The 64,957-nt window shown below is 33.3% G+C and overlaps 4 protein-coding genes, 1 long non-coding RNA gene and 1 pseudogene across 6 annotated transcripts; 4 read left to right on the forward strand and 2 right to left on the reverse strand.

Moving 5' to 3' along the window:
• Positions 1-1,313: 1,313 nt before the first annotated feature.
• Positions 1,314-3,989, forward strand: LOC113691735 (beta-amyrin 28-monooxygenase-like). The gene is made up of 2 exons (XM_027210022.2): positions 1,314-2,413; positions 3,297-3,989. Exons 1-2 carry the CDS (start codon positions 1,462-1,464, stop codon positions 3,782-3,784), a joined length of 1,440 nt encoding a protein of 479 aa, XP_027065823.2. The 5' UTR covers positions 1,314-1,461; the 3' UTR covers positions 3,785-3,989.
• A 15,486-nt stretch (positions 3,990-19,475) lies between these two features.
• Positions 19,476-22,284, reverse strand: LOC140008898 (uncharacterized). Its single transcript, XM_072053805.1, has 2 exons — positions 22,261-22,284; positions 19,476-20,096 (listed from the first exon to the last, which is right to left on the reverse strand). Exons 1-2 carry the CDS (start codon positions 22,282-22,284, stop codon positions 19,476-19,478), a joined length of 645 nt encoding a protein of 214 aa, XP_071909906.1.
• Positions 22,285-23,526: 1,242 nt separating this feature from the next.
• Positions 23,527-25,908, forward strand: LOC113691921 (uncharacterized). Its single transcript, XR_003448821.2, has 4 exons — positions 23,527-23,615; positions 23,996-24,031; positions 24,156-24,206; positions 25,535-25,908. It is a non-coding gene; the product is annotated as an uncharacterized lncRNA (long non-coding RNA).
• A 5,245-nt stretch (positions 25,909-31,153) lies between these two features.
• LOC113693449 (zeatin O-glucosyltransferase-like) lies at positions 31,154-32,736 on the forward strand. Its single transcript, XM_027211987.2, has one exon. The coding sequence runs from the start codon at positions 31,227-31,229 to the stop codon at positions 32,700-32,702; it is 1,476 nt and encodes a 491-aa protein (XP_027067788.2). The 5' UTR covers positions 31,154-31,226; the 3' UTR covers positions 32,703-32,736.
• Positions 32,737-33,485: 749 nt separating this feature from the next.
• LOC113691547 (tropinone reductase 1-like) lies at positions 33,486-37,039 on the reverse strand. 2 transcript variants are annotated; one of them, XM_027209722.2, is made up of 5 exons: positions 36,523-37,034; positions 36,186-36,393; positions 34,412-34,628; positions 34,206-34,312; positions 33,486-34,045 (listed from the first exon to the last, which is right to left on the reverse strand). In XM_027209722.2, the coding sequence occupies exons 1-5, from the start codon at positions 36,609-36,611 to the stop codon at positions 33,851-33,853; spliced, it is 816 nt and encodes a 271-aa protein (XP_027065523.1). In that variant the 5' UTR covers positions 36,612-37,034; the 3' UTR covers positions 33,486-33,850. The 2 variants fall into 2 exon arrangements, with proteins under 2 accessions (XP_027065523.1, XP_071910101.1); XM_072054000.1 differs by having other exon boundaries at positions 33,972-34,088; positions 36,523-37,039.
• A 7,671-nt stretch (positions 37,040-44,710) lies between these two features.
• On the forward strand, positions 44,711-55,604 carry LOC113691546 (beta-amyrin 28-monooxygenase-like; annotated as a pseudogene).
• The last annotated feature ends 9,353 nt before the right edge of the window (positions 55,605-64,957 follow it).

Consider the following 64,957-nt stretch of genomic DNA (forward strand, 5'->3'; position numbering starts at 1 on the left):
GTTCACACACCCAACTGACTGACTTTACAAGAACATTTTCATGTCCACTGAGTACTGCGTCTTTACTGGTTACCACTAATAGTCAATATAAAAGGTGGGAATAGGATATCCCTGGCCGATTTGTGCTCGACAAATAAAAGGGATAATTTCAGAAACCTTCCCTGACGTTTCTGACAATTTCACTTAGCTCCCCTAAAATTTAAAAAATTACACTTATCTCCCTCGATTTGATAGTTTTAGTAACATAATCTTAAAATAATATTTGACTTGGTCAAATTTTTAAATGAATGTCCTAAAATGCCCTTGTGTAATGAGTTTTAATTTATTTTTCTATACAATTATAAGATTATCTAGTATAATAATAAGGAAAATGTGTCAAATTTTTCACACTCATACCTACAAGTATTTGATAAACAACAATATTAATAGTAATTTAATCATTATGATAGGATACTTTTGATGGTATTTATTATGGATTAAATTTATAAGATAGAAAAGAAGATGTTGAAATAATTCATTTAAAGTTTATAAATTTTTTGAATAGTGGGATTATTATAATTTAGTAGTGATTTTGGGCCATTTCTTTTTTATTTATTGTTAATTTTAATATCAAAAAAATAAAAAATGAAGATCAACAAAAACATTGTATTACATATAAGTTAACTCATAAAAAAATTACTAGTTCGATATTTGGTTACAATAAAAACTAGAGGTAATAGTGGTAGTTCTACAATTTTATTGGCCAAAAATTTTAAAAAAGGAATAAGAAGGAAAAAGAAAAAAAAATTTTAAAAGTAATTCTAAATATAAGTATACCAAACAAGGGAATTTCATTAAAATAATTAAGGGTAGTATTGTTATTTTAAATGACAATAGAGGTATGTGTAATTTTAAAAGCTCGAGGGAGCTAAATGAAATTTTTAAAAACCTCAAGGGAGGTTTTTGAAATTATCCCCAAATAAAAACAAATTACATTAACTTCTTCAAAAGAGTATCGATCTATTTCCTTTTCCATTTTAAAATAAACTATCATCATGAGTTTATTGGTTGAATTGTATAATATAGTGTTGATTATGTCTCCCCACAAAGCAAAAAGGTGCTACTATTTGGATTTAGCTATAGGTGACAAAAAAATTTCATATTCCAATTTCAGAGAAGTTAATTCATCAGTCATACATTTCACTATCTTATTATAAACACTTGCATGATATAATATTATTGTATTTGCTTTGCTCTTGTTTTGATCGAGTCTTTGGTAGTATAGTTTTCCAACAATAGCTAGCATAATTGGACTTCCATATTCTTATTTTCCACTCTTACTCTCCCTGCAGGGTTTCCAACCATCTCACCCTTTTTGCCTATATATATACTCAAAGCTTCAAACTCCACAAGCCAACCTCACACAACAAGCATTTTGCAATATAGAAGCAAGACGTGAAAAGTTCTATATTGGACAAAAACATGGAGATTTTGTACGTTACACTCCTTAGTTTCTCTGTGGTCTTTGTATCTTTTGCAATCCACTTCCTCTTTTTCAAGAGCAAATCAGGGTCATCTGGACGTTTGCCTCCCGGAAAGACCGGATGGCCGGTGATCGGAGAAAGCTACGAGTTCCTCTCCACCGGCTGGAAGGGTTATCCTGAAAAGTTTATCTTAGATCGCATAGCTAAGTATTCTTCCAATGTTTTCAGGACTCATCTGTTGGGTGAGAAAGCTGCTGTCTTCTGTGGCGCTGCTGGAAACAAGTTTTTGTTCTCAAATGAGAACAAACTTGTTCAGGCATGGTGGCCTGACTCTGTCAACAAGGTCTTCCCATCTTCAACACAAACTTCATCAAAAGAAGAAGCCATCAAGATGAGAAAGATGCTTCCAAACTTCCTGAAACCCGAAGCTTTGCAACGATACATCGGTATCATGGATCATATTGCTGGAAGACACTTTTCTTCTGGTTGGGAAAACAAGGATCAAGTGGAAGTTTTCCCACTTTGCAAGAACTACACGTTTTGGATAGCTTCCAGATTGTTTGTAAGCGTTGAGGAGCCAACTGAAGTTGCTAAGTTGCTCGAACCATTCAACGTTTTGGCATCCGGGCTTATTTCTGTCCCTGTTGACTTGCCCGGAACCCCTTTCAACAAGGCTATAAAGGCATCTAATGAAATCAGAAAGATGCTTGTTTCTATCATCAAGCAGAGGCAGATTGATTTGGCAGATGGCAAGGCATCCCCTACTCAAGATATCATGTCTCACATGCTTACAACAAGTGATGAAAATGGAAAATTCATGCAAGAATTGGACGTTGCTGATAAGATTCTTGGTTTACTCATTGGAGGCCATGATACTGCGAGCTCTGCATGCACTTTCATCGTCAAGTATCTTGCTGAGTTGCCTGAGATCTATGAAGGAGTCTACAAGGGTAAGCCTCATTCACCTTAAGAAAAAAAAATTACCGTCAATTTTTCCCTTTATTTGTTTTTAAATTTTCTGTTTTCTTAGAATCACAAATGGGTTTAATTAAAATGGACAGATAAAACTAAACAACTAATTAAAAATTGCAAGAGGAGAACGAAACCCTTCACCTGCTTTTGAGTCGTATCAGGTACATTGCTAGATTGATAAATTTGGATTGATCACACTCGCATGGCATGATCATATCCTAAATTGAGAGAACTTAAATTTTTTAAATGATTCCGAATTTAGAATAGTAATAAAATGCATGAACTATTTGGAGGTCGAAGATGATAAGATTCAACCTCCCAAACTAAAGCTGTCATGATATATGCTTGACATTTGTTCAATTTTGAGGGAACACAAATGTAGGACGTTCACATGAAAAATTCGTCGCAAGTCTTTGACAAGGTTTTGCCGTCCTTTGCTGTACAATGACCCGTGAGTTGAAAAGGAATTGGTCATCCTACCATTTTCTCTATCAGTGGGTTGGACTTTTGTCTACAATTTCGTCACTTTCAAATAATCACAGACGTTGGCAGTCAAAAGAAGCCAGCGGAACTAATTATTTAGCTATTGACTAAAAGCTTTTAATCTAATTGGGTGTGTGTTTTTTCTGTCTATAGAAAAAAACTAAAAGCTTTTAATAGCACAGACCAAACATCACTTCTAACTATTAATTCCTTTTCCCACTAAGAACATATCTGGCGTTTCATCTTTCTGAAGGGATGATTTCAAAATTGCACTGCTATCCCCTTTCGCCTTAGCCGACGAAAAACATTTAACAACAGCTAGATTAAATTAATTAGGTACTGATACTGATTATGACAAACTTTCTTTGTTCTAAACAGAACAAATGGAAATTGCCAATTCAAAAGCTCCTGGTGAATTGTTGAACTGGGAAGACATTCAGAAGATGAAGTACTCATGGAACGTGGCATGCGAAGTGCTGAGACTTGCTCCTCCTCTTCAAGGAGCATTCAGAGAAGCTCTTAATGATTTCATGTTCAATGGATTCTCAATCCCCAAAGGCTGGAAGATTTACTGGAGTGCAAATTCAACCCATAGAAATCCAGAATGCTTCCCTGAGCCCTTGAAGTTTGATCCAACAAGATTTGACGGATCAGGACCTGCACCTTACACATTTGTACCCTTTGGTGGAGGGCCTAGGATGTGCCCCGGAAAAGAGTATGCCCGCCTGGAAATTCTCGTTTTCATGCATCATGTGGTGAAGAGATTCAAGTGGGAGAAAATAATTGCTGATGAGAAAATTGTGGTTGATCCGATGCCAATTCCTGCCAAGGGTCTTCCAGTGCGTCTTTATCCACACAGAGCATAAAATGGCTCCACATTTTAGCCTTCGATGATCTTCTCCAAATAACAATATACCTTTACAGATGCTACGATATTCTTTACTTCGAACGTATATACAGATCCAACCTCGTGTTGTTTGTTCTTCTTCTTCTTTTTGAATGACTTTCCCACTTAGGTGCATTTCTTGTTTCAATGTAGTAAAGAAATAAAAATGAATCGCTTTCTTTCAATTTGTTCATGTATCTGAGACTGATATTCGATGACTTGTTTTTATTGTCCCTTTCCACCGCAATTTAGTTATTCACAAAACGAAAGAGTTAACCATGTTGCATGTATCCTATTAAATATTATATTAAACCTTCTTTTCAAATGTAACTTCTAAGTTCATGTACACTTCCACCATAATTAATTAGTTTTCCTACCCAGAAGAATGTTAGATGATATAGAACCCTTGGAATAAACCTAAGGAGTGAGAGATGCCACCAAGTCTCTTTCAATTCAAAATAATGGTTTTAAGGACAACTGGCTAAAGAAGATGAAAATTTTAAAAAATAATCTATCGACAACAAGCCCTTGGGAGGAGCACTTGCAGTTATGGGTTTGATTGACAGGAGTGATATTTGCCAAACTAGTAAGCATGACAAGTGGGCCTTTTGGTCTAGGCCTTGATCGGCTCAACCCCTCGCTTAGAGTCTTAACCTTACAGATCAACCCAGCTACAAATAGTCGGGCTTAAGATTCATGGCCTGAGCTGCTCTTTTAGTTCATTTGGCTGCGGACTCAAAAGTGGGCTACCCAAAATGCCTTTTACTTTGACATCCTTTAAGAGCAATATTTTTCATTTAAAATGAATATCCAGGGTATATGCTTAGAAAGTTTTTTTTTTTTTTTTTACTGTAGCGGCAACAGCTAGTCTAGTCTAGCCTACTCCTAAGGGGGGGGGGGAATTACTTTTTTAAGGAAAGCGACTCTAGAGAGTGGACCAATTGAATCGGGGGAACCAGACGGGAACTTAACCACCATCTGATCAGACGGGTGTACCACTCACCATCTGGAAGATAAGGTTTGAACCTTTGACCTCCCACCTCACTATATACAGTAGTGGCCAACTCCTCTATTGGGAGTTGGTTGCTTAGAAAGTTGAATGCAGAATATTTCATTAACAATTCTTAGTAATTTTAAGTTACCACATACCTCGTACTATTTAAGGGGGGAAGAAATCATATGAGACTGGTCAAACCAAAATTTCAAAGCCAAGATTGTATCTACCCCAATTATATCCCACTTTGCTTTGAAGAATTCAGCAGTATATCCATCTGTCTGTCCCAGGAGATTTGCCATCCTTTTTTGTAGTAGCTCTCTGTGTTCGTTGGTGAGTGACTCAGTGAGAACTTGTTCCGTCAAACCTCCCTTATTTATTTTCGATTGCAATTTCTGGATCATTATATGATGATTTTTGAACTTTTCATATATAGAAAAGAAATATAGACTTGAAACCGACATATGTTATGTTAACGACGCCAAAGGAATATTAAATGAATGGAATTGGGGTATGGACGGAATATAATGAAATAGAGCCTTTTTGACGTTTCCTTTGAAATGAGGTACGGAAAGGAGCCACTACGTCTCTTTTGAAACAGTTACCGTACGGTCTTTCTGAAATGACTTTTGGTTTTGGATAAACAACCCACTTCCAAGTGTTTGGATCGACCTGCTCATACTCTGTAATAATTTCCTTGCTCATCTTGAAGTTGCAGGATTCCATTTCTTGCATTATGGGACTTGGCTTTTCTATGGAAAAGCCCAGTGTTTCTACTAGACTTGAAACCAAGTGATCATTCGACTTTTATCTTTGTAGAAACCTTCCTGGATATATAAGGATTGGAGAGTGATCAGAGATTCCTGGATAAAGAACTTTCATCTGAGTTATAGGGCACACATTAAACCATTCTTTAGAAGGCAAATGCTCTATCAATTAACTTCTGTTCAACTGTGGTTACTCTTCTACCTATTCCATTTTTTGTATTTTTTTTTCTTTGAAATCTGGGACTAGATTATTTTTTATAGTATCGAAATAGAGCATATAAGCTTAGACAAAATTGTGCATTTTTCTGTGATTTGTTCATAAATTTAAGTTGCGCATGAAAATCATGTCAGAGTGGAAGTAGCCTAATCTGGCTAATATTTTCCATCAATTGTCTTCCATTTGTCATATTTCAAATATTAGTGATTGCTGAGGAGATATCTGTCTAGTAAGTAAAGCTGAAACTCTAGAAATTAGAGGTCCTGGGTTTTAATTCCTCTACCCCATCTCCGTCCCTCCCCAGTTTCTAAAATTCCATCACTCCCTCTGTTAGAAAACTTTTTTTTTAAAAAAATTAAGGGACAAAAATTGGTTCAATTATTTTTTCTTTTTTTTTTTCCTTCTTGATTCATTTTCTTTTACTTATTCACTATAGTTTAGAATCTAATTGGCATAATTAATAGAACTTTTCAGGTTAAAGGCCGTGGATGAACCTTTTTTTTTTTTTTTTTTTTGGGGCTTCATAAGTACATTTTTCGTTAATGAAGAAACATATATAGTGGAATGTTGTTTCTGATGAAGACTATTTTGCATAAAGAAAAAAATCTCATCTATCAATTATTAATGAGATACTTTATGGAAAAAGTAACAGAGGGCGAAATCAAATATAATTCAAGTGTTTTAAATGTATTATGAGTGTGAAATAGTCCAAAAATAGAGAAAATAAAATAGAACACCTAATAGAGTAATGGATCTGTTTGTTTGAATTGAAAATATTTTTCAAAAAAAAATGTTTTAAGGAATTCTGGTGTTTGGCAACCAAAAAGATTGGAAAAATATTTTTCAAGTGAAAAATCTTTTACCCCATTGCTGTAAAATGACTTACATGTTCGATGTATTAAAGTTATTTTCCAATAGACTCCCAGAACTCGTCAATCTCATGGTTCCTTAATTAAAAAAAAGCGTAAAATACCTAGAGAGTCAATAAACTATTCCAATCATCTTAAATTGGCCAATTATTTATTTCAAGTCTCAAACAAAATATCGATCATAGCTGAAAATTATCTCCCATGGAGATAGAGAATCCATATCCAAGAAGAGTATTGTCTGAAGAAGATTTTGGAGAAGAAAAAATGGAGAAGCTATTGGAGCTAACTGTCAGCGCCAATTTCAAGAAGTGCTAAGTTTTCATAAGAAGATTCAACCAATCACAAGAATATCATTCTTGAAGCAATATTTGTTGACATGTCTAATAGATAGTGAGAATGATTTGTAACTGGCTGGAGATACTATGAATTTCCTGTCATGGAGTTTGATCTGATCTTTGGGAATTTGAAAGATATAGGTTTGGGTGGTGAATTAGTATAACTTTTGTTGATACGCAATTCTTGTAATCTCTAAATCTTTTTTTTTTTTTTAAGTGCCAATATCATTCACCTTTTTAATTTACTCGAGTTTAGTTTAATCTTATATTTGTTTGGTTTGAACTCTGCTCAAAATCACTACTTTACAAATTTTTAAATATCTGAAAATTTATATGAAGGTTCAAATCTCACTTCTGGCAGTCCCTCTAGGGTAGGTGTTTTGTAAGAAGTAGTAAGCCAGAAACACAAACAAATTGCTAAACTTTTTTATTGTAAAACGAAAGAACTTTAATGTTGAACTATTTTATTACGCATTCTCTTTCTTTTCAAGCACAACAATTAACACGAAAGTACTTATAAATCCAACCAATTCTTCCGAATCCACATGGGCTTCAAAATTCACAATGAAACAGCAAAAGGGGAAGTAACAGTTGCAGAGACTAATCTTGCATAATCTGATAGCCAACTGAAGTTGATTTGTGATAAGTGACTATTATGAACTATATTAAAATGACATTTTATGTTATTTTCAGTCACTTTTGCAATGCTATAAGAAGGAAATGGATTATTTTGCCTATAATTAGTTTTAAAATGCTCTTCAGTGTTTAAATGAGATTTATGTCCCTTTTCACTTGCATTTTGTTCATAATTTTTATAGGAATTAGAAATAGACTTCATTTGGATGAAAAAGAAAAGTTCACAGTTTTGACACATTTTTGTATTTCATCTATAACTTGAGTTACAATGATCGGATAGATATAATTTTTAAACCATTTTGAATATAAGAGATAGATCTACAATTCTTGTGAAGACATCAAAATTCCGTTTAAATGTTTTCTAAGTCAGTCAAAAAGCCAAATTACGGTAGCCAACTTCTATGGTCAAAGCTGAAATAAGACATTGAGCAGTCAAGGGTATTTCAGTCATTTTGCAACCTACACAAATCCAAATAAGATGATTCTTGATGCATTGGAAAGCTAACTCAAAGGAATACAAGTGTTATATTTTGGTCAAGAGTTAATTCAGCCTCTATCATCGAGAAACGATTCAGTTGAAGTTGATACAAAATTGGAACAATATTGAAGACTAAATAGAAATTGAGAAGCAAAGTAGGGGAGCAATCCGACCGAATTCTGGTCAGAAATTACGGCTCTCCATTTGTACAACTTGTTTTTTCCTCTAATAATTCATAATTATTGATGGACGTGTGACAACTATTTTGCAGCTGTAAAAGTGATGTTTAAAGGCTCATTTCTTGACTAAATTCATCTATAAATAACCATGGAATTGCAAGAATCAAAAGAGCTGCAAGAGCGGGTGAAAGAACACTACAAAATGTACTTATTAGATAGTTCTTAACTCTTTAGTTTAGGTAGTGTAGGATAGTATAGTTTTAGCTAGTTCATCCTTTTTTGTGTGTTAGCTAGATGAAAAAAGAAGTTGAAGGATGAAGAAGGTAAGGAGGGAGCTCATGTAACAATGGTTACATTTTTTTCCAAACTCTTTATGTTTTGTACTTGATTCTATTGTTTAGTTATTATACAAGTTTGGATTTTATATTTATCTTGTCTTTCTAAAGTTTATACCTTGGATTTTGGTTGAACTTTCTATGATTGTATTGTGTTAATTTCTTGGCTATTTGATGCTTTTATTTTGAGCAAGTTATTTAGCACTTTAGCTCCTTAAATCATGATTAACTTGGTACCATTAATTGTGATTATCTAAAGCTATTGTTTCTTCAATGAATTTGGGATTTAACACTAGTTCAAGAAGTGTTAAATCTAGGAAGTACACTCACGAGAGTAGAGGTGCACTTTTGTGGTTTTAGTGATTCATTTCATGTAATTTCATAGAGGTAATTAACTTGTAGCTAATTTCATAACCACGAAAATAGCTATGGATTAGTTATAAGTATAGTTAATTCACTACAAAAGTAGGTTTCACATGTATGAGGAAATTTACGCCATAACTAGTCAAGATAGTAGTATTTAATGATCCAAAAATAACACTTGCATGAGTAATTAGGGATACCACTGCCTAAGGAGCTTTCATTTGCTATTTTCTTGCATAAGTTTAGCAGATTTTTATTTCCTTTAATTTGTTGGCCGTTGAAATAATAGAGAAGTTGTAATAGTACCGGTAATTGACAATCTTCCTTGTAGATTCGACCCTTAGTCTTAATACCCTATACTTGCTCTCAACTCGTATACTTGCAAAAAATCACGTGTGGGATATTTAGGATGTTATAAATGTAAAACTTAATTGTGCAATAAGTTAATTGTTACATTTATATCCCACGCTCGTCAATTTGAACCCAAAACAAGAAAAGAAAATATCTGAGATTGAATAACACACATCAAATTTCTACCTCTTTAGCATATATGACAGAATAGCTAGCCACTTACCCCAAAAAAAAAATCTGAAAAAGCTGCTATAGAGCGTTGCTTGGAAGAAGCAATGAATATTTCTACAACTGAAGTATAGTATTGTGTGCACAAATGAACTTATCTCAGAAACCACATGGCGTTGAACGTTTGCTCAACTAATTCTACAACAAACACACTTATCAACATTGCATCTAATGCTTGAACTTCAAAATTTACGATCGACACAATAATCTGTATTGTGTCTAATGCCTAATAGTTGGAGATGAAAAAGGTATTAAAAAATTTGTATCTAATGCCTATTTTTTTATGTATGATAGGGAGCTGTATTGATTGGTGTGTTGGTTGTAGATTTGGGAAGTTCAATGTCATACATCAAAAAATAGGCATTAGATCCAATATCAATTATTGTGTCAGTTGTAAATTTTGAAGTACAATGCCACATAGCATAGTATGTTACATTTATTCTTTCAATAAAGTTAATTAATTTTTTTTAATTGTATGAAAAAAAAACTAAAACTGTCAAAATGGGACGGAGGAAGTATTGGATCGACTAGCTTTTCAAGTGGGTGGGCACCAGCGAAGCAGCCGCTTCCCGCTGCATTTTGTTAGAATCCATTTAGATTCAAGTCTCTTGTGAAAAAAACTAGCCTACTGCAACTTTCTACGAAAAAGCTCCACCAAAATTTGAAATTAAAGAAGAAGAGTTTGGACCATATGGACGTGGTCATTAAATTGGTGTACTCCATTAGTGTGTACTCCATTAGTAAAGTGGAAAGAAGACATTTGCGTAAGACTTGCCTCTTTTGAAGCAATTATGACCCACATGATTGATTCTAAAGTGATTGAAATCATAATTAATTGATTGACATTTTGTCAATAATTAATTAGCATCTCCCATTAGATAATGATTGGTGATTGATATTCTGATTAATTGATTGACATTTTGTCAATAATTAATTAGTATATCTCATTTGTTAATGATTGATTGATATCTTTATTAATTGATATCTTATTCAATCAATTAATCAATCAAATCAATTAATTAGTCAGAAAATATTATCTTCAGTTATGATTTTGGCAAGATTTCCTTGATTGAAGGAAACCCTAGGGATTTTTGTATTTGCTAGTAAAGGTCCCTAGCCTAGCCTATAAATAGTCTGTGGTATTCCATCAATTGTACACTTTTGGGGTTAGGCATAGGTTAGAAGATTCTTACTCTAAATTCTCCTTCTACTTTTCTTCTTCTACATATTTTATTTTGTTAGAATAGATAAGAAAAAGTCAAAGATACAAGAAGAGATCAACTCATGCTTGACAAGAATGGTTAGAGGTAAGTATATTTAAATTTCCGTTGCGTAGTACATTCACATGTACTATATTTAAATTTCCACTGCGTAGTACATTCACATGTACATAGTTTGTTTAACGTGTGGTATCAAAGCCAACCTCTAACCATGTTGTTCAGCTTATAATTTCATGGTTTATTGGCAATCTGATAAAAGTTTTAAAGATTCGTATCAAGTTTGAACGAATCGAATTTAATTTGTCATGGAATCTATAGTCCATTTCTCAATAATTGAGATTTATTGACTAATCCTATGTATATGTATCATTCATATGATATCTTATTTGGTTATGCAATTCATCCAGATTTTCTCCAATAATCTGGTATGATTGCAAATAATTTGAATGTTTCTTGGACTTACATATTTGTGATTGTAAGGGTTATATGTATTGATTGTTATTATCAATACAATATAACAATTCAAGAAACATATAAAGAGTTGTTATATTCAACAAAAAAAAGATTAATATCATATTAATCTATGCAAGATAATTGGTTAATTTTATATGAATGGATCTGCAGATTTATTGAATCTCTGCCACCTTATTATGAGATAAATATATAAAGGCATGATTTCAATATGAATTTGCCTCCATGTTCCAATTGTTATTTGGAATTATGTAGTATTTTGTGCACTATACTCATATTCATTTTCTTATATCATAATGTCAACACTAGCATGGCTGATTACATTTAATCCTCAGAGAGTTTCCTTTATAAAGTGTGTCTTGCATCTCAATTATTGATGCATGAAGTATTTTAATCACATAAAGACTGGTGGTTAAAAAATGAATATAAAAAAAGGAAGGAAATTATAAAATTCTTTTGTCAAAATACAGATTTTTGACTATTTTGATATCCTTATAAAGTCTAGCACACTTTATGTTTGAGAGTAGCCATAGCATCTCAAATATTGGTGTACTACAATTTTGATCACATATAATTTAGTGATTAAAATCAAAGATTTCTAGTCAACAAGTTGACTACTTATTTTCGATGAATTTTCATAAGAAGTTTTCTTGCATTGTATATTTGGGAGTAATCACAGCATCTCAAATATACAGTGTAAATAACTTTAATCACATAAGATTAAGTGATTATAAAAAGAAAGGAAAATTAAATGAAATTCAGTCGACATAAAATTTTTTTTACTATTGACAAATAACAAGATGTCATGCTAAGAATTTCACTTTTACATTATATATTTGGGAGTAGCCACAGCATCCCAAATATTTGATGAGAAAAGTTTTTCATCACATATAGTTTGGTGATTGAAATTATGAATTTTTAGTCAACATATTGACTAGTTGACAATTTTTCTTATAATGCCGTATACTTAGGAGTAGCTACAGCATCTTAAGTATATTGGTGTTCAAAGAAATTTTGTATTTCATTTTCACATATTGCTGAGTGATTAAAGAAATTAAAAAAAATGGCATCTATATCAAGTTACAATTATTTCATTGAGATAGTTATCCGGCCCCACAGGGAGGTAATTATTTTGGTGAGATTAATTGACATAAGATGGTAAATTAGACAGTGAATTAAGAGATATTTCTATGCCCACAAGTACGAATTATTTCTTTAATTCATTGTTCTAGATTATTAGTCTTATGATTAAGTAAAGTAAATTCTATGCATGTTTACAACCTTTTTCCATAGAAAGGATTGAATTTACTATTTGAATTGACATAAGATTGATTCAAAATCAAGGTACAAATTTCGTAGCTTTTTTATGATATAGTTCTTGATTGTTAATTTAGTGTTTCATTCCAATGATTTTACGGTTCTTATTAGCTTGATTTTTAAATTCATTCTCTTTTGTTTTTTGTGCAAGTTTTAAATTAGCACTTTTATGAGAATGAACAAACCATTCTCATAATGTGCATATATTTGCTAATATAAAGGTTTAGTATGAGAATTGGGAGCAATTTAATAGTTTGCTCATTCTGTCCTATATTCATATAAATTAGGGTTCAAACCCTAAGTATTTATAGTTAAATCTTGCATGAAAGCCATCAAGAAATTGTTGCAAGTTTTAACTAACACCATTAGAAGGCTTTCTTTTGTGACACTTAAATATTGAAGTGTATTTTAACTCATTTCTTAGATTTGAGAATTTTGCTATATCATCAATTAAAGTCCCATCAAATTGAGATTGAGTTATTTCTATAGCATTTCATTCTTGATTCTTTCATGCAGAATTTCTTAACCATTCAAACCTTCATAATACACATAAAGATATATGGTTAATTACTTGTTTTAACCATATGTACTAAGAAAGGATAAAGCGGTTAAGAAATAAGAGAAACTTAACCTTCATGAAAGAAGAAATGGAAAGAAAGGTAATTTTGTTCTCATTAAATCAAACAGCGATAAAGACCAACGTTGTTTGCAAGAGAATGATATTTGATACTCTACTTTGAGAGAAAGTAACTCAAAAGAAAATCTCAATTGTTGAGTGTTATAAATTGTGATATATTTGGTGAATTGGTTAAAACTGTCAATTTACGCTGCTAGTATAACAAATTTCTGATTACATGAAAAGTGAACAAAAGTTTCTTTATAGAAACTAAAAAAAATGTTCACATAAAGATAAGTGATATATTATTGCTCATTTTAAGAAAATTTGTTATTTTTTTTCTAAAACATTAATTTCTTGTTACTTTAGAATTTCTATTTTCAAATTAATTACTATTGGGTATGATTATGAACTTCATTATTCAGTAGTAGATTTGAAAATAGTGAAATTATTAATTCTAAAGTTTTTAGTACCATTCTTTGAATTGAGCAATATACTGCACTTGACCACAATAATTATATTGACAGCAAGTATATTTATCATTGGGGAAACTCCTTAAATTTTAGCATAAGAGATTGAGATATATCTTTATAAGGAAATAAAGAGTTGATAAATCATAAATCTTTAAAGATTTTAGATTTATTGACTATAATATTTCAGGTAGACTGCATAAGTAAAGCAGACTATTTAACCATTATGGATGCCATAAGAGTTCCATTATAACACGAAAATTTTGTGAATTATTTTCTATCCTTTTTGATTGGTGAGAGATATTTATCTCATTATTAGGTAACCATTCATCAAATATAAAGTTCCTTTCTTATTTGATAAAGGATCAATATTTGATACCTTTGTAAGTGTTCAAACGAGAAAGGAAGTTTGAAATTTGAGGGATAGAAAATAAAACGAAGGCACACAAAATTAGGGGACTATCCTATATGTACTCATTTTATAAATTCCTTAATTATGAAGCATTGCTAATGAGTAAAAGAAATGCTTAATTAGTTACATCCAAATGATATACCTTAAAGAAATAATGAGATAGTTGTGGATATAGCATTTTGACAATCTTTATATCTTGTGAGTAATACCTTGATATTGAAATATATACTTAAACAATTTCCTTCAAACACCACTTTGATTATGGTATGGATGGAAATCAAGTTTAAAATATTATGTTCAGTTTTGTGAGGGTAATGACGGTGAATTTTATTATACGTACAAGTTAAAAAACCGAATTACACCCGTTCACTTCAAGTATACAGGTCAACTAGTAGTTTAGGGTATATATCGGATCAATCCCACAGAGAAGAGTGAACAATTACCGGTATTACTAAAGCTTCTCTATTATTTAGACTATCAATGAATTATAACAAATTTAATCTACTGAAATTATACAAAATAACAAATAAAAGCTCCTTAGGTTGTGGTATCCCTAACTACTCATGCAAGTACTATATTTGGATTATTGAGTACTACATCTAAGCTAGTTATGGTGTAATTTCCTTATGCATTTGAATCCTACTTTCGTAGTGAATCAATTATACTTATAACTAATCCATACCTATTCTCATGGTTATGAAATTAGCTACAAGTTCATTTTTTCAGTGAAATTACATGAAATGAATCACTAAAAACCACATAGGTGCACCTCTACTTTCGTGAGTGTACTCCCTATGTTTAGTACTTCTTGAACTAGTGTTAAATCTCAATTTTTATTGCAGAAATAATACCTTAAATAATCACAATCAATGGTACCAAATTAATCATGATTTAAAGAGCTAAAGTGATAAATAACTTGCTCAAATCATACCAATCAAATAACCAAATAATAAATACTAACAATTATAGAAAGTTCAACCAAACCCAAGGCATAAACTTTAGAGACACATATTGAACACAAAATCCAGAACTTGTATATTAACTAAACTTGGAATCAAGTACAAAAGATAAAGAGTTGATGAAGAGATAACCCATGTCACTTGAGCTTCAACTCCTCCTTCTTCATCTCCATCTTCATCCTAATCTAGCCAATATACAAGAATTGATGAACTATACTAGTCTATACTAAAACTAATCTAATACTCAGAAGATGTAGGAACTACATTTCTGTCTCCAAGTTTCTCCCGTACGTCTCTCTATATTTCTTTTTCAATATTTGCTGGTTAGAGAGAATTTGCTATCAGAAAATCTGGCTACCTATGGTTATCAAACCTCCCAAATGTCTCTGCATAAAAATTACTCAAGAGCTCCAATTTTCCAAGTCAAATTCCACCTTTTGATTCCCAAATCTCAACTTTGTTAGGATAGTCAATAACCAATGTTTTTGACTTGAAAATAAGCCACCTTCCTTGTCTTTTTGTCTTCTGAAGCATGTGTACCGAATTCCCTTGCAACTTACGGCTGGAAAGTAATATGAATACAAGAGAAATGGCTGAGCAAATGGTCATTTTTTCGGCTACAAAACGCGGCATCAACTCGCGTTTTCTCAACTCGCATTTTCAACTTGGCCTTGTTTCAACTGTAATTTTCTCTATGATGAAGGCCGAACTAGCTTTTGTGCAAAATACAATAGTTGTAGCCCTTTGAGTCAGCTTTACAATGCTTCAAGAATCATCCAAATTGGAGGTTTGTATCCTAAGATATGATTGAAATACTATCACCTGGTCACATCCCTATTTCGATTTTCAACCACAGAATGCAGCTTCTGTATTCTAACTTTTTGTCCATAAAAACAGCAGAATTGGATTTCGATATCTTCATAACAATTGTAGGTCTCTTTCTTAGCTTTAAAATGGTGTAAAGATTACCTCAATCCAATAAGTGTAGCTCCAGATATAGTCAAAATACCAAAGAGTATCAAAACTGTCTTGAACCACACTTCTTCACTTAAACGTTTTTCACTTCATTTCTCTTTTTTACCACTTGAATTCATCACCAATTATCTACTTTTCTCCTCATTTGACATCATTTGGTAATTGGATCATTAACCTGCAAGAAAATGAAGTTTTTTATCACTAAAATCAATAGAAATGCAATATTAGCCACTTTTTACCAAAAATATATATTTTTACCAAAATCTAGTTATTTTAGTTATAAAACTAAATAATCAAACCAAAATTAACTACTAAAATGTACTTAAAATACATAAAATAAACTCTTATAAGGTAATCAACCTACACATAAAGAAACTGTACAAAGGAAACAAGGCTATCTTACTTCAAAAAATTTAGATTCCTTTACACTTCAAGAATTATTAGAACTGGAGATTTAAATTTCTTAAGAACATGAAGTAAGTAGGAGTGTTTTGACTCTAGAATGGAGTTTTGAAATGGTAAGGATTCATATTTGAGTCCTTTGCATATGGAAAATTGATAGCTTTTCTCAAAATAATTATTTAATTATTTTAGATAAGCAATCAATTTTTTTTAAAAAAAACTCCTTGTCAAATAAATGCATAAAGATAAATCCACTTTGAACCTACTAGTTGAGTTATCCTTCAGACAATGGGAGGCAAAATGTTCTCTATAGAGAATTGAAGTCCTCTGGTTACTATGTTGTATACCTACAAGAGTTTAACGATGAATTAGGTAATGTTTTCATAAGGTACAAATGGAGAAATTTCCATATTCAGGAATAATGTCACAAATTACCACAAAATTCACAAAATCTCTACCAAATTTTGAGAGATTTTATTTAGGGTAATTATGACACTAGTAACTCACTATTACAGTTACATCAGATAAATATGAAGACGAATGTTCTTAACGTGACTCTTGATAATTAGGTGTACACATGTGTCACCAAAATATATTTGTAGAGAATGCAATTTAAATTGTATCTTCCCAATAGTATATTAATTTATTCTTCATTTGATCTTAGAAGAATTTTTTCTAGTAAATTAATATACATTAATGTTAGTGGGAGTAATACTATGAGAGTTTTTCTCAATCATGATATTTGTGAAACCTTTCTATCATTGATATTCACAAAATAGAATGTAAAAGATAGTTAATCTATCTTAAGACCTTCATGCAAGAGTTCTTTGATTACTTTTAAGTAATAATAGTCAACAATTGCATAATGTTCATATCATGCATTGGAATAAGTATAAATTCACCAAGGATGCTATGAAGTTATACCACAGGCATCTACTGTTTGACATAAAGTTTGTCAATATTGTATTATAACTATTATAGATATTTGATTTGACTATACTCTTTCATTATGTATACATGAAAGAGTGGGAGTCAACATAGACAAGTAAACATAAGGTATTCAATAGTTATTTGAAAAGCAAAAGGTAGCTATTGAGTATACAGTAAGGAGTTATTATTGTTAATCAAACAACTAAAGGTTGCCGGCTGAGTTGTTAATGATCAAACAACTCACATGGAACTCAGTAGTTCATTTAGTATTTTGCTATTATTCTCAAACTATTGTAATTGTCATGTGATCCATAAAGTTGGACCCTGAATAATTTATATGAAGTTATTCATAAAGTTCTTTTAAAGCACTTGATTAGGAAGTATAATACATTGTAATACATGGAACGAAGTGATTGCCATGAGAGCATAACCGCCATGATTCGTATATTATTATTTTCTAATTAAGCAACTGTTACATAACTGCTGAATTTTGTGAGAGACAAATAAGGTTTATGGCCATTTTTTAGGTAGTTAGTCACTCATAAGCTATCTGATTATTTCATGTGGGTCAAGTGGGAGAATGTAAGACTTGTCTCTTTTGAGGCAATTATGGCCCACATGATTGATTCTAAAGTGATTGATATCATAATTAATTGATTAACATTTGTCAATAATTAATTAGCATCTCCCATTAGATAATGATTGGTGATTGATATTCTGATTAATTGATTGACATTTTATCAATAATTAATTAGTATCTCTCATTTGTTAATGATTGATTGATATCTTTGTTAATTGATATCTTATTCAATCAATTAATCAATCAAATCAATCAATTAGTCAAAAAATATTATCTTCAATTATGAATTTTGGCAAGATTTCCTTGATGGAAGGAAATCCTAGGGATTTTTGTATTTGCCAGTAAGGGTCCCTAGCCTAGCCTATAAATTGTCTGTGGTATTCCATCAATTGTACACTTCTGGGGTTAGGCATAGGTTAGAAGATCCTTACTCTAAATACTCCTTCTGCTTTTTCTTCTTCTACATATTTTGTTTTGTTAGAATAGATAAGAAGAAGTCAAAGATACAAGAAGAGATCAACTTATACTTGACAACAATGGTTAGGGGTAAGTATCTTTAAATTCCCGCTGCGTAGTACATTCACATGTACATAGTTAGTTTAACAATTTGAACATATAAAAATTATCTGCAACATGGACTGTCTTAATCAAATATTCTTCTAGCCAAACTTTGTTTCTTTTTATTTTTAATTTTAAGAATGTATGGTTGAGGTGCGAACATGATCAACAAGTTTGGTATGTTTGGTTGAAAAGAAATTGTACTTTGGAAAGAATATAAGTATGCAGGAGTGTAAACGAATCTAATCAAATTAACCATCCTAGTGTTTGAGTTTGTTTGATTATTTTATTGAATTTGAAATTTTGTTCAAGTTTCGCTTGCTTATTTGTCCAATTGAATGTGAATGAGTTTTTTTTATCGAGTTTGAAAGTTGTTCAACATAAAATGCTAATAAGTTTGATTTGATTAGTTGGTGAATCAAGATAAATGAATTCTTTCGAAATCGAATTCGATTCGAGTATTTTTTTTTTCTGCAACGGTAGTTTTTATATTGATTGGCAAAAGATGTACACTTATATGAGCAAAGGCCCAAGGAGTTCTATTCAAAAGTGTTAGAAACACTGAGGGTTAATCCATCCCTCATCTTGAAAAATGCCTAAGGCATAATCACTAATCAAATCACTTCTTTTATCTAATCTCCTATCTAGACAAAAGGAGCATTTTTGGAACAATGCTCTGAGGTTGTTAATATCATTAGCCAAAGTAGATATTTTGATATCCTTAGCCACTCCCGACGTAATCACTTTCAGCAGCTGTGGGTTGGGAATATGGACTGTAATTTTCTGCCATTGCTGCTGTCTGGCCTTTATAATGGCCATCTTCACAGCTTCTGCTATAGTTTGCAACTGATTTACTGATTTCCTATCAACAAGTGCCCAGGCTGACACCACCCGATAGCTGTGGTTAGTTGCAAAAATCCCAATACCAACACTTTTGGACTGTTCCTGCACACTAGTTGATATTTTGATTTGCATTTCATCACTTCGTACCTCCATTGGTTCTACTTCCTCACCTTTCCTTCCATTCATTTCTCCTTTTCCATATTTGCCAAAGGATATTCGTGGTAAGCTCTATATGCTCCCTCTCCTCTTTCCTACATGAGGCTTCCAGCATTGCAGTCCACCAAACTCTAAAATTCCCTGTCTGTCCAGTTAGCCCATCCCACTGTATTGGGGCCATTTTCCATACCTCTTGAGCTCTGCTGCATTGAAAAAACATATGTTCAATAGACTCACTATGTTCTCCATAGCCATCACATATTGGATCTCCATGGTGTGTTCTATTAAACACCAAAGCATTAACTGGCAGAAGCCCATTTAGGCTTCTCCAAATGAAGTGTTTTATCTTGCTTTTGACTTTCAGCTTCCACAACCACTTCCATTGCTTTCCATTGGAGTTTGCTGAGCTCGTTTCTGCCTCATCTGCTCCTCTTCCTAGGTGTTGGGTTGCATCTCTACTCAAAGCCTTGTATCCAGAATTGACCGTATAGATGCCATTGCCACTATGTAGCCAGTAGTTGCTGTCTTCCCTTCCTAAGATACTTATAGGGATATCCAGAATTTCGTCAGCATCCTTCCTATTGAATGTTCTGAGTACCAATGGTTTCCTCCATCTAAAGCCACTGGTTTCCTATTTAATGTTCTGAGTACCAATGGTTTCCTTCCTATTAGTTCATCTTTTTAACATATCTAGTCTGTTGGAGAATAGGGAGGTTTTCAATTGGGTTGTGATTGCTGACGTGGGGCGCTGCTATTGGCTGATTGGTGGTCGTCCGGCCCGTGCGAATTTCCAATTGATGGTTGTCCATTCCCACGCGTGAATTCTTTTGTTTTGTTTGCTCAGACGTTTAGCAATCCTTTTGTTTCTTTGTTTGTCGAATGCCTGAAGTCTTCCGCTAAAATCTGGTCCCATGTGCCTTTGATTTTTTTTTTCTTTTCCCGGCTTTTTATTGGATTGGAAGTGCTTGTTAACATATTACATGTGGGATTGTGCTAAAATTTGGTCCTTTTTTTCCCTTTCCCAACAATAAATTGTGTTGCCAAAAAATTTGGTATCCCAATTCTTTACACTTATTAGTGCTTTCTTTTGGTTTCTAGATAAATTGCAATTATTAATTATTAATTTTTATTGTAATAATTGCTTATGTTATGCTTGAACTGTATTAATTATTATATATTATCATTTTTTTGTAATTGCTTTTGTTATACTCCAATTGTGAAAATTTTACTCTTTATTTGATTTTCTTCCAACAACAACCTAGCTAATCTCACTGAAAAAAAATTGGTGCACTTTATTTATTTATTTATTTTTGAATTAGAGGGGAAGGCATTAAACTATTATTATCAAATTTTCATGACAATCTTTATTTGGTATTGATTCTACGTAAACAATCGACAATGTGGTGCCTTTCCATTAGTGTCATTTATTATTTGGTCATGCCACACATCATGTTTAATTATCGATTCCCCGCTATTAATTGTTATAATTATTTATTTACCTATTTTTATTTGGGTTCCTTTTTTTTTGTTACCAAATAAATCACATTTAATTACCGATTTTTTACAATAAATTGTTAATAGCTAATAAATAATACCATTTTTTTGTTACTGTCATTTTTTTTTTGTTACCCAACAAATCACATTTAATTCATAACTTTTTTTCAATTATTAGCAAAAAAAATTTTTTGTGCTTGTCAAAAAAAAATCACATCTAATTACCCTTTTTTCAAATTTCATTAGGAAAATGTCCTCTTTTGTTTTGGGTTGCCCAACAAATGAAGTTTAATTATCAGCTTTTTTCAATTAATTTTTTATTAATTCAGTTCTAATTTTGCAGTTTTATTGCTAGATAAATCACATTTAATTACTAGCTTTAATAATAATTAATACTTTTTGTTACCCAAAAAATTGCATTTAATTACCAATTCTATGTAGTTATTAGCCAAGAAATATGGTTGTCTTATTCTTTTCTTTCGTTACTTTTCCTGTCGTAACCAAACTTCTTATTGCTAATGTGATTGACTAATTTTTACAAACAAGCCTGCATTTTGTTTGTTTAGTTCCAAAGCATGCTTTCTCGACTTCCTCATTAGGCGTTACTTGTCACCAGCCTGTTTTTGCCGACAAGTGACTCTGCTTGAGCTAATTAATGCCTACCTTATTTCACTATATTACCCATCCCTTGTGGCTACATTTACGCTCCCACTCAACAAGCCTTGTAGCCTTTTTCCCTTCAATTACATTTAAACCTCCCCATTTATTTTGGGTTGGCCAACAAATCAAGTTTAATTACAAATTTTTTGCAATTAATTTCACCGAAATTAAGTTATACTTTCACAGTTTTATTGCTTGATAAATCACATTTAATTACCAGTTTTTATAATTATTAATATTTGTTACCTAATAAATCACGTTTAATTACCAATTTTGTGTAGTTATTAGCCAGAATTTAGCCTCTTTTTTCGCCTGCCAATCAAATCACATATGGTTGCCCTTTTTAACAATTAATTGTTAATTAATTCATTAATAACGTTACTTTTTTTGTTGCCTAACAAATCGCAATTAATTACCAATTTGTTGCAATTAATTGTTATTTAATTAATATATCTACCTTGCTCCAGCTTCAGAAAAACGCTTCTCGTTAGTCTTTTCTTCTTTGCTTTTGGTGGTCTTAATTAATTGATTCGTAATTAACTACTTTTATAAATTAACACGCTTAATTACCAATTCTTTGCAATTAATTATGGACTATTTGTTTGTAGCCGATATTTTGTTCGTTTAGTTTTGATGCATACTTTCTCGATTTCTTCATCCGCCATTTCACCTTCACACTACTTGTCATCAACCTCTTTTTGTTGACAATTCATTGTACCTGAGCTGAATAATGTCTGCCTTATTTCACCATATTACCCATCCCTTCTGACTGCATTTACGCTTCCACTCAAAAGGTCTTGTAGTCTTTTTGTCCTTTACTTGGGGTTATGTCTGTAAATCTGCAAAAAAAGTCACTTTTCCCCGCTGTCGACCATCAGCTCTTTTGCTCCCATTGATTGACATTGTTTTGTCATTTGTGTTTTGCATTTGCACCATGGTTATACACAGCTTCTCTGGTTTTCCACACCAGATTTTCTACTGATCATCATCATGATCAGTGGTAATTGTGCATCTACTGCTTTCTTTTCCCTATTCTATTGCTCTTGTTTCTTTGCTAGACAGAAAGACCAGAGACCTACCTCGTAAGTATTGTTTTCTTTAGCTATTTTGAACCTTCCTTTTTCTCAATTTATTGGTTTGGTTTTAGTTTGCACTGGTGTTGCCGTTGCTGCTTCCTTGTGAGCATGTTGGCTTTATGCTTCACTTTCCTTTGTTTTTCTCTAATTCTTCAAATATTTCGGAATTGCTGTCATATTGCTTTGTTTCTTATTTCTTGCTTGCTTCTCTGTTTTCTCATGCACTAGTTCGACCATTTTAATTTTTTTCTCTCTCTTCTAAATTACTATCACCGAATCAGTTTCTCTTTTTTCTTTCCCATTTTTTGTCACCTTTTCTTATTATCTCTTACATGGTCGTGGTTTCTTTGATAGCTTCTGCTGTTATTCAGTTCTGCGGTGTTGGACTTCTTTATACACGCTGGTTAGTTACTCTAATTTTGTTCTTCTTTTACTCCTTTCTCTATATTCTATCCTTTAATTTGTATATCCTTGACATGCATTTTCTGATGCATTGTTACTTGCATCCTTGACCATCAATTGTTACTTTTTTTGGATCACAATTTTTTGTGTGATCTTGTAGATCGCTCACTATTTTTTCATCTGGCTACTCACAGGTTTTATTTTCTCACCTTCATTTTCCCTTTTTTACGTATAATTTCTTCTTTTTTTGCTTGCCATAACTTTTCTGTATAATTCTTTTTTTCTTTTGGGAGCCACAAAAAATCTCCCTCGACCTTTAAGAAAAGGAAATAAAAGGGTGTTCCAAAAAAAAAGGCAAGTCTCCTTAACTCGCTAAACAAAATCATGATTTGTTAATATTTTGTTCTATTTTCTTATCACCTAGATCGACACGATTTCCATATCTTGAACTTTGAAGACTAATGGAGCACGAGAAGAAGGAAAGAATAGTTCAGTTTTTGGCAAAATGTTCACTTCAGGTTTGCCTTTGGTTTTTTTTTTTTCTAGCATTTTTTTGCTGATTTTTCCTTGGCTAAAAGCAACAAATCACCTTTCCCTCTTCCTTCGTGTCCTTTGTATGTTATGCTTTTGGATTTTATTACAAAGGAATATGTTCAACTTGAAAAAGTATTGCATCGGTATGAACTGGATGTGAAATTTTGGAAATGCATTTTAGATGTTTAGTGCTTAATGTCTGGTTATTAATTGGGAAACACAATTTCTTCACTTCATGCCAATCCTTATGCTTTATTGTGATTTTCTTGTTCCTTATTGTGGTCTCACATATCCTATGATAGATTTGATGGTCTAACATATTAATTATCTATGCTCTCTCATAAGTTTCAAATGTTTGTTGTAGCTTGAGATGTTAAGATCTGCGAATTCTTTTCTCAAGGTGAGCATTGTATCGACTCTCTGTGTTTTTCCCATAGAGAAAAGTTAATATAATTTCATTTTCCTTTTATTTTTCCTAATAAATTTGATTTTTCTGATATTTATTTATTCTAAATTTTTGTTAGATGAAGGAACAAAGCAAAAAGGAGGCTAATTTTTTTCATTTAGCCTTAAAGGTATGTTTTGATGTTTTAGTGTTCTCTTCATTTTTTTCTTAGCATTTTACCATAATTTTCTGGTCACATTACCCTATTTACTATTCTTGAAAAATGTCGAGTATGAAATTTTGTGAAAGTACTGCGTTTCCTTTAGATTTAGAGTCAGTTTCTTTAGTATTTTACCTATTTTAGTAAATTCATCAATAAGAGGTTGCAAGTCTTCTTTGGCTGCTCCATTCCTTTAAGATCTTTAGTCCAGGATTAATAGCATTTGTTTTCACCCTATTTCATTGAAAGTTATGATTGCTGATGAAATCATTATAAATTTTTTCTTTGCTTTGATGGTGTCATTTTTTAATAACTCTTTAGATGCAGTAATTTCTAAGAAAATGATGTACATTGACTGATTGTAGCTTTTGTTACTCGCTGTCCTATCCTCCTAATGCTTTCATGTTTGAGTAGTCAGAATGATGTAACTGAAATGGCTAAAAGAATCTTAAGATAAGATCTTTGCATATAGAAAAAGAATGTTCATGTGCTCCATCCTAGTTGTAAGTTTAAAGATTGCCACCCTAAATTTTTAGCCAAATTGTGTATAGTGGGGAATGATCAATAGGTGGTGATTACTCCTTAGCTTCTCCACCTTTTCTCAATTAGGCAACTAGAATTTTCTAACACCTTTATGTTAAAAAGAAAATTAAAATCTAAGAATTACATAGAGAATAAATTGCGTTTTAGGATTTAAAAAATAAACTCTAACAAATATCAAACTAATATATTGAAATTTCTCTGTAGCTTTTTCTTGATTTTTTGGAGCTTTTTGTTCTATCATTGAGCTTTTTAAGAAAGAAGAGAAAATTTTCTTTTAGTTTAAATTGATGTCCTATGTTCATTCATGTTGTCTCGACGAAAATGTGGCATGAATGAAATATAACTACATGATTTATAGGCTAAAATGCATATGTTGTTTTTGATTTTCAGTTCTTTATTTATTTACCTAGCATTCATGTTTGAGAAAAAATTGGCTAGCAGGAGGTATTTATCCAAATAAGATAGTGGCTCAAAATGCGTCTGCTGTTTATTGGCTTTCTATTTTTTATTTATATATCCAACATTAATGTTTGAGAAAAAGTTGAATGGCAAGAGGTATTATTCAAAATATAATTGTGGCTCAAACTTATGAGTAGGGAATGTGTTCTTGACGACTTTGTTTTATATTTCATGCTTTAGTATTTGCAATGAAATGTGGCAAAAACTACGGGTGCGTTATCTGTGATTTAACAAGATTGTCATTCTACTATTTACACAAAATGTTATTAAATTATAATATGATTCCTTCTTGGCAGATCTGATTGATATTTAGATAGCTGGAACTTGGAAGCTAATGGAAGTTGTGACAACCCCACCTTCCCCTAAAGCAAACCAAAAGGTCAACGGACCGCCTGCCCAATTCTCGCCAGGACTACAGATCAAATCATTCATAACCCTTATCAAATGGTCCAAAGAACTTCGAAAAAATGAATCATCAGAAAACGCAAAGGATCGCGGAACGCGTCAAAATCCGACCAATTGTTTTCTTCCTCGTTCAAGCTTTGCACTCGCTCGATTTTTCCAATGGATACAAGAAAGTTCACATTACCATAGGAACGTACAATCTCAAATGAATACGCTTGAAACACTTGATTAAACACTTATTTACATATATTCATCAGAGTCTTCAACAAGTTAACTTGAAATACAAGCCATAGTAACCATACGTTTACAAAGGACAATTAAGGTTTCGATTATAGAGGAGCATAATCAAAAGAATGTCTACACTAGCTCGACTTTTTCTTCAAAAATCATAGCTCTCAAAATTATGAACCCTGTAAGGAAAACAAAAATAATGGGAACGGGGTGAGCTTACGCTCAATGAGGTATCACAAGTATAAGTAGTCAAGAATCATGGCATTTCACTTTTAAGGCACATATACTCAACACACATAGGAAATGAACAAACACCTCAAATAGAAAGGATACAAGTGGCTCTCAGGAGCCAAATTCCCATTGCAGTATTTCATCACAACTCGTTGACTCTCCGTCAACATTCGGAGAAACCAACATGACTGTAGACCCCACTTTACACCAAATTTCGTTCACCAAACGTACCCCTTGCCGGGCCCGAACTCTTCAACAGGAAACATGAATTGTAATACTTGAGTATACCGGAAATCCAGAGTCTCCAATATCCAAAAATTTTCCAAGAACAGGCACCCATGGATTGTCAATTTTCCTCGATCAAGTCCTTACTGGCTCGATTCAATTGACTCTCCATGAGGTTGAGTTCAGGTTTAACAGAAAGGTCGTTGGATACACTTCCAACGACATCATAGCAGACATAGATAACAAGTCCAAATTGATACAGGAACTAGTAAACAAGCAAGAGAAACGAGTGTGATAAAGTACACCCTCGTCTCATACAGAATAAACAGGAGTCACAGTTAATCGAGTCACAAATTGCAAGTACAGATAAACCAGTTAAGTAACAATTCAGGAGAATGGTACACTCACCAGTTCATCGCACTAGTGGGACCCACGTCCAATATACACTACTAACGTCACATAAACTAACTTGTACCGGAAAAAATGTCTTAACAACTTAATTCCCTTATAAAAATCTTTCAAAAATTAATATAATAAAGAAAGGTATAAAAATTGTATGCAAGAAAATAAACTAATGACTAGAAAATAAAGAATTTTTTTCGAGTTCTCACAGAAGCTCATGGAGTTTTGTCATGAATGCTTGATACTTTGTTTTATCCTTTCCAATATCTTTAGCAAAAGCCATTATTTACTTCAACAACCACTTGCTTTAGTATAGATATCAAACTTTGTGATGATTTTTTTTTTTTTTGAAATTTTGACCACTAATACATAGTTCCACTGTAATTGGCTGATTGAACGTGATGCTAGATAAGAAAAGACGAGAGGCATTTCTAGATATAGCAATCAATATTTCTGGATAAATGTATCTTATATCTTAAATTGTAACTTTCACAGGTAATGAGATGCATCGTACAGTTGGAGAGCTTACCTCAATTATGTGTTATTATGCTCTTCAACTTTATTAGTATTATTTCTTTTCTTAATTGAAATGTTGACAAAATGCTTCATTATCTACCACATACAGAAAATGATAAAAAAATAATTTTTAGTTGGAAAAATAAAGCCAATGAGGCCTCTGGTCATATTAGCCTTTTAACTTCCCACCGGGCATATTAAATTTGTAACTATGTGCAGTGTTCCTCTCCTAGTATCCTAAAAAGGGACAAGGGGCACAAACGGTTACAGGTGCAACCGCTTTTGCCGATTATGCGCATTTTTCACTGTGCGTAACTTTGATTGCACACGGTGTAACTTTCTTTGCACACGATGTAATTTTAAAACAAATTTTTGTGGGTCCCACACACAGCGTGAAAATCGAGTTACAATCAATGTTTTAAAACCCGGGCCGTCAATTGAACCGGTGAAGTGAAAGAGTCGAGATTCAACCGGTCGGACCGGTTCAATCTCGGTTCAATGAATTTTTTAAAAAATAATTTATATAAATATATATATACACAAAATAAGGCATGCAATAGACTAATTTAAAACTTTATATGATGAAAAGTTAAGTATTTTTGAATAACTTGGATTTTCAAAAATAAATTTTTTAAATTATAAGTTAAAACAAATAAATTTCATTTCAATTTCAATTATATCTACCAAAATAATCTTAAATCTAACCCAAAAATATCACAATATTTTGAAATTATACAAAATTCATGCCTATGAGAATTTGACATTGTGAACTTAAATTTTAATTTACGTCTTTGAAATTTAGAGATTGCAATTTAAAAAGGAAAGTTTGGAGTTCGAAGGAAGTCAAGAGAATCGAAAATAGAAATGCAAACTTGATAAGAAACAAAAAATGAGATAAAAGTGAGTGGTTGTAGCATTAAATAATTTGGGTTAAAGAAAAATAATTCTTTTTTAACTTTTTTCAAATTTGTGTTTACATTTCCGCCATTTGACTTTCTCACTCAGTCCATATTCATTGGAAAGAAAAAAATTCTCCATATTCACATTTTTTGTCCACTCGAAAATTGTTATTAGCGCCCAATTATTTATCAATGTTCCCTTATTTAATACTTATTTACCAGTCAGTTAGGTAACAATATCCTTATTCAATCTTACTACCTACGATATTGTTTTGAGTTGTAATTGGAATTAAAATTTTTAAGTATTTTGTTTATTCACACAAATAAAAAAAATCAAGGAGTCATGATGTAAAATACGAATGTGTACAATGTAATTATAAATATTTTTAAAATAATAATTACTTATTCAATAATAATTTTGGATGTAAAGTACGAATGTGTCCGAATGTGTCCGAATGTGTTACCAAATTAGACCTTGTTTGGATTGTCATTTTTTTTAATTTTTTTATTTTTTCACTAATCTATTTCTTGATTATTTTTATTCTACACATATTAAATCGTTGTCGTACATTTTTCTACAAAAATTTAAAAAATAATTTGAAAAAGCTATTTTATTAAAGGATTTTTTTAACGGTTGTCCTAACACATTTAATATTCACCTAATTTATTATATATATATACACATATACTAACAATTATTACTATCTTTGCATTTATATATTTTTTATATACAAAGAAATAAGTTTGATGTGTCTTAGATTTGGGGTATTTTTAGTTTTTCATTTAATAAGTTAAGTAGATATCTAAGACAAAATATACTTGTCCACTGCCTATGGTTTAGTGGTAAGGGCTTCTTATGACAAACACAAGGTCTGGTGGTGTTCGACTCTTGGTGGCTGCAATTTAGAAATTCATTTTGAAAAGTTTCAAAAACCGCCGGTTCACGGTCTAAGCAGGTTTTCACGGTTCGTCCGAGGTTTCTAGTGGTTTTTGACTACTCTCCGGCTTTAGCTCTAGACCGGACCGTTGGTCTGTCCGGTTCGCGGTCCAACCGGTTGAACCGGTCGGTCCGGTCCGATCCTGAAAACATTGGTTACAATATGTGATCTGAGCCGCACAAAATTTTTTGACCAAATCATGGCCGTCAACTGCCAGGAACGGTCCCATTTCCCCTAAAAAGAGCTTTTTCCAATTGTGGATTCAATTGAGAATATTCCACCGGTAGCAAGCACGTCAATTGGGCCTTTTGGTCTAGGCCTTGGATTAGCAAAAGCACTGGCTTACATTAGAAATCGTATATTTTCACCCAGCTACAAATACTTTGGGCTTTGCACGAGCTCTACTCTTTTAGCTTATTAGGCTTCGGACTCAAAAATAGGCTCGCCCAAATTTTGAAGTGTTTTTTTTTTTAACACACTCTTATCCTTTTCTTGGTGTATCTTAATTGTCATAACACAGCAATTTTATCTGTTAATTTTTATAAATCTGGTAGATGTAATTTTTTAATGAAAAATTAAAAGATGATAATGAGATCAAAAAACTTTTTGATCTAATTAGAAGAATGAAATTCTTATTGCATGCGTAACGTTCTTCAACTTTTTGATCAGTTTCTTTGTCGTCGTGAATTCAACTAATTGCTAATTTTGTTTTTTGTCGCTATTTCACGAATCCAGTGCTAATTTATGGTACCATAATCCGCCTAGTAGCATTCTCATGTAATTGGAGATTGGGAAGTGGACTTGGCAGTCGTCAAGGGATACAAATCCTTGGCAATCGCGTGTAGTTGACAGTGATAGATGGGTTATCGTGAAATTAGACGAATAGATTACATGTAGGACACAAATTTCAATCTATTTAAAAATTTGTCGTATTTTTACATCTTATAGATTGTGTTAATATCTACATTTATCGTGCTAATAGTGTACCATGCAGTTGAAACTAATAACTGCAGAAGCCCTTGATCCGTCATCAACCAACCACTGAATTTTCTTGCAGCCTTCTGCTGCTTCACTGCTGTATCAAACATGAATATTTTTATTTTTCGATACGATAGATCTACAATTATTCTATGTTACGGGAAAGGGGACCTAAAGAGGTCAAGGAAAAATTGAAAGGGACTGAACCACCTATCGGCTCAGACGAGTGCACCATGCACTCCTCTGGAAGCCACTTAAAGTGGCTTACCACATTTTTGTGGCCAATGGTGGGAGGCAGGGTTTGATCCCTTGACCTCCCACCCCACCAATTTTGGTGGTGGCTTAGCTCGGTGGTTATCAAACATGAATACTTCCATTGCGCCTATGTGTCTCATCTCAGTATCTTAATCATATATCCCCAGCCTCAAAGCATTATTTCCTATGCAGTTCCAATAATCCAAACTTAAATTAAAATCAGATTTTGCTTATCTCGCAATGTAGATGGTCAATGATATGAATACTTTCTTTTATAGATGTTCAATTTTTCTCATCAGTACTTAGAGCCAGATGGTATGGTATGGCTTCGCAAGCAATCCATGAACTAATTAATCCATGCTGACAGGAGCTGTTTGAGTAAAGCAGGCAGACGAACATCTTGTTGACAGAAACATAGTTTGTGTAAGATTTCGTGGGAGGAAATTCAAGTGACAAGCATGGTTGTTCTAGAAATTATGTTTCAAGAAGTTTAGGAAGACAGGATATTTTTCTAGAGTAGTTGAGAAATGTAGGACCGAATTGTGGAAAGTGGGATGGCGGATGGGGGGTTCATAGTAAAGTAGCCAATAGAAAAATGAGTAAAATAAAACCTAACTCACAATTTAACTCCACAAATTCTATTCAATTAGGCAAATCACCTTCAAGACACAAGAGTACTTTTCCTTCTTGGAAATTGTTGGCATCTCAGTTTCTGAAGCCAATTATTGATAGTAGCTTTAAGGGGAAGAAATCCTCAAGCAACATGTACATTTCTTGATCAGAGAAATATTTATGATTCAGTAAATATTGCCAAAGCAACAGACACCAACTTCAACTCAGGAGTTCTAACAAGCCAAGCGTGAACTAGTAAGGAACTTTTCAACATTTCTGGTTCCCAAATCTTTCCAATGGACACACATGATCATACTACTGTCCGAAGCCAAAACCAAAACCAAGGCCAGAAGGGCACTAGTATTCAAGAAACTGAAGTAACTGTGGTCATGGTTCCTCTTCCAGCACAAGGCCATCTCAACCAGCTGATCCATCTCTCCCGCCTCATCTCCTCCTACAATCTACCCGTTCATTACGTCAGCACGGCCACTCATAACCTCCAGGCAAAGGTTCGTGTCCAAGGTTGGGATCCGCTTGCCATTTCCAACATCCATTTCCACGAATTCCCAGTCCCTTCTTATGAAACTCCTCCTACCAATCCAAATGCCACGACCAAATACCCCTTCCATCTCATTTCAATGTTTAATGCAACAGTCAAACTTCGCGAGCCAATTTATAAACTTCTACAACAACTGTCAAGCTCAGCAAGAAGATTAGTAGTTATTCACGACTCTCTCATGCCATATGTCATCCAGGATGTGGGTTTGATTCCAAATGCGGAGTCCTGCTGCTTTTATAGCACCTCTGCGTTCACTTTCTACTCATATCTTTGGGAATTTGGAGGGAAACCCAGACTACTGGAGCCTGAGCTACTTGAATCACTGGAAGATCTTCCAACTCTTGAAACTTGTAACCCTCCAGAGATTATAGAATATATAAAACTGCAAGAGGATTCCAGGCCAAATAACGCTGGTTACCTGTATGATACATGTAGAGCAATAGAGGGTCCGTACCTTGATCTCCTTGCAAAAGCCAGTACTGTTGATACAGACAAGCAATGGGCTATTGGACCCTTCAATCCAGTTGTGATAAATGAGCAGCAACACTCCAACAAGAGACACTATTGCCTGGAGTGGCTCGACAAACAGGCCCCAAACTCAGTCATTTACATTTCCTTTGGTTCATCAGTTTCGGTATCAGATGATGAAGCCAAAGAGATTGCAATTGGATTAGAGAAAAGCGGGCAAAAGTTCATATGGGTACTGAGGGATGCAGATAAAGTAGGTATTTTTTATGGGGAAGTCAGGAAGGCTCAGTTGCCTGAAGGATTTGAAGAGAGAATCAAAGGGAGAGGAATAGTTGTGAGCGATTGGGCGCCCCAGTTGGAGATTCTTGGACATTCATCAACTGGTGATTTCATGAGTCATTGCGGATGGAATTCCTGTATGGAAAGCATTAGCATGGGAGTGCCCGTGGCAGCATGGCCTATGCATTCTGACCAGCCGAGAAACAGTATACTAATGGCAAAGGTGCTGAAGATTGCTCTATTAATAAGGGATTGGTCCCGGCAAGATGAATTTATGACATCTATTACCATTGAAAATGCCGTGAGAAGATTGATGGATTCTACAGAAGGAGAGGAGATGAGGCAAAGGGCAAAAGAATTGAGCAAAAGAGTAGAGGAGTCCATCAGGGATGGTGGTGATAGTCGTTTGGAGATGGATTCTTTCACTGCTCATATTCTAGGTAGTTTTTTTTTTTTTTTGGCCTAATCAATTATGTTCATGAATCAAAAGAACTTCTGAATTCTAAGGGATACAAATTATCAAGTTCATTCAATTACTAAGAATTTTCAATTACTAAGAATTTTTAATTGTAGTTAGATTAACCATGATGTAAAATGCCAACAAAATAATGTTAGGAATTAAATCCTTTATATCACTATAATTTAAAGGAATAAAGTAATAATAACAGTGTAGTAATACTATAGAATAAAATGGTATTTTTGTCTAAAATTTCTTAACATGTTGAGTTGAATTACTTATGTGGGTGAAGTGACTAAAAGTTAACGTTAGGTGGCAAACTGATAGTAGTGATATAGTTTAAGGGGGAAAGCGATAATAACCCTTCTAAGGGATACAAATTATCAAGTTCATTCAATTACTAAGAATTTTTAATTGTACTACAAGTATTTTGGTATGGTACATTGTTTAGTAAACTTAAGCTGTTTTGTCATTATCGATCCATTTTCATCCACACGTCAGGACGAGATCTCTTTGGAAAATCACATGCCAATAAAGCAAAAGCTAAACTAAGCGGCAATTTGTTTAATTGTCACCTAATTTGGATTATTTGAAATTAAGTTGTTGCCTTGTCATTTCCGAATATATTAAATAGCATCAAGCCTGCAATTATAGATAGAAGAAGTGAAGCACAAAGGTTGACAACCATGTCCGGCAAAAACATTTTGAAATATTTGGTGAGCACATCTTGCTACCAACCTGTTATTTTCTGACTATTTTTTCTTTTCATTGATACAGCGTATCCAAGAAGCATTAAAAATAATATTTCGCTTCTATTATAAACACATTTCTCAACCCACTTTTTTATTTCACATACATCGCATAAAAAAAAAATGCTACAGAAATTATTCCAAATAACACTCTATCCAAATACGATTCAGAAGAAGGCAATAGAGGGATAAACGAGAGACAGCTGTTTAAACAAGAGCAGAGCTCGGCACAATGACATTTGTGATTTTCTTTGTAAATTATTGTACCTTTCTTTCACCAGCAAAATACTTCTCTGGCCCGTCCTAAAAAAAACTCTGTTACATCATTTTTACGGAACTGATATTTTACTAGTGTCTTGGATCCATGCTTTCAAGTCACAGCCGTGAACTTGAGAGAATTCGACCTTGCTAGTCCTGTTCCCCGGAAGTACCCGCTGTGAATCCTCCATCCACGCAAATAACCTGCCCAGTAATGTATGAAGCAGCAGGAAGACAAAGGAATGCCACCAGTGGTGAAATCTCATTAGCTTCTGCAATTCGACGCAGAGGAGTTCGATTCACCAAAGGGAAAAACATACGTAACAGTGATTCATCAGCCTCCTCCTGAATGAATTAAATTTCAGGCTGTAAGTAAAATATTGTCCCCCTAAAAAATAAGAAACAAATAAACAGAATTCATCACACACACACACACAAATTAATTTGCCCCAAGTTTTACACTTGATGGCAGAAGAATTCATAGGAGCATGGGATAATATCGTACTGGTTTCAAAACTGTGGTTCGAACAGCCCATGGTGCAACAGTGTTGACGCGAATGCTGTCCTTTGCCCATTCACATGCCAAATTCTTGGTTAGTTGATTAATTGCACCTGTAAGTTAGGAAAAAAAGACAAATTTTGAGAGCATTCCAGACAGTATTGATATTGGACATTAACAGGATTTTGTTCTTTTTATTGTTGGTGGATTACCTTTGGTTGCTGAATAAATTGAAAGCCCCGGTAGGGCCGTGGCACCAGCTACAGAGGAGATGAATACGATATTTCCATTTGCTGAAGCTTTTAGCAGTGGATAAGCTAGTTGGCTTAGATGAAATGAAGATTCCAGATTGGTACTCATTAAAAATGAATAATCTTCAGAAGTAGAATTCTCAGCTCGTTTCATTTTCGTGGTTGCAGCATTGTTAACCTAAACGCAAGAATTTCAAAAATGAAGTTCAAGGTAATTTCAGAGTGTGATATATATATATATATATATATATATATATATATATATATATATATATATATATATGCTGTCTATATATATAAGAGGCATGCTGCTGACCAACAAATGCAGGAACGATGATACATACAGTCCAAAATCCAATTTTGAATATAGAAGATTAACGGAAACAAACAAAAGCCTCAACAGATAGGAAGATTTGAATATAGAAGATTACCCTGGGACCTCTTCAGGTCCTCTCCTCCCTCTAATGTAGGATAATCTATCGTATCGACAAAAAAAAAAAAAAAAAGGTGTAAAGTTCAAATATATGTAACTCCCGAACACCCTACATCTAAAACGTACATATTAGGTACCTATATATCTTATGTGTACTTATCCTATGTGCCCTTCAGCCACCATAGAATAGGAAAAAGGGATAATTTCAGAAACCTCACTTGAGGTTTCTAACATGTGCACTGATTTCCCATGAGGTCTGAAAAATTTCACTGACCTTTCCTGTTAAATTTTTGAGGTCCATTACTTACATCATTCGGGGTGAAATTACTGCTCTACCCTAACACTTCGGGGTTTATTACGAACATTTTTTTGGGGGGAAAAATCTTGGCAATAATTAAAAGAAAGAAACTAGTTAAATGAGAATTTTATTGAGTTTTAGAGCACAAGTGCACAACTGATATAGAAAGATGATGCAGTTGGAATTGGAATTTGAACCTGCCCGTCCCAAATTTCAACTAAATTTTTCAGGATTTTTTTGGTTGTAAAAAATTCTGACATTTAGAGAATTTTAAGATTTGGAACTTAATGACGATTATAATGTCTGTGAAATAAAATTGGTAGTCAAGTGATTGTAATGTTCATATAAGATTTCCTTTTTCCTTTAAAGGGTCTATGACATGTTAAATAATTGTAATGTTTATTTTGCCAGGGAAAAAAAATAACCAAGAAAGATTTAAAAAACCAGAAGATTCAAATCACAATGGATCGCCAATTGATGAACTTACTAAGGAAGAATTCCAACTTTATCAAGTTTGAACAACTTATGCGGCCTAATAATTTGTTGCATCTATAGATTTAAAAAAAAAAAATCTTGGCTAAATCAATTGCAAAATAAAATCAAACGAAAAAGAAGCAAAAATGCATTTGCGAAATAAAATTATCATCTCGCTCATCAAAATACTTTTTTAAAGGTACTCTTTCTAACTTGGACTAATTTGTTATCAAAAATTGATAAGCGATGGAGGACAGTAAAATTTTCCAAACCCCAGGGAGGTTTCTGAAATTATCGCTAGGTAAAGGGACATGAACAAAAGATAGAACCATTTTTGGTCCTACAAACTCTACTCTAGTTACGGTGTGCAATACATCCCAAGTAGTAGTTCCTACAACAGCAGAATGAGCCATAACCTCAAACAAATCCGACAGGACACTAATCAAAGTCAGTCTCAGTTCAACAAAATATTTTGAGCATTATGAAAATCACCTTGAAGCTTGAAAACTAACATAGGAGTGGCGACTTACGAGGATGTTGAGCTTGGCATCAAATTCAGAGGAGACAGTCTTCATAAGCTCTTCTCTCTGAGTTCTTGATAACAAGTCACATACTGAACCGCTCACTTGAAACCCTTTGGCTTTCCATTCCTTTAATCTGTCATTGAGTTCTGTTTGGTTCCTGGAACACGTATGTACTCTGGCACCAAATCCGGCTAGTTCCTCCACTATGGCATGCCTGAAATCAATTCATAAAAGTAGGAGTAGGTAAGGATTGAAACAACGTGATAGCAGACCATTTGCTGAAGATTCTGAACAAGAAAGATGAGAGATCGGTGATATAAGACGAGAGTTCAATTCCACGGACCCAATGCCTCTGGTGCCCCCGGTTACAAGAGCTGTCTGCCCCTTGAGCGACCATCTCTGCTCACTGATTCTGGGCTCTCCATTCGCCATGTGTTTACTTTAATCTGCAATATTCGAGAGAAATCACTTTCTTTGCAAGAACAAATTAACAGGATGAAATTGCTGGTTCAGGTGGTCTCATTAGGGACCGTGGAAAAAAGGCTACTGCAGGAACATTGGTTTTGCAACCAATATCCTAGCTGAACTTTTGGGGCATCAGGGATGGACTGGAACTGGCTATATCTCGCTTGATATATCTCAATCTGGAAGTGGAAGTGGAAGTGGAAGTGGATTGTCAGGATATCATCTCATTCATCAAAACTTCAGATAATGCTCATCATTCCTTTCAATCTCTTATTTCGGATTGCAGATACCTCCTCTTGCAGCTATTGCTGGTTTTGACTCATTACTTTCCCTTAGATGAGGAATATAGAGGAGTTAGCCTCCCTTGCAATGTTTCTGTGGCTTGTAATAGATAGGTGAATTTATGTGTATTTTTCTGGGGAAAATGATCAGGCAAGTCTACAGGAGCAGTGTCTTCTGACCAGGTCCACCTGTCTCAACAAATGCGCTCATAAAGAAAGTGATGTCTCAGCAAATGGCACCACATGGGTCAAAACAGCATTAATCAGTTCAATTTTTGAAGTTTAAAATTCATTTTGGGCGCTAGTTATGATTTACGACTTTTGGTACTTCCGTGTCATCATGAACTATCATGGCCAGCAGAAAAATATTCTGCATTATTTTGTAACAAAAAGCGCCAACGAGATTGGAGGACGGATGGGTTAGGTGTTACGCCAAAAGGGGACATGAGTGAGAAATTCAAGATTTAAAATTTATTACTTATATTTATAAAAAAATAAAAATAAAAAAAAATCCACCTTGGACGTTGAACCCATAGGGTCCTAATCAGAGCCAAGTTAATTTATTGGGTTGATGTGTAATCTGTAATAAAATAATAACAAGTTGGCCTAAGCTAAAAATGTTGCTTTTCATAAGCTTCCAAGGGAAAAAACAAAAAACATGACTAATCACACAAGGCAGAATGGTTTTTAAGTCATTAGTTGCCTCTTTTCATATTTGGACAATCATTGGCGCCAATCATGCAGTGTGGGCTAGTAGTATCAATTAGATGGGAGCCTTTGAGTAGCTAAAATGGAACCACCAGCCTTTGGGCTCTTAAGAGCTTGGTGGAGGTGGGAGGTCAAGGTTTTAAACCATGCCTCCTATCAATTACCATAATAAGTGGCTTTTCTAAAAAATTCAAACGATTGCGTAGTACGCCTGTTTGGTCCGATAGTGGTTCAGTCCTTACCTGCTTCCCATAGGTCCAGTTGGCCTCCCTTTAGATAAATTAGGATAGAGTAGGATATAGATAAAATAGCGACGAATGATCAAAAAAAAAAAAAGAGTTGCTAAAACGGAGTCGGTTACGGCCAACAAGAATCCTCCGTTTGAATTGCTATTTTTAGGAGTTTTAGTGTGTGTGTGTATATATATACTGTAATAATTTGATATAAGTGAAATAAAATGCTAATTAAAAATATATATACGAAAAACATAAATTTTTCTTATAGAAAACATCAATCCAAACACTATTAATTGTTTAGGTAAAAATTTTTAGCCAATTTTTTTAGAGTCAAAGCATCTGAAAGATACTCCCCACCTACTCCCAAAATTACCGATAAGTGGGAAGTTGACAATATGCTTTTGTTATTCAAATTTAAAACGGTACTTGTGTAATTAATTTGACCAGCAAATATTGAACTTGACCCACTTTTGTATGTTTATTAGGAATCAATTTGACCAAGGAAGCAGTGAAAGTTAATTTATCAATCGACAACACTTTTTTGGATGGATTCTTCTGTCGTGGTTCATAAAAGGTGGGCTGGAATTAATTAATCAATGAAAGTTTGAATTCATTAAGCTGCAGCTTGGGCAATTTAAAAGTCCGAGAATAATTCAGAACGTTATACGTGCCAACTAGCTCTTATCTCCTATGCTATGCATGGGGAACTGTTATTGGTTAAAAATAATTTATTTTCAAAAATAAAGCACGGATTTGGGATTTGGACATTTATTATATTCATACTATGTGGGGATTTAAACATTTGAATTTAACTAAGATATCATCATTATTGGAATTGGAAGTCGTTGATCGGTAGATTTAGCAATTGGAAAGGAAGTTACGAGCGGTTTATCTTATTAGAAAGCAATTTAAAAATTTCTTGTATTTTTTAGACCTGATCAAAATCGTTCAGATCTGTTATGTCTATTGTTAAACTGTAAATCTATTATTTCAAATGCACGTTTAACCTATCACTAGAGTAGAGATGTAAATCAAATTGTACCGGACGATTTCCAACAATTTCTTAATGAAATTTATTTTTTGTACAAAAAAAATATAACTATTGGATGACATGAATCAAAATTATTAAAGAATTAAATGATTCAACAACCTGTTAAAATGCAGGGTATCAAAAACCTTTTAGAATATCTCAACTGCCAGCTGCTGAATAGTTATATAAATAGACTTCTTGTCTCTTCTTATTGCTTGTCCGGTGCCATTAGAGGACAAACGGTCAAATAAAATTTGAACACCTTCCAAATGACCCAATTTCTATAACTTTAAGTGGGGACCCAAGAAAAAAAAAATAAAAAATGGGGACCCAGGGTACAAGTTTAACGGACAAGGGCCTCGACGGAAGAAGGGCAGGAGCGGTTACAGGAAGCAACCGTATCCGGTGGTTCACGATCAAAATTTGGCCAGAAAAAATGTAAGATTCAAAATTTATCTTGTAACTAGTTTTTCACATCATATATAGGATTCATAAAATTTTGTTCTATAATTATATATTATTGAAAATGAGTTACGTCATGTGCAAATAAAATTATACTGCGTGCATTTTGCACAAAATCGTCCGGAACGATTTTTCCTGATAACTGTTTGAGCCCCTTGTCCAGGCATTGACGATTGCCTGACAATCATCCAGAAACTCTTGACAATCTAGACGAATTGAGATAAATTAATGGCAGAAAACATAGTCACGTCGTAAGGTGTGGAGAAGGATACAGGACGGCAACGGTTTATTTCACAATAATAAAAAGAAAAACAAAAATTAAGAAAATATATTGATCATGATTGTCAAACGCGTATAGTAAAAATTTATCCCGCCCAAATTATTAATGGAAAGTTCTTTTATCAATAATATCGAAATAGATTTCCCAATATTTTCGGCCATTGATGATGGGCTCATATCATCTACCCGTCAAAAATTTCTGGACTGCTGTCCCGAATGCAAGTTTAACTCGGGCCAAGTGGTCGGTGCTGATAGAACTTATTATCTAATTAATCGTTTTGCGCTTGGAGCTAAACCCACAAAGGAAGACGCTAGAAGACATAAATTAGTATACACGTGATTCTCTATTTTTCTTTTTGAGAAGGTATTTTTCTTTTATTTTATATATATATATATATATATAACACATCATAAATTCACTAAATTATGAGACTCAAAAGAACATATGATGCTCAAAAATAATCTTCTCTCTTCAAGATTTTGAATCACTTAACGTTCATATGCATGTCTTCAAGATTTTGAATCACTAAACAGTTTTGATTCCATGAAAAACTCGCTGAAAATCAAGTTTTAAATTAACCTTGATAAAACCACTGCATAATCACACATTCTTTTTAGTGAATCGATTATCGAGCCTGTAAAACTCATAAATATGATAAATTATTTATCAGAAATATATAACTTAAACTAATTATTAGGATAATCTTATTATGATAAATAAAATAACAATTGCTTATGTTTTATAACTCTTAGTTTTTAGTTTTTGCTCAACAAATGTTAGGCCAACTTTTCGAATATACTCAATTCTAGGTTGCATCAAATCGGAGCAATATATATATATAGTTATGTATGTACATACACAGCCGATTTCGATTTAGGGATTAATCAAATATAGAAATTTGATGTGTTAGATTTTCTTTGAAGGATTCTCCCACCCTTTAAAGGGTAAAATTCAATGAGTTCATCTATTTCTAGCGACTCTAAATCACAACATTTCTAAATGATAGACACAAATATGAACATATCTGAAATTAAGGACGTGGGTTATTCATTAATTCGTTCATATGTCATTTAGTATAAGATTTTTCTTAACGGGTAATATCCATCAAAGCAAAATGTGTGTTTTTTTTTTTTTTTTTTTTTGCCTATATCTTAAACCACTTTCATGATTCTTTATAAACACTAGTCATGGAATATATCAGGAGGTATCCTTTGTTACTCTTATCAAATTTTTAATGGCGTATGGAGGGACAACTTAAAAAAAAAGTAAGAACTATATAGATCCACAAGCATGTAGGCATATGTTCTGAATGATCAAAAACAAGAAGGAGAATAAATTTCAATTTACACGGATTAAACATCAAAACTAATATATCATGGTAATTTGTACGGATCCACAATATACATGCATATGTTCTGAATGACCAAAAACAAGAAGGGGAAAAAATGCGAGTTCACAATTTAGTGAACATCAAAACTATTTAATTGCGGTAATTTAGTTTGTAAAACAAAAGGATCATAACAAACTTATAGCTGATATTACAATTACACTACAAATTTTTGCTCATATAAGCAGCCATGGGTTTAAGAGTAATGTAGAGGTTACCAATTGAAAGAAAGAAACAAAGAAAGAGAACAAATAAAACGGAAAAAAGAAACAGACTATATATGGGCTTTGGATAGTCACCCAGAAACCTGTTTATATACCTTTTTTTTTTGGGCACCTTTGCTTTATATACACTTTGGTACTTGGTTTTAGGCAAAAGAACAAACTGGATCTCAAATAATTTCCTTAATGTCACCTTGGAGTGACCTTCAAGGGATCATTGGGGAAAGCTTTATTCTGGTTTTTAAATTCTTGTACAACGTTCAATAATTGCCCCAAGAATTGCCTAATTGAGTTGAAAGTTAATTGCTTATGTACACTTTCTTTTCCTTTTTGGGTACTTTTTCTTATATGCACTTTGCTTTTATCACGTTGATTATATCTTTTTTTCCAATGCGACAACATTTATAATCTATTCTATCATATTCTGAATAGAAGAAACCCCAATTAGGTTTATATTATGAGGGGCTAGAGAGAGTGTACCCCTCTAGTCTAAAGAGATACTCAACTGCATATGCAGGGTTTTGAACATCCGTTTGGATTAGTCATTTTTTGGGATGTTTTTAAAAAATTTTACTAGAACAATGTATATGAAAAATTTTTACTATAAAATTTTTTGAAATATTTGATATATTCTATGAATGAGATATTTTTTGAGTTATTGTGTATTAATATAACATTGTATTTGAAATGCTTATTTTTTTAAAAATGGCCAATCCAAACAAAGCAATTATTGGGGATTTTAAATCCCTTTTCTTGATTCAGTTGATTATATGGGAGCACAAATTTTTAGTCCTAGGTGCTTTGCACAAGCCAATTTGCAATCAAAATCGAATCACATAATAGAAAGTTGATTTCCTTTTTTTTTCAGATTTATGTAATTCTTTCCGACCTAGAGCCACATGAAAACCTCTTCATGAGTGTGAGGCGAGGGAGTAACATTGCAAATATTTTTCCTATTACATGCCTTATACACGTGAAAAATCCTACCCTAAAACTGTTACATTATCATCTAACACTTGAATTATATGCACCTTAGACTAAGAATTTTAAACATTTGTAATAAAAAAAATAAAGATTAATCTTTGCTATACTGATAGTATATACATTGTCAACGTTGGATAAATGACGAATATGCAAAATTTGAATTTAAAATTTGACTTTTACACATATGTTATGAATCCTATGACGATGATAATAATATATACACTGTCAATATATATAAAATTTATTCAAAAAATAGTACCACTTGATCCTTTAAACGGCGAAAAGGTACTCTAAACGGCGAGGCAACTCCATGAGCGTGATCCTTTAAACATGTCGTCGGCCGAGATACGTTAAAGGCTTATCCGTTATGGAGGATCCATAACTTCTGGAGTCAATGTATTATTCTCGTTTGACAACCTGAGCGAGCATAAGTAGGCAAAATCATGTGATCTTGTCGGAATGCATGGTTTGGTGGCACAGACGGTAGATATTCTTTGTAATTTTAATCAAAAGACTTGCTACAACGTATCCAGTGGTGGACTTTGAAATCTAGGTTAGGGGTAATCCATGCTGTCCCTGATGGCAAACTGGGGAAAGAAATGAAGTATGAAAGGTAATCAGATAAAATTCACATTCTACACCCATTGTACCCCAAAATTTTTTTTTTTTTTAAAATTTACAACCTAGTTATGACTTGTATTATTAGTATTTATAGCTAATAGCTGAGTCAGGATCTTCATTCAAGGGCATGATAATATTAGTTTAAACGTGTATAATGTGTTGGTTTGTAGACTTTTGTGTACAACCAAATATTTATTATGAATACGCCAATTTATTCAATGTTGTAAAAATTAATTAAAAATGGACACAATTTTTATTTAATTTTTTTTAAAAATTTTTTAGTAAGAGAGGAGTGGGATTTAAGTGGTGGAAAGGAGAAAGGGGGTAGTAGAACACAGGACCTCTAAGTCTTGAAATCTCATCCTTAACCACTAAATTAAGGCCTTCTCAGCCAAAAAAAAAATTATATATATAATTGCAAGATTAAATGCTAGTATATATAATAGGCGGATAATGTCTGCACGGTCAAACCATAAAATGAATATTTTGTTCGGTTGTAATTCATGTAGTTTGATATATAAGAAAAGTCCAATTTTAAGTAAATAAAAATTATTAGACAAAAAATGAAAATAGCATTGTATAATATATTTAATTTCGAGGTTTCATTGTACAAATGGTAAGGGTAACTACAAAAGGTTCCAACGCATTTGCATGGTAATTATGGGGCGAAAGGAAGTAATATAAAATTTAGGGGAGGCCAAAGTGGGACAACACAAAATAAGTCTAATTCTTTTGGAGATTATTCTATAGGTTGAAAAATATATATATTTGAGACGTACATGGCACCGCCCTTGTTTATAACATATATCATTGTACACCAAATTGTAAATTTAGGATTGAAGTGTGTGGATTTAAATCCGATCTAAAAAGTAAATGATTAAATAACTATTTTTTTAATACTGATAGATACCAATTGTGTATTTATATCTAGTAAACTCTTTCTCTACAAAATAAAAATTGGTTTAAGACACCTATATTCATTCTTAATATTAACAAAATATACAGAATGTCATTGTTGTAGAATGGAATAGATGCAGTTTTTTAAATTCATTCTTAAAATTAACATGTAGCTTAATTTATTAAGCTGCTTATAACCCATTTTAAGGTGCTAAGGACAAGTTCTCAATATGATTGGATGATTTGTTATTAATCTAGGTATTTACTCTCTTCTGTTCAGTTTTCTCTTATTTGTTTGTAGTTTGAAATCTTAGATGTATCCATATTTGAAATCTATGCAAAATACAGAGTCCAAAGATGTAACATGGTCAAAATTGACAGTAGAATAGTGATAATCAATGCCAGCCAACAGCTGTGGCTATAATTGAGGGACATGGTTGGAGAAAGAAGAAATTTAGAATTACAGGCCGTTCCACAGACGGTTGAGGGGGCAATATACAGAATTACATAACTTTTTGTGTGATGAGGGGGCAATATAGTACACTAATAGTTTTGACGGCAATATATATATATATAGGATTAATCTTTCATATACACTGACAGTGTATACACTGTTCGCGTTGGATAAATGACAATTACGCAAATTTTGAATTTGAAATTTAATTTTTGCACGCGTGTTATGGATCCAACAGTGATAATATTTGCACGGTCAGTGTATATAAGATTTATTCATAAATATATATAGTAAAAGTTCAAGGGCCCTTTAGAAATCCCCCCCCCTTCCTCTCTCCTCTTGCTTTGTTCGAGTCTTTATCAGTATAGTTCTATCCATGGCCAGCAGAATTGGACTTCAAAATTCCAATTTTTCACTCTTACTGCCCCTGCAGGTTTCTTACCATCGCACCTTATCAGCCTATGTATACTACGCTAAGCGTCTAGCAACCCCGCAAGCCAAAAAGATGGAGCTTTTATATGTTACCCTTCTTAGTTTCTTTTTGGCCTTTGTATCTTTTGCAATCCACTCCCTCTTATTCAAGAACAAATCAGGGCCATCAGCATGGTTCAAAGTCGCGGTTCCAGCTCGGAACGTGCCACATCGGTCTCGGCATATCGGTTGCGGTCTCAGTGAGATGCAAATTTTAAAGCATTTAATATTCTAAAAATTATTAATAATATAAAAAAAGTATGCTAAACAAAAATAATAAAAAATAGCAAAAGAAAATTTGTAAAATGTACTATTTTTATACATATTAAACACAATAAGTATTTTTAATTATTTAAGACAATGGCGTCACAAATAAAATCAAAATAACATAGACCGCAATTTTTAAACTAATAATTGCAAAAGTAATATCAACCATTAACAATACAAACTAAAGATTTATTTATAGCATAAAGTTGGAATATTTTGATCAATCTCCTGCCAAAAATAAAAAGAAATCATATTAAATAAAAGGCAAATATGTAAAAAGATATACTAGTACTTTATATTATCGTACTTGTTAATACCAAGTAGAATGACGATGTGGTTCAAAATCACCCTCATTTCTCGATGAATGGTAAAACAGATGTGGAAGTGGCATAGGATCTTGAGTAGGTAGTGTATAAGAGTTATCTGGAGTATTTACTGGATGTGAGGATTGACTAGATGTTCCATAATCATTAGACGGAAGAACTTCTGGATTGGAGATGAATTGCTGAGTATGATGGTAGTATCCAAACCCTCGATAGTTAACACTATCGCTAGTACCATATGATGCAGTAGAATCATGACCATAAAACCCAATGTTATTGGAATCAAAAGAAGAACCATCATGAGATTTATCTATTTCTTTTTCATAGTATCCACTACCATGAATGCTAGTGGACCTTTCGACCTGTTCAGATCCATCAAATGGCCGATATCCACTGTAATAGTCAGAAGTGATTCCATATGATTGGTCATAGCCATATCCCAATTGACTAGTACTGCAGTTTTGACTAGATTCATGCTCATAGATTGGGTGTATACCTAAATTTTGCATCTGATCATTGACTCCTCTATATCTTTGCGACCCTGAATGGTGAGAGAAAGTATCCTCACTTGAAAATTAAGTTAAATTATTGAGGAATTGACGTTGTGCTTCTATACCAGGACGATAGTCATGATCAGTATCTTGAGTGGCATAATAATTATCTTGTCCTTGAGCCCATAACATACCTCTTGTTTGTTGGCTATCTTGATTGTAACCACCACTATGCTTGAAAGAATTGTTCCCTCCATCTCCATTGTCACTATTGTCATCATCATCATTACTGCTATCACTTTTATTTGAAGATAATGGAACAGTATGCTTACTGGTTTGTTTAGTCTTACTTTTTTGTTTCCTACTTGAGGATTCAGCAAGACTTTTCTTATTTTTTTTGGTAATATATTGGGACAATGTATCACCAAAACCATCATTGTCATGTTCTTGATATTCACTGCTTTCTGATTCAGTTTGATGAATGCCCTTATCCAACCAATCCAGATTATCTTCAGGCAATGCGGGTTGTTCATTTTCTCTTATCCAATCATCCAATATATCATCTTGGTAAAAAATGTGATTCAAGTCAATTGGGTTGTAAAAATCATCAGTATCTCTTTGATGCATCAAATTTTTCACCTTTAATCACATATTGTAATGCATAAAAACTAATTTATGCAATTTTTAACTGCTAAATGGTTACATAGTTTTGTATGAATTAATGACCATGTACTCCAATTTTGCTCGCAACCAGAGGATGTGCAGATTTGACTCAATATTTTCACTACAATATTCCTTAAATTTGGCGCATCTTCACCGTAGTTAAGCCACCATTCAGCTAAACAAACAAAGTAATAATAATAATAATAATTTATTATTATTATTTTAAAATTATAAAAATATTAACTTCATTAATATGATTTAGATGTTTATATAAATATGAATTAAGTTGAAACCTAGTAAAGATTTTGGTTACGCTCTTGCTGCATTAGCACTTTCAAATCCTCCTTTTTTGTCTACAAAAATTTTGATCTACAAAAAGAGTATATACACAGGTGTTAAAATTTTAAAATTTGTTCATTAATATAAATAAATAAAATAATCAAAAGAATACCTCATTTATTGAATGAACTTGTGCATCTAAATTTAGCTCCAATTTTGTAATGACTTTCTTCAACCCTTTTCGAACTTCATCCAAATTAAACTCACAAGTTCCAGAATATTGAAAGATCGGGTTCAAAAAATATGATAAATACAATAAAATAACACAATTAGAAAATAAATAAATACATATATATTACATATTTAAATTGGATGTAATATTTTAAATTACCTGCCGCATGTAAATCATGATGAAGTTGATTGTACCATCTATTATCAATCACTTCCCAAATCATTTTCCAAGATTTCACTGACTTTTGAATAGCCATTTTTGCTCTATCCATTGCCTCATAAATAATTGGCAATGTTGGCTTATTATCTTGATCAATAGTTTTTAAAACTTTGACCAGAGGTTCCATTATTGCACACACATTTCTAACTTTTTTCCAAAACTTCTTTGACAAAGGGCCTGTTTGGAACCTGAGTTTTTTTAGAGTTTGTCTAAAACTTTACTGTAGTGCATTGTAGAAATTTTTGTAAGGTGAAAAATTTTGTAGAAGTTTTTATAAGGTGAAAAACTTTTTTTTTCCTTTTCTTTTTCTCTTTCTCTTTCTCTTTCTTTTTCTTTCTTTCCTTTTTCTTTTCTTCTTCTTCTTCTTCCCCGTTACCTCCACCACCCCCAGCAGCAACTCTACCAATGCCACCTCTCGCCACCCCTCTCCTCTCTTTCCCCTTCTCTTCCCCACCCCCTCTGCCCCACCTTCGCCCTCTCCCCGCCACCACCTCTGCCCCGCCTCCCCTGTTCCCGTTCCCGCTTTTCACCATCTTTCTTTTCTTTCTTTTTTTTTTCATAGAGAGGTGGGGGAGGAAATGGGGGTGATGCAGAGAGAAAAAAAATGACAAGAGAGAAGGATGGCAAGGGAGGAAGAGGGGGAAAGGGAAAAAAGGAAAAAAAAAAAAAAAAAAGAAGACCTGCACCCGCACCGGAAATCGACGCCGGAGCCGGCGACGGAGGTGGTGGTGGGGGAGGAAGAAGAAGAAAAGGGGAAGAAAAATTTTTTTTTGTTGTGTTTTGGATATTTTAAGTGTGTAGATAAAAAAATTTTGGAGTTCCTGTAGCAAAAGTTGTTAAAAAACTAGTAGCTAAAAAACTTGGTAAAAAACTAGCGTGCCAAACAAGCCCAATATCAACTCAGCTACTTTAATAGCTTCTGCTTTTCTCTTGGTAGTGTTATTGAACTCTACCCATTCATCTGAGATGCACATTTTTTTCAGTTCTGTAGAATGCCGAAGAAGACTTTTCATAAAAATGAATTCAGTTGCAAATCTAGTGATACCTGGATGTAGCAGTTCCCTTTTTCTTGTATATGTCTTCATCAGATTCACTACTTTGTCGCTGTTATATATGAAACTTGTTATCTTCTTCCCTAAGCAATAGTTTCTTTTACACTATGTATTTTGCCAATATCCTCCAACATCAAATCCATACAATGAGCAGCGCAAGGTGACCAGAACAGATTTTTTCTTTTTTTTCATCAACAGTTGTCTAGTTGATTTCATACTAGATTCACTATCTGTCACAACTTGCACAACATTTTTTTCTCCCACAACCTCTACTACCTCATCCATTAACTTGAAAATATATTCAGCAGTTTTCTTGACATTGGTACAATCAACTGAACTATGGTATATCATGTGCCTATCACAGTATACCATAAAATTTATTATTGAATATTTTGTACGAGTGCTCCACCCATCACACATAAGTGTACAACCAAAAGTTGAAAATGTATCATAAATATCTCCAAGATACTTCTCAAGCTCTTCAAATTCTTCGTCTAAATATTCATTTCCGATTTGATAAGCTGAAGGGCCTTTAATATCAAAACCAGTTTTGGCAATTTCATCAATCATCGATTGATAATAAGGATTGTCAGCTGCATGAAATGGTATAGCATCGAAATGAAAAAACTTTGAAACTGCCTTACCAACTCTTTTTATATTTTCCGCCGCAAACATTGATTTGACTGATTTTTGTTTTGAAGGAAACATATGTGAGTCATTCCTCTGCTTGTCATTTCATCCGCTTGTCTGACACTGAAAGTACGTGACAATCCTCTTTTATTTTCAGAAGTCGTTGGTTTTGAAGTGCCAGCACCCATATTCCCTAAAATTCACAATGTTTAACAAATAAAAAATGAATGAATAAATTACAACTTTATTTAATTATATTTAATAAAATGACATCAAATTTGTTATAATATTTTAGTTTACAAATGATACCTGACATAAACATAGAAGGTCGACTCTCAGATACTGAATACCTTCGTTGTTCGTCTAAAAATTGCAAGTATTAGCTCTCTCTAATTGCTTGCTTCATCAGTTTTTTTTCCAACGCCATCCTACTTTCTTCATCAATTTCAAAAATGTCTTTATCGTCCTCGTCGCCATCCATGTTGAAATTACTGTACATATTTTCTTGTTGAAGAGAGTTCAATATTTCTTCTTTTTTCTGTTTTATTGTAGCTCTTTGAATCTTACCAGCCTTTAGATGCATTTTCATTACATCTCTAACTCCTCTTGAGGCCCTTGGACAAGGTTCAACTTCTCCCGTGACATGACCGACATGTTCTTTCAACTTTGTAATGCCACCATGCATTAGTTTTTCACAATAATTGCATCTCACAATTTTTCTATTCCCACCCATGGGTTTGCCATGTTCCCAACCAATATCCTTGCTCGTCATTGTAACTATTACACGTATCAATATAAATGATTAATACAACACAAAATAATTAAAGATATATGAAAAAAATACAACAAGTAGTTTCTGACATTTTATAATAGTAATAAATTATTTCTATTATATTAGTAAGTTAAACATCTAATCTATAATGTAAACTTGCAACAATGATCATTTTTTCATTTATTAAAAGAACTTCAAATTTTTAAATATTTATTAAAATTATTACTGCATTTCAGAAAATTTTATATTAAAAGATCTAACAGTTATTTTAATATTTTCACTAAATATCAAATGAATTTGAACTAATTTATTATGTACTTTGAATTATATGTGAGACAAGTGTTAAACTTATGTTTGGCCCAAAATAAATTTCAACAACACAAATTAGCTAGATTTGTTAACTTATGTTTGGCCCAAAATAAATTAGTGAATATTGTGGTCCAACAACAAGACAGTAGCAAATTATGTTAAGACTTAAAAGAGTGGAATTGGATGACACGATGAATAACCTCCCATCATTTGGTCATGCTGCTATATCGGATACACATATACCAGTATATGAATGTTTTGCACAAAGTCTGGAATTTTCGAAAGTATCCATTTATTATAGTGCAGCTAATTAAAGAGTAGGATCCAAATCACAGATATGAATGCAACTTTGCAAATTTCTCCCAAAAAAAAAAGAGCGAAACTTGACCAAAAAAGATGTTAAACTTAACAAATTGCAGCATATCTGATGAACAAAAGATATAGGAAAATGAACAAAACCAACAGTAAAGACAAATGTCATATACATTCGTGAACATGTACCTTAAAAGAGTGGAATCAACACAAAAAGACCAATGAAACTAATTGCATAGAAGTAACCGGTCATCCAACCAATCCCAGGTTCCTTGTAGCTGCCCGGAGGATTTCCCGTAATGCTTACTCCTACCTGCTCATATGTCTTCTTATTTAGAGCTAACAGATAAGAACCAAATCCGCCTGAAAGTTTGAAAACAAAGCAAAAGAGCTTAGAGAATCAGACAGTACTAAGAAAAGAAAAGAAAAGTAAAGGTACTGCGGGATGAGCTGGTCCCAATTATGTCTAGTAATAGAATAGGGAACACTATGATTAATCTAAAGAAGGCCCCACAAAGTTTTTTATAACGTGCCCATCACTCGCATCTCTTTCCCTGTAAATGGAAAGCTTTGCTCCCCCACTCGCATCTCTTTCCCTTTTTTAATCCTTTTTTCCTTTTTTTCTAAAGGTTTTTTGTTGAATTCAACTTGGCTCGGGATAACTCGGACTGACTCGGTGTGACTCGGCCATTTTAACCCGTCGCGGTGACGTCTCGGTCGATTTCTCGGTGAGTCAAGTATCTCGGTATCGTATCGGACTCGGCCGAGACAGTAACAACTCAGCCGAGTCGTCTCGGTCTCGACTGAGTCTTCAAACCATGGCCAGTAGGGCGTTTGCCTTTAGGAAAAACAGGATGGCCAGTGATCGGAGAAAACCTTGAGTTCCTATCCACCGGCTGGAAGGGTTATCCTGAAAAATTCATTTTTGATCACATGGCTAAGTATTCTTCCAATGTTTTCAGGACTCATCTGTTAGGTGAGAAAGCTGCTGTCTTTTGTAGGGCTGCAAGAAACAAGTTCTTGTTCTCAAATGAGAATAAGCTTGTTCAGGCATGGTGGCCTGACTCTGTCAACAAGGTCTTCCTATCTTCAAACCAAACTTCGTCAAAAGAAAAGCCATTAAGATGAGAAAGATACTTCCAAACTTCCTGAAACCTGAAGTTTTGCAACGTTACATCAGTATCATGGATCATATTGCAGGAAGACATTTTTCTTGTAGCTGGGAAAATAAAGATAAAGTAGAGGTTTTCCCTCTTTGCAAGAACTACACATTTTGGATAGCTTCCTGACTGTTTGTGAGCGTCGAGGAACCAACTGATGTTGGTAAGTTGCTTGAACCATTCAATGTTTTGGCATCAGGGCTTATTTCTGTCCCTCTTGATTTGCCCGGAATCCCATTCAATAAGGCTATTAAGGCATCTGATAAAATCAGACAGATGCTCGTGGCTATTATCAAGTAGAGGAAGATTGACTTGGCAAATGGCAAGGCATCCCCTACTCAAGATACCATGTCTCACATGCTTACAATAAGATTCTTGGTTTGCTCATTGGAGGACATGAAACCGGAAGCTCTGCATGCACCTTCACTGTCAAGTATCTTGCTGAGTTGCCTGAGATCTATGAAGGAGTCTGTGATGACTTGAAAATTTGCTTATATTTTCTTATAATTTTCTTTTATTTTGAATAAGTTAATTTAGAATTGCTTTTACTACTAATTTTCTTCCCTCGATAGTTGTGATATATAATCTAATCGAGAGTTTTACTTTTACTTTTATAGTTAGAGCAAATTAGGATTTTTTCGTATTTTGGTAGTGTGATCATTTGGTGAGGTGTGTGTACTAAATTTGGTAAATAAAAGCAAGTATTAAGTAAGAGGAAGTGTGTGATTAGAAGTGCTAATAATAAGTTAGTGAATTATAAGTTAAAACACAAGTACGAGAGAGTTAAGGAAAATAGGCTTGAACCGACGTGCACAGTTTGTTACCGGTTAAGTATTTCACTTGACCAATACTTTCTTACCCTAATCTCCTTGTTTTTATTTCATTTAATTTCCCTTAAATTACCCTTAAATCAGCCACCATTTTTGACTAAGGAAAGGTGAGAAAAGAAAAAAAAAAAAAAGAAAGAAAGAAAACAAGGGTACCAAGTGTCGGCAATCCAAAGGGTTGGTTGACCAAGACCATTTCTTTCTTCTTATCTTTCTTCTTGGCCAATTTTCCTTCATTTTCCTCTTGTGTTGGCCGAATTTTGGGAGAGATAAAAGAGAGAGAAACCTTCCATTTCCACCTTGATCTTGCTTTGTTTGAGTTGAATCACAAAAACTAAACCGATTAAACTTGCATCAAGGGTGTTAGGAAGCTTGGTGTGGTGAAAATTTTGGAAGAAATAGCTTGATTCCTCACTTTCAAAAAGGTTTTGTAAGGTATAAGTCTAAAACTTCCTTTTATTTTTCTTAATCTTGCTAAATATTCTATAGAAGCTTTGAATCTTGGAGTATTATGAATGATTTTCTAGTTTTGGGTTGTTTAGCGAAAATTTTCAGCTAGGGTTTTATATTTTTCAGCTTTGATTATGTTGTTTAACTAGAAAATGTTCGTATTGGGCTTGCATATAGAATTTGTGAGGTGATTAATGGCATGATTGTGACTTTTTAGCATTAAAAGATGAATTTTCAGCTTTGGTGAGAAATTTCTAGTTTTGGTAGTGGTTGAATATTTGGTAGAAATGAGTTATATTTGGATTTTTTAGCCTAGATACAGAGCTATCTTGATATATTTATTGGTGGTGTTTGAATTGGGTTGAATTGAGGAAAAACATAAAGCCTTAAATGGCTGGAAAATTGGACAAATACAAAGGGTATGCTGCCCAAATTTTTATTCGAGAGATAAGTGAGTGAACTTGGAACTTGAACGGTGATTCGGGGATGAATTGGACATTGGTTGTCTAGGGTATTCAAGTTTCTTTTAGTAAAGGTATATAAGTTGAATTTTTGCCAAAACTCATATACTTTTAAGGTGAAAGTAGCGACCACTTTAAATACGATTTTCTAGTATTTTTAACACCAAGTTGCGAACTTATAAATGTTAAACGTTTCTTTATAAAAACCAAAAGAGCGAGCATGATTTTTCTCAAGTTTGATAAGTGAAATGAATACTACTTCAATGAGTTTTATTTATTTGATTTTCTTTAAGTGAAACCCCTATATTTTGAACCCTAATTGATTGCAAACTGTTAAACGATATTTTATCGCAAATTTGGACTCCAATCAAGGAGTTGAACTAGGGCGTGATTTTGAAAAGCAATAACTCATTGGTGAGTATTTTCCAATGCATGATTGAACTTGATCTTTGAATGAAATGATTTACTAATGCGATTGAATAATACTTGACTTGTTTGGATGAGGCGACGGTGTACTTTATCACACTCGTCCTCCCCTTCTTGAATGATCTCATACTTGTTTGAGCTTGATTGACCTGTATTTGTATTGGTGCTTGTACTTGACTTGTAAGTACTGAATGGTAACATTTAACACACTCAATCCAAGTGGGAGGTGCCTCTCATCCCGTTTCACTACTTTATCCTCACTTTATTGGTTAGCCAATCGAATCGAGCCAGTAAGAGCTTGGTCGAGGAGACTGGCAAACCATAGGTACTGTTTATTGTTTATTGTATAATCCTTTGGATATGGTCCACCGGATTCGGTATACTCGAGTATTACCATCACTCTTACTTTAAAGTTCGGGTCCAGTAAGGAGGTTGATTGGTGGATGGAAACTGGTGTAAAGTGGAGATCTACGGTCATGGTTTTGCTTCTTTAAATGTTGACAGAGTGTCAACGGGTTCAGATCAAGCAATGCAACGGGGATTTGGCTCTTGAGAGCTATCTGTATCCTTATACTTTAAAATGATTATTACTTGTAGTGTTATTGTTTCTTTTATGAACTTTACACTCGCTCATTTTGAGATTTCAAGTTTTACATATGGCCAACTTGCTACTTGGGTTTGCATGAAGTTTTGGAATCTCACTGAGTTTTGGTTCATTCTATTAGCTTTTGTTTTCCTTACAGGGGTTCCAACATAGGCGTGAAGCTGGAAATGCTAATTTTGTCTAGACTTTTAACTTTTGTAATTCTGCTAGTGCTAGTGCTCGATTAGGGTTAAAAGTACAACTAGAACCTGAATTTCTTGTTATATTCGGATATGTGTGAATGGTTGAAATAGCAGTGAATGTAAATGTACTTTCTAAACTTAGGAACTGTAGTCTTCTTTACTTTTGAAGTTGCAACTTATTTTCTTGACGCGAGTGAGTGAGTTCTGGCGAGAGTTGAACAGGTGATCCGTTAAATCTTAGGGTATGCCCTTGGAGGAGGTGAGATCGTCACAGAGTCAGTCTACAAGGGTAAGCCTGTTTCAACTCAAAAACAACCCTTTTGGATTCTTTTTTTTTTTTTTCTAATTTTTTGTTGGGGTTGAAATGGATAGATAAAAGTAACAAAAAGTAAAGCACAAGTGCACAAAAACTTTTTTTTTTTTTTTTTTACTTCAAGGAGATGTGCATTAATCGCACTCTTATTGCATGACAACATCCTAAACATAGAAGCAGAAAATTTTAATTGTTCCAATTTAGAATTGTCCTTTATAGAAGAGTTGGTCATTATACCATTTTCTCTATTACTGGGTCGGACTTCTGTTTCTACAATGCCACAATTCACGTACTTTGGGAGTCAAAAGAAGCCTGCCAATTAACTTAGCCATTGATTAAGCGATCTGAACATCACTCCCAATTTTTAACTGCTTCTCCAACTACGAACATCACCAAAGGGACTATTAACTGCCATAAGAGTAACTTATAGCAATACTGATTATGACAAACTTTCTTTGTTCTAAACAGAACAAATGGAAATTGCCAATTCAAAAGCGCCTGGTGAATTGTTGAACTGGGAAGACATTCAGAAGATGAAGTACCCATGGAGCGTGGCATGCGAAGTGCTGAGACTTGCTCCTCCTCTTCAAGGAGCATTCAGAGAAGCTCTTAATGATTTCATGTTCAATGGATTCTCAATCCCCAAAGGCTGGAAGATTTACTGGAGTGCAAATTCAACCCATAGAAATCCAGAATGCTTCCCTGAGCCCTTGAAGTTTGATCCAACAAGATTTGACGGATCAGGACCTGCACCTTACACATTTGTACCCTTTGGTGGAGGACCTAGGATGTGCCCCGGAAAAAAGTATGCCCGCCTGGAAATTCTTGTTTTCATGCGTCATTTGGTGAAGAGATTCAAGTGGGCGAAAATAATTGCAGATGAGAAAATTGTGGTTGATCCAATGCCAACTCCTGCAAACGGTCTTCTAGTGCGTCTTTTTGCGCACAAAGCATAAAATGGCTCGACTTCTTAGGGTTCATCTCCTAATGTCAAATCGGCCTTTCATGGTTTCATGTCATTTACTTCTAATGTCAAAACGCTGAGTCTAACAAATTTTTTGAAAAATGATAAGGATTACACTGTGAAATTTCGATAGATTCCAAATTGTTAAATTGCCAACAGCCGAATAAATATCTATTCTTATCAACACCGTCAGATATCCTATTCAACTATTTAAACTCAATTTCGAGCTGAGACCTGACAAAAAAAACCTAAGAAATTTCAAATCTAATATATAAGGAGGGATAATTTCAAGAAATCGCTACCTCTCAAATCTAACAAAGAAAGGACAAAACACTGAAGATTAAGTCATAGTCATTGGATCATGTTTAAGTTCAATAAAGATTATGTTTGTTTAATTTGGTTATCATTTCCCCGCAACATGATTGATGATAATGATATTTTATGCACTATATTTTGTGGCCATTTCATGTGATTTTAAACATGTTTAGCCTAAAACAGTATCATTGAGGATGAAAATCTTTCATAAATTAATACTTAAGCACATGTGAACTTATGTTGACAGTTTTTGGTTTCGTTTCACTTGTTTGGATGATTTACTTTTGTAGGCGAAAAAAATGGAAATTTCATTGAAGTTTGATCATCAAATCAAGGAAAGAAAACCTAGAGTATGCAATGATTATGTCAAAAAACAAGGGAAGACATCGGTTATTGGACAAGAAATGGTTAAAAGCCTCGGTTTGGTGACAAAACGCAAAAAATTGGTTGTTTCGAATTAATCCTCGATATTCATCATTGGATCATATCAAACTTCAAAATCGGATTCCAATTTTAACCTTATGTTGAAAAAACATAGGAGCAAAAAGTTACAATTTGGTGAATGACACAAAAGTATCTCTATTATGTTATTTTTTTTGGCTACGCCACACAAATAAAATTACGACTATTAGCTAAAAGATTAAACATAAACATATCAAAAAAAAAAAAGATCGAGACTTTATTATTTAAAATATAATTTTTAAAATATAGGAACATTTCTAACATTTGTCTTCAATTAAAATGTATTTTCTGAACTTGTAACCGACTTTCACCTCTTTCCATTGGTAATTTGAAAAAAAAAAAGAATGCGATAGAAATTATGAAGAAAAATTATGACAGAATTATAGAGAAATACTTTCTCTTTTGCTTTATTTTTTTTATTTTTTTAAAAAAACAATTAATAAGTTAATCTTGCCTCGAGAACTACTCCTCACGCTTACAATTTCTACCTTATTGTATATACATGACAATATCACATTAAAATGCGTTAAAGAACTGGATTTGAAAGAAAAACGTCACAAGGCCCAATGAGTCAACTACAGAGCCCAGTGAAAATAGAGTCCAACAAGTCGAGAACAAATCCAACAATGGGCTTCGTGAATTAGAGCAGGACTGGCAGTGATTTAGGGCTAACTCTTCTACCACGTTAAGGAAAATAGGTTTTCATTTCAAAACAAATTGATAATGATTGAAGTGATCCAACATTTCGGTTTGGATTGCTATTTTTAAGAGTTTTTGTAAAAAAAAAAAATACTATAACGATTTGATATACATGAAATAAAAAACATAATTGAAAGATATATATGCAGAAAACATAAAAATTTTCAGCCAAAAAATCACAATCCAAATATTTTTCATAAAAAACATTATTAATTAAACTGAAATTCCAAAAATCCGGGTGGACGTAGGCGGTGCGTCGGCCTTTCCTATTTTATTGATAAAGGGACCTTACAATTCGGGGCAATATTTATGATTGTGATAACAAACGCAATCCCAATACATATGGTTGGTTAAATTATTTCGGCCTTTTGCTTTGGGCCTTAAACGGCAAACTATAACAAATCTAATTACAGATAGGCTTTCGTTTTCGCATCTCTCTAAAACTGCAGTCACGATAAAATCTTGATTTATTTAATTATCTACAACTCCTACAACGGGCCAACTTGAGAAACGTTTGCAAAAGGGGATTAAGTCCCACATACTTTAGTAGCCACCAAAAAAGAATTAAATCTCACTTTGAATTATAGATTGGTGGTTCGAATCTCACATGTAATAAAAAAAATTCAAAAGAGATGGCAGAACACTTTTTTGGATCTCTTTCGATTTAATCGGATTTGTATATCTGCTAAAAAGTTCAAAAGAGATGTTAGAGCACCCCTTTGATCTAATCAGATTTGTATATCTGTTAACCCTTATACAGTCTTTTTACGCTCCTTCTCTCTTTAGAATAATATAAATGAGGTTATAGAAATGTTATTGTTGCGATAAAAAAAAAAAAGAAAAAGAGAGAAACGTTTGCAAGTTTGATTTCTATTGCAAATATGGGGCGTAGTGAAAAGCAAAATGTGACCACCTTCTATACCTTAGGCCTTTGAAACTTGTATGGATTAATTTTGCGTACGGTTAAGTTGTAAAAAAAAAAAAAAAAATTTATACGTGTTGGTCTAAATGCATGATACAGTGTGAAAAATGAAATTTAAGTCGTAGATAATATACTCACAGTAACAGTGTAGAAAGTCATCGTTCACCCTTTTTCAGTAAGCAAAGGTTGCCTTTCAGAAAGTCATCGTTCACCTTTTTTAATTTTTAATCCATCTCCATAATCTTTGATTGAGATGGGCTTCTGGACTAAAATAAATATAGAGGAGGAACATGTCATAAGCTTCACATATTGGGTCGAACATATAATCAATCACGTACTATTTGGTTAGAGTTTAGAATCACTTCAATTCAATTAATATTTTTCTTTCTTTAGCCTTTCAGGTATAAAATTTCTTTGCAAATTGACAAGAATCATGAATTCATAATTATTTAACTGAGCCCTGGTTTTAGGCGAGTTGCTTATACACATCCCAAGTTTTTTGTCAAGTTTGTCTGCTATAAATTTTTTAAAAACTTTAACTACAATAACCTAAAAAAACTTTCCAAATTTTGTAAACTATACATTTCAAAAAAAATTTTAAAAACTTCTCCAGTAAGCTACAGTAAAGTTTTAGACAAATACCTAAAAAACTCACTTGCCAAATAAAGCCTGTATTTTGTAATCGCGCGCATCCACACACACACACACATATATATATATATATATATATATATATATATATATATGTATATCGGAATTAGCCTTTAAAGACAAAGACAAACTTTCAATAATGAAGCACATGTGAATATGCAAGAAATGTCAGCAAATTAACAGAATTCATGTGAACAAAATTAATTTTAAGAACCACAATGAAATTACATTATAATGTACTTTTCTTATGCTTCCTCTATTTGTATGGTTAATTGCACAGGGAGCTATATAGAATTTCGAAACTTCATCTCCTTAGTCCTTGAAATGTAATTTTGGATTCTAAGTAGTCTGTAATTAAAATAAGGGCAAAAGCAACAAGCATGTCTAATTGAATTTGGAGGAAATTAATGGATATATAAACACTTCAAAAAGCAAAAACATTTTTTCAAGGATTAAATTATTGCATAGCAAAGTAATGTTTCACAATTTAATGAATCAAATCAAGCCTCCACTTTTTCCAACACTCCTTGTTATCCTCTTTTTTTTTGGGGGGGGGCATAAGTAAGGAATGTTGAATCTAAAATCTCCTACTTATAATCTCTCCAGCCTTATCAACCTGTAATCCTTATTCATTTCCCTTGATCCTATATTCCTATTTGCTACATTGTTACTTTTTTTTTAAAATGTATAAAGTTAATCCATTCAAGGTCAATCACGGTGTTGGTAAACATGTAAATTTAAGCCCTTTTGACGTCAAAAGTTGAGACTGACACGACTTCATTGTCAATCTATGAGAATGGTTTTCCCCTTTAGTGTAGAATAGATTAAGTTATATAACAGTTGCCGTCTCCGAAAAAAAAAAGAATGATTTTTTTTCTCCAGTCATTTTGTTGCAAATCTGGCAAATGAGTGTTGACTTTATACCAATGAGACAATTTAACAGATTTCTTGATTGCCATAAGGAATGAAATAATATATTAGAGATTGAGACAATAATAATATTAAAAGCCATGCTTGAAACTCACAAGTAATAGGATCCTTGACGGCCTTCATCTTCTATCCAGCCCCAAGTAGTCCAGAGACTTGAGCAACTACCTACTTCTTCCACGCAATAAAGATGAATTAGAAAAAAAAAAAAAAAAAAAGGGAGATGTATAAAGTGCAGAATTGAAGTAATCTTTCTCGAAAATTTGGTCGAGTTGATAGATATATTAATCAAGTCATCACGAGATTTCCACCAAATGCCACAATATGTGATTTCTCTAAAAAAATCCATATAAGTGTGTACTGCATATGTCTAATTCGATGTGATTCAATTTCTATCGGTCCCCATAGATCTAGTTGGGACTGCCCCTTAAATTATTATAGAGTACGATAATATAGATAAGTGAAGATGACAAAAAAAAAAAAAAGTAATCATGAGATTTCCGAGATAATAGATTTCTAATTTGACCGCTCTCTCTACTGTATTGTTCTAAAGTTCAGCATCTCGTTTAAACCAAGAGAAAATATTAAAAATTACTTGAATAATGAAAAAATGTGCAAAAGGGGAAAAATAGGAAAAAAAAAAATTCAGGGTAGTGAAAGTGATGCCTTCCAGATTTCTTTGTTTTCTAGATTTATTTCACTTAGGTTGAAGTTGCCAATGCGGTTGAAAAGGACAGGGATTTTTTCCTCTTACTATTATTGCCATAACATAAAAAATTACAACAAATCAAAATTAAGCTGGAAACATCCTCGTTTATTGAACCCAAAAAAATAGCTTTACTTGTAAAGAAAACTTGAATTCTATTTTTCTTTTTTGATGTAATGTCAATGTTCAAAATCTAGGTGTTAACGTGATATAAATGCTTGCAATTGAAATATCCATGAACAGAGGACACGTGTCTGCACTACAGATTTACACATAATTTGTCAATATCTTGACAAACTATTATACTCAATTTGGAAAAAAAAAAAACTCTTGAAATGATTATGTGTGAGTTTATTTAATTCCCTAGCTGGCCAATTATTAAATTCACTCACCTGCCAGCTTGTAGGTAGAGTCGCCATTTGCCAATTATTAAATTCACATTGCATTTATCACGGGAAATTTTTGCAATTTTTTTTTTTATCCACGGGAAATTATCTGACTTTTACTGATACACAAACCTATTTTCCTTTTTTTTTTTTTATTTTGGTAAGATGCTCAAGAATTTTACCTGGCTGGAGACTAGTTCTAGATTAGGACAAAATGAATTACAGATCAGTAAATGTAAGCCATTTGATAGGAAAGAAGAACATCAAAAGTCTAGATGGGCACTCCTTTATGGATTATCAGCATTATAATTAAACACTTAGGATAAATCGATAAATGACAAGTGACACCCTATATATTTTCACTTTTTTTTAAAAAAAAAAATTACACTTGAATCTCGAATAAATGAATGCATCGAGGCACCCGACAAACAATTTCTTGGATCAATTGGTGAGTTGAAATGTTATTCCTTTCTACAATTGGCTTGAAACCGCAGATCAGTCGCAGAAAATTGATTTGTCACGTAAATAAGCTGCAGCCTGAAATATGATGTTGTATGCAATACAATCATTCACCAAACTATAACAACAAAAAGAATTGGTACACATATATAATAGGGCAAATCACACTTTACTCCCCATGTGATTTAGTATTTTATTATATAACCTTCCCATAGTTTCAAAAGTTATACATAACCCTCTCATAGTTTGAATTAAAGTGTCAAAGTGACGGAATTTGCAATCCATAACGGAGTCAACTAAAATGTCAAAAATACCCTTATGCAAAGTTAAAGATTATTTATTAACTATAAGGGGGGTTATGTATATTTATTGAAAATTATAAGGGGGTTATATGGTAAAACACTAAATCATATGGGGGTTACATGGTAAAATATAAAATCATACGGGATTGGAGTGTCATGCATATTATATTTATATGTTATGGTCACTTAAGCCATTTTAGTTTTTAAACAAGAGTAATTTCGATATTTTTATAGGTTCCGTTATGGATGATCATTTCCATCACTTTGACACTTTAATCCAAATTGTAAGTGTGTTATATATAGTTTTTAAAATTAGAGGGGAGTTATGTAAAAATTAACTATATTACAGGAGGGTAAAGTGTAATTTGCCCTTTTTAATATTGTGCATGATATGTGTGTAACATAAAATTTCTTTAAATGCAGTCTCTAGTTACAAGTAAACACTAGATACTCAACAGTTTTTTTTTAAATATTTTCTTTTTAGTAGTGGAGGAATGAGACTTAAGAAGCAGAGAGGGGGCGGGCAGGGGATCTGAACCCAAAACATCTAATATTCAATCAGGTTTTGTAATTTAAGAACCTCAATTTCCAACCTGACAATTTCATTTTCTAAAGTTTGTCTCAACTACGGAGTTTATTTCATTCCGACAAGTAACCAAAAAAAAAAAGCTTGTCCAACATCAATTCATCAATCGACTGTCCACCCAACATGTCTTTGAGTTTGAACCACATGTTGTCCCGTTTCTTTTGTCGAACAATTATTGCAATTCAGGAAGGAACATAGGCTTTGATCAGCAAATGCCAAAATGTGCATGTAAAACGGGAAGGTTCTACGACTAAAACAGATCGCTGTAAAATTATTTTGGACATTCATGTAGTAGCACTAGAGAAGGCTAAAACTAATTTTGGTGGTTGGTACAGAATGTTAAAAAAGTAGGCAAATTTAGCTTTGGCATATTAAAATTCATGTAAATTTTCCATATTAGGTTGCCAAATTTTTAACCACAAACCCTAATTATTCTTCTCTCTTTCTTTTTGTTTTTTGCCCCGGGGGAAGAGAGGGGGGGGGGGGGGGGGGGGAGGTGTTGGGGACAGCATGCCAGACAATGGGTTCCCAAATAAATGGTATATAGAAAGAAGTTTAGGATTTTGAAAACGAAACTTCCCTCGAATGTCTACAAACTCTCGTCATTATTAAGCTGATGTTGAATTGGAGTTCACCTATCCAAATATATCAAATGCACCAGATTGCAAATTGTTGTTTGCCACAATAAATACACCTGAAGCTTCTTGACTAATCATGTGAAGTTTCTTACAAAATTGATGCTCTTATATGGAAGCATTGAAATGGATGGTTAGGTAGTAGCAAATAGTAGTAGTATAAATAAAACAGATATATAGGTAGGCTGTGTGGAACTCAACAATTTTGGTACGGATTCATTGTCATATGCTTATGGACGGAATTTCGGCATCTTTGCACAACTTTATTTTTCCGCACAAAATTGTTTCATTCGACAATTTGGATTCGTGTCACTATTAACCTCTTAAAGACTCAGCTTAAAGAGTATTTTTTAGATTAATACTAAATTATTTGTCTAATGTTAAGTCCTAATGGAAACACATCAAAAGCATAATGGAAGTCTAAAAGGCACACGTCTTTTGTCTACCCAAAATGCACACATGTTTTTCGTCCGCACCTTTGGACCATGTAAATTTTGTCTCAATAGAGACGGAACTAAGTTTACTATTTTGATGGGTTTTTTAATTGGAATAAAAATATTCTATAATTTCTTAATTGGTTTTTTTTTTATCTAGGGTTGAGATGATTTAATCATGTTTTACATCAGAGTTAACACATCCTTCACAATTGTGGAGCAAAATTTACAAATAACGTCAAAGGTACGGAGGATGGATGAGTTAGGTGGTTTGAGGAAAAGAATGTAAATAAGAGGTTCCGAATTCGATCCCTTCGACTTACAGTGCTAAAAAAAAAAGACCGTCAAATGTGTGACCATGTCCAAAATTGTCTATGGGCATATTTGTAGAGTAAAATTTCCCCCCTAGAACTATTTGTTAGTCATTTTCTCGAAGTACAACGAGCTTCTACAAATCTTGTGAAAGTCCAAAATATATATCCCACTCTATACTATATTTCACAGTTAGCACAATTTGGCCATGCAAGCAACAAAATACTGATGAATAGCACAGATAACCCCACCACCATTTCTGCCCAAAAAAGTGCAAACTAGACAAAAACAAAAAAGGGCCAAAGAAGGGGTAATTTGTGAAGAAACGAACAACGAAAAGGGAAAGCTGTAGCTTGAATCCATTTTCTATAGTTTATATTCTCTCTGATTTATTCAAACCTTCTGAGGGCTGTGGCTTCAATTTTAATCTCAAACGTCAAGGTTAAAATTTCTTTTGTACTCTTTTATGGAATACGGACTTATAATTGATATTGAAATATTTTGGAAGCAAAACTTTTTCTGTTCTGTAATAACACAAGAATTTGTACGAATGGAAACTAGTCTCCACTCTTCAGCTATATTTGAAGGCCATTAAACTAGGTTTATATCACTTTTGCACCTGTGCAGTTGCACCTTTTTTGTCATAGCAGGTTCTGTTTAACCTAATAGTACAAGAAACAACCAAACGAGAAGCAATAAAGCTCCAACCAACGGCTTTGGACTGTTGGCCACCACCAGAGATTTTAAGTTTTGGTAGAGTGGAAGTTTAAGGGTTCATATCTTATCTTTCATCTCTATGCCACTATATGTAGTTTCTCCAATATCTATATTAATGCATAATGCACCCGTTTAGTTCGATGGTGGTTCAGTTTCTATTGGCTCTCCAATGAAGCCTCTCCTCCCCTAGAATAGGCTAGAAGTAGGAATAGAAATAGATGTTGTTGTTTGACCAAAAAAAAAAAAAAAGAGAAGCAATAAGACTCCAAAACGTTTAGTAATTAAACAACTAAAAATATCGTTGACATTTGTTAGTTATCTTAAAATTAAGTCACCGATTAGGTATGCTTTAACACTGTAATAACATAACTGAATATTCTGCGCCCTCGGATTCGAAAGGAACAAAGTCAGAATTGAAAAAAGAAAAAAAAATGAAGTGAGAAAATTACTAAACTAGCACGATTAGTCCTTTTTTTTTAATACTTCCATCCCTTCTCATTCCCAACCATCAAATTCGAATTCTGAACCTGATAGTAAAAGACTCTAATAACTTTCTACTGACCACTGGACTAACCCCACTGGTTTAGCACGATTAGTCACTAATGAAGTTTCACTTCACAGTTGCATCAATCTAATTTGCAAAGGTAAAAAAAAAAAAAAGAAGTTAGCTTTCTAATTTACTAGTCAAATATTCTCAAGATCCATAAGATTAATAACTTGTTACACATATGTATGAACATACGAAGACAAAAAGCAAAGGACATGTGTGCAACAGTATGCTTTACCCAGATCATATCAATCCAGAAGAAGAAGTGTACTAAATCCGACTCAT

The sequence above is a fragment of the Coffea arabica genome, chromosome 6c (genome assembly GCF_036785885.1).
Source record: "Coffea arabica cultivar ET-39 chromosome 6c, Coffea Arabica ET-39 HiFi, whole genome shotgun sequence".
Taxonomy (NCBI): Eukaryota; Viridiplantae; Streptophyta; class Magnoliopsida; order Gentianales; family Rubiaceae; genus Coffea; species Coffea arabica.

Coding starts and splice junctions, on each gene's coding strand:
- LOC113691547 (XM_027209722.2), bottom strand. CDS start 36,611: ATGGCGAATGGAGAGCCCAGAATCAGTGAGCAGAGATGGTCGCTCAAG. Junction 34,629..36,185: donor ATGCCAAGCTCAACATCCTC/GTAAGTCGCCAC, acceptor TCTTGCGTTTAG/GTTAACAATGCTGCAACCAC. Junction 34,313..34,411: donor AATTTATTCAGCAACCAAAG/GTAATCCACCAA, acceptor CCTAACTTACAG/GTGCAATTAATCAACTAACC.
- LOC113693449 (XM_027211987.2), top strand. CDS start 31,227: ATGGACACACATGATCATACTACTGTCCGAAGCCAAAACCAAAACCAA.
- LOC113691735 (XM_027210022.2), top strand. CDS start 1,462: ATGGAGATTTTGTACGTTACACTCCTTAGTTTCTCTGTGGTCTTTGTA. Junction 2,414..3,296: donor CTATGAAGGAGTCTACAAGG/GTAAGCCTCATT, acceptor TGTTCTAAACAG/AACAAATGGAAATTGCCAAT.
- LOC140008898 (XM_072053805.1), bottom strand. CDS start 22,284: ATGGCGGATGAAGAAATCGAGAAA. Junction 20,097..22,260: donor CGGATGAAGAAATCGAGAAA/GTATGCATCAAA, acceptor AACATTAAATAG/GAAACCAGTGGCTTTAGATG.